General features: G+C 46.1%; 3 protein-coding genes across 5 annotated transcripts in view; 2 read left to right on the top strand and 1 right to left on the bottom strand.

The window, feature by feature from the left end:
• Positions 1–1,783: 1,783 nt before the first annotated feature.
• On the top strand, positions 1,784–27,882 carry CNTRL (centriolin). 3 transcript variants are annotated; one of them, XM_040083403.2, is made up of 43 exons: positions 1,784–2,030; positions 2,342–2,475; positions 2,989–3,119; positions 4,392–4,533; positions 5,064–5,250; positions 5,347–5,540; positions 6,623–6,670; positions 7,198–7,317; positions 7,831–8,056; positions 8,300–8,406; positions 8,904–9,098; positions 11,901–12,054; positions 12,462–12,682; positions 13,297–13,473; positions 13,769–13,903; positions 14,002–14,147; positions 14,552–14,732; positions 15,209–15,388; positions 15,634–15,813; positions 16,319–16,435; positions 16,714–16,858; positions 17,324–17,460; positions 17,943–18,126; positions 18,357–18,667; positions 18,845–19,053; positions 19,220–19,412; positions 19,732–19,862; positions 20,000–20,140; positions 20,256–20,382; positions 20,556–20,720; positions 21,404–21,563; positions 21,671–21,786; positions 22,271–22,488; positions 22,860–23,017; positions 23,275–23,348; positions 23,705–23,893; positions 24,257–24,482; positions 24,663–24,868; positions 25,130–25,249; positions 25,833–26,102; positions 26,188–26,250; positions 26,675–26,878; positions 27,092–27,882. In XM_040083403.2, exons 1-43 carry the CDS (start codon positions 1,817–1,819, stop codon positions 27,161–27,163), a joined length of 7,008 nt encoding a protein of 2,335 aa, XP_039939337.1. In that variant the 5' UTR covers positions 1,784–1,816; the 3' UTR covers positions 27,164–27,882. The 3 variants fall into 3 exon arrangements, with proteins under 3 accessions (XP_039939337.1, XP_039939338.1, XP_039939339.1); XM_040083404.2 differs by lacking the exon at positions 6,623–6,670 and having other exon boundaries at positions 27,092–27,881; XM_040083405.2 differs by lacking the exons at positions 1,784–2,030; positions 2,342–2,475; positions 2,989–3,119; ... (6 more) ...; positions 8,300–8,406; positions 8,904–9,098 and adding an exon at positions 10,702–10,817 and having other exon boundaries at positions 27,092–27,881.
• A 669-nt stretch (positions 27,883–28,551) lies between these two features.
• On the bottom strand, positions 28,552–42,774 carry RAB14 (RAB14, member RAS oncogene family). The gene is made up of 8 exons (XM_040083068.2): positions 42,592–42,774; positions 35,681–35,739; positions 34,747–34,800; positions 33,126–33,303; positions 32,037–32,103; positions 31,445–31,532; positions 31,094–31,124; positions 28,552–30,486 (listed from the first exon to the last, which is right to left on the bottom strand). The coding sequence occupies exons 2-8, from the start codon at positions 35,730–35,732 to the stop codon at positions 30,309–30,311; spliced, it is 648 nt and encodes a 215-aa protein (XP_039939002.1). The 5' UTR covers positions 35,733–35,739; positions 42,592–42,774; the 3' UTR covers positions 28,552–30,308.
• Positions 42,775–48,720: 5,946 nt separating this feature from the next.
• GSN (gelsolin) overlaps positions 48,721–57,896 on the top strand; it is a 20,428-nt gene continuing 11,252 nt past the window's right edge. Inside the window, exon 1 of the mRNA XM_040083569.2 lies at positions 48,721–48,808. The gene's annotated coding sequence lies outside the window, so the exon portion shown is untranslated. The remainder of the gene's footprint in view (positions 48,809–57,896) is intronic.

The following is a 57,896-nucleotide window of genomic DNA, read 5'->3' as shown; positions in this document are numbered from 1 at the left end:
AAAATGACTGTGATGTAGGCCGGACACGCAGAGTTTGTAATTGTAAATGAACTGTGTATTTCCACTAAAGCCCATTTATATGAAATTTTGCAGTCAGATGCTAACGTGACACACACATAGAGTACAGATAAGGAAAAAAACCTCCAAGATTTATTGCTTATACAGCGACTCCGGCTTTAAACAAACCAAAACCCCTCAAGGTTTTATTGTTTATACAGCGGTTTGGGCTTCATTCACCACAAAGCGGCGAACACTCACCCTGAGGGGCCGCGGCGGGAAATGGAGGGGCGGGGCCAGAGCCCCAGAGGCGGGAAATGGAGGGGCGGGGCCGGAGCCCCAGAGGCGGGAAATGGAGGGGCGGGGCCGGAGCCCCAGAGGCGGGAAATGGCGGGGCGGGGCCTCGCCCAAGCCCCGCCCCTCAGCCGCACCCGCCGCGGCCGCCGCTCCGACAAAATGGCGGCGGGGCGGCCCTTCAGGGAGCGCCCTTAAAGGAGCCGCAGCGCCCGGGGCTCGGCGGTGCGGGCGGCGATCGCTCGGTGAGGGGAAAAGGAAGCGGCGGAGAGGTGCGTGGAGAAGCGGTGCCGTCCTTCGGGAGCGCTCCGCGCCCGCCCTGCCCGCCCGTGCCGCTGCGGCGAGCGGTGAGACGGCGTTACCATGTCAACGCAGGTAATCAAAGCGGAGGCCTGAGGGATCGCCCTGCGGCGGTAACCGGGAAGGGGATGGGGGGACTGGGAGCACACGGGGCCCCGATCGCCGGTCAGGCCCCCGGGGATGTCCCTGCGAAACCGCAGCCTGTCCTCAGGAAGCAGCGTTAAAACCACGAACTGCGCTCCTTGAAACACGAAGGAACGCCCCAATGTGGTTTTCGTTAGCGCGCCAGCATCTTTCTCCCTCTCCTGCGCCTTGCATTCTCACTGTCCTTATCGCGTATGAATTGTGTTTCTAAGTAATGGATAGAAAACAGTGGCCCTTATTCTTGCCCCTCTTCCCTTGTCCTTATTGCCTTTACAATTTCGGAGAGAAAAAAAAAAAAAAAAAGAGTCCATCTCAACGAAGAACATATTCTCAAGGCACAACGTCGTCACTCACAAAGCTCCAAGTTCCTCTAACAGAAGACTTTCCTGTCTTAAAGAATGTGCTAAAATGTGCTCGTTGTTCAGTGGGTGGAGGTGTTAGCAGAGCTCTGTCCCTTGGAGATGGTTGCTGCAAGGGCTTTGTCACACACAGTGCAGGACTTTTCCTACCCTTATCCCTGGGGAAATAGGTTCATCACTGAGGGAAGTTTCTGTTAACATTCTCAAAAATTTCCCAGGCAGTCACAGGATGATTTGTTTGCAGAAAGGAAAAGTCTGGGAATGCCAGTGCTAGACTGATCCTAACTTTTTTATCTCGGTCGCCTGTTTCTGCTTGCATTTGTTCTTGCTGCAAGGCGGGTGATTTCAAGCTTTGGGAACATTTGGGATCCAATCCTCTGCTTCTGTCCCTGCCAGCTCTGTTAGTCTGAGCTGAGAGTATCTCCAGACCTGGCAGACTTCGTGTAAACCACAGCCTGCAGGACAGGAGGAAGATGAGCTGCCAACACAAAGATGTTCAATCAGTTCCTGGGGCTGTGCTGTAGAAGGGTGGGAGTATAAAGGTAAAATTCTTCTCCGTGCCAGGAAAGCTGGAAGCTGGCACCCACTGGAGATGTGCTTTTTGGCAGCTTCTGTAGCACCTTTGTTATCATGCAAGCCTTTTGAGTTTTAGCTTTCTACACAGAGTGGTAATTGTTTCAGTTCTTCCAGGTATTGCCATGTGATACCCTGAATTTCTGGCAATGAAGAAGGGTTCTGTAAGGAACGTTTCAGTTAGAAAACCACCGGCATCGGCATCCAAGATACCTCAGCCAATGTCACCTGTCAGTTCGGGGGCCACCTCTCCACATCTTGGCCAACAGACACCTCCAGCTGCTCCCAAAAGCATGGAGCAGAGGCCACAACAACTGGATATTCCAGCAGAAAATGTTGGAGCTGCTTTTAAATTTCAGAAAGGTATTGTTTAGTAGATAGTACTGCTGTCCAAGTACATACCACAAGCATTAAAAGCCAGTGTTCTGTGAATTGTGTGATTAAAGATGTATGATCTGTTGGGAAGAAACCTGAAAAAATTCCTTTTTTTTTATTTTTTTTTTTTTTTAAACACAAATGTGAAAATGGGAGTAATGAAAGCTGGGGAGAATGATGAGACTTTTACTCCTTCCTGTAAATGCTTCTAGGGGGATGATTTTCATTTTTTTTCCCAGCGTTCAGTGTAAAGAAAACACCAGGTATAAAAATCATCAATCCTTTCTGTTTAATTTCAGGTGAAAATGGTGTTAGCCCAGGGGTTAAGTACATAACTGAACCCCTTATAAAGGGTCTGTCAAAACAGCAAAATCTGGCATGTATAAGCACACTGAATCTCTCTTCCCCAAAGGATGGGGACAAGAAATTCAAGGTAAGTTATTGGAAATAACTGAAAATTAAATTAAGTTTAACATAATTACAATTTATTGTTTAATACAGGATTATTTTTAAGTGGATGTAAACAGCACGGTCTAACTCTGTCAGTCTAGTTCTGCAGTTAGCTTCCATTAAAAAAAAAGGCATTGGACACTTGAGCAAAAGAGAAAGAATTGATTCATTAGGATGATGTTTAAAACAGATTAATTCATGTAATTTTTTTAGGTTTTGGATTGTGCTGGTTTTGGTTGGTTTGGGTGTGGGGGTTTTTTTTCTTTTTTTTTTTTTTTTCCTTCTTTTTTTTAAAATAACATTCTTTTTTATGTAGATGAAGACAGGCCCACTGTAAATTTAAAATCCATCTTTCCAACACTGTAGAAGACTGTACCTGAAGTGGGGTTTTAGAATACCACAATGAACTGTGATTAATAAATTTGTAACTAATAGAAAGCTGCTTTTCTCTTTAAAAACACCCAAACCCTATGCTAAGGGATTTTCTGTTCTTTAGTACATAGAAAATTTGGAAAAGTGCTCCAAGCTAGAGGTGCTAAACCTTAGTAACAACCAAATAGAGAAGATTGAGAAGTTGGATAAACTGCTGAAGCTGCGTGAACTCAACTTGTCCCGCAACAGAATCAGGTGAGAGGAAACTCCACAGGGTCAATAAAGATGATTTTCCTTTCCTGTTTCTGTGAGTTCTCTCTCTCATCTCACTTGAGATGAGTTTCCCAATTGGATGTCAAGACTAACAGGCTTTGAGGTCTTCATAAAAAGCACAAGCTCTGAGGTATTAGGAGTATAAATAGTTCTTGGAAGTGCTGTCAGTGTACCATGGATGTGGTTTAATTTGTTTTCCTTGGAAGCCAAGCCAGAAGTGCAAGTTTCCAGATACCACAACGAAGAGCGGGCAGGAACCCATTAAAAATTAATTAAACTGTAACTGTTTATTATTACAGGTACTATAATAAGTTTTTCTTTTAGGAAAGGAAGCTGAATGGGCTAGATCAGGCAGGCCATGAACTCCCTAAATTGCTTTTGAGCTCTTTTGAGAGCCTGGTGTCTTGTTTGAAGTGTTGAAGGGTGGTGGTTCATGCAGTAGCAAAACTCTTAATTGCTTTTAATTTTTCTGTCCATGAATTATGATCTTTACTATTATGAAGCTGCAGCAGCAAAGCTGCCATTTCAGCAGAGACATTTACAATGGGAAGTCAGTAAAACCCCAGAGTTTGTTTCTACACATTGCATTCGCACAACTTCCTCTCTCAACAGGAATTGAAAAGGGCACAGGAGCTTTTAGCTCCTGCTCTGTTTTTACAGTTTGGTTATGTACAGCTCATATACACCAAAAAATGGCACAGTCACAGGAGCACATCCTGCTCTACTTTGTTGTGATACTCATGGTTTACTTAATGTTCACACATACTCATAAAAATTGCTCAAGTGAACTACAACCCAGCATGGTTTCCTCAATAGTTTTAATGAAAACGCTAAAAATGTAGCTCTTCATGCTGTCAGTTTACAGTTCATCCTTTCTTTTTATGGGGTGGGGGGAGAAAAACCCCACAAAACAACTTTATTTTGATTCATCTTCGTCCCATTACATTCTCGGGAGAGAAAAAGCAAATTTTGCCTATACACATTAAAATAGTGTTAATATTGAAATGAAGACATGCAAAAGTAATGAGTTTATGGCAATGACAGAAAATTGTTCTGTGGTTTTTGGTCTTAATTTAGTACTTGTAAGTAAGCTGGTGTAATTTCATTTGAATTGTCCATGGCAGTAAATAATGGTTTTGCTGATATCTTGGTTAATTAATTGTGACAGATTTTGTTGTGGTTTATCCATAATGCCTCAGCTTCGCTTCACGTTTGCTGTGGTTCATGCCAAATTCCATTTTTTCTCCTTTTCAGCAAAATTGAAGGCATAGAACATTTGCAGAACCTACAGAAGCTGAACCTGGCAGGGAATGAGATTGAGCACATTCCTTTGTGGGTAGGGAAGAAACTGAGATCCCTGCGCAGCCTGAATTTGAAACAGAATAAAGTGTCCTCAGTAAGTGACTGGAGTTAGACACAGGCACTGTTCAGGCTTTTCATGAAGTGAGCTGGGGGATTTACACTGAGTGACTTACTCTGGGTAATTGCTGAGTGTCTCTCCACAAAGTCTGCTCTCAAACGCAGCAGTTGGGAGCCTCATGAAGTTATTTATCAGAGAAACTCCTGGTGTGCAGGTATTGAAGATACAAACCTGTATTATGTTGTCTGGGAAAGCGTAACTTTTTAGGAGGTTATTCATCCACAGGCCTTGGTATCTTGAATTTCCAAGATAAAGCTTGATTGCCTTTACGCTCTTTGCAGTGGCATTTTCTATAGAGGAAGTAATTTGAATTTAAGAAGTTAATTTAGTCATAATACTGTGTATTTTGGTAGGTTTTTAGAGCTTATTCTTTAGCATAAAGGTTAAAATAAATCCTTTGATGCAGACCCAACATAGAACACTCTGCATAATCAGAAATTCACTCCTGGGGGTTTAATTCTTCTCAGAAGGATGTCTAATCATTGTTTTGTTTCTCTTTGATTTAGCTCCACGATATAGCAAAACTAAAGCCTCTGCAAGATCTGACCTCTCTGTTCCTTGCTGAAAATCCAGTTGCAAGTCTGCCTCACTACTGCTTGTACACCATATTCCACCTGAGGGCACTGGAAAACCTGGATGGGCAGCCAGTGACAAACCATGACAGGCAGGAAGCTCTGGAGAGGTTTAATTTAGGTAATAATCTATTAAATCTAAAGTGCATGACAGAAAATTGAAGTTTAGGAAGGAAATAATTTTTCTATTTGAATGTTTCGCTGATTTGTTCTTCAGAAGAGATAGAAAAATTAGAAAGAGAGTTGGAAAACACAAAAAAGGATATGGAGAACCTGAAACTTAACCAGTCCAGAGTGCTTGAGCAGCTTCAGCATCAAGATAAGCTCAACAAGTCACTGAAGGAAAAGGCTGTGCAACAGAGACAAAGCTTTGAAGAGCTACAGAGGGATCTGGGCACCAAAAATGAGCTGGTAAGATAATCCCTGGCACTAAGGAAATCTTTGGACACAGAGTTGTCAGTGTGAGTGTGCACATGACTGAAGATTTAATTTTAAAACTGAGAGACTTCCAGCTCTTTAGAGAGTGATTATTGACCTTCAATATTCCTTCTGTGGAAAAAGTAAGTATATGGTAGCAGCACTCAGTATCACTCCTGTGTTTTACAGTAACTTCTTTGTTTCTAGTAATTATTTATCTATTTCTGTTTAAAATTTTGTCTGTTGATGAAAGGTTAAGCTGCTAAATTGCTGATGTTCTGAATATGCTGCACTGGTCAGGCCCTAAAGTGCTGCTGCAGTAAGGGAGAAAGAAGATTGCTGCTTTCACAAAAACAAGATGTGCACACAAGTTGTATGTCAGTAATAGCCCCTGATTATTATTTTGGGTGATGCTCACCAGTTTTAATTGTATTTTATTCACATCATCCTAAAGTGTTACGTTTGAGTCTCTTTCATTGGTAGCCACAAAATGCAAGCAAAGCCCTACTGACTTGTGGGTGCTGGGTTGTGAATGACCTGATGGGAACTTTGTATTTTATCCTGTTAGACTCGTCCTCTAAAATTTTATCCTTCAGACTCTCATACCTGGTACTTCCATAGCTATTTCTGTGAACACACACACACTAACCAGCAGTCTGCTCCTAAAATGAACATTTTGGTACAGTGAGATTTAGCAGCAAATACTTTGCAGCCTGAACCCACTCTTCTCCTTTGGATGACAAACTTGGCTCACTTCTGTCTCCCTTTAGCTGGTGTCTGGGTTTGTCACAGTCCCCTTCCTGCAGAGCCTTTGTTCCTCACTCAAGGTAGCCCCACTGTGCCCTGGGTTGCATGGTTGGTTTTATTTCTAGGATGTATTTGCACGTTCCCTGAAGTAGCAACATTATTATTATGGAGTGTCCCAGTGAGATTTTATATTCACTGTGGTTTGGAATACAATTTCCTTGATATTTTTTACCCTTTTCTCTGAAACAGAGTTAATTTTTGCATGACATTTATCAGGTTTTGAAATCTTTCTTTAAGCCTTTCCTGTTCTATTTCTTTTCCTCCATTAGTCCTGCTTTCCGCTCTCTATTGGAATTGTGCTGCATGTTCTTCCTCAGGTATTCAGTGTGAAAAGTTGATTTAAAAAGAAATCACATGATGGACCTTTATTTAAAAATAACCTCAAAACCAATCTAGCACATGGTTAAGCTAAAATAAAATACACACTTTGTACTCTTGGCCATTGAGATATTTTGGTTTTTTTACAGACCATGAGTGTTAGCAGTCCTCATGCTCACTAGTAGCAGTAAATATATTTCTTATTTTGGCCTAGATTTTGCTAAAGGATCATACTCAAATTACTGTTTTATCCTAAATTAGGTCTAAAAGTAAACTTATCACTTTGATGTACATAAACTCAAAAGGCCTTTCATGTGATCATTTGTATTCTATTAATCGTGGGGGTTTTGTCTCCTCTTAGTCACCGTTGTAAAATTGCCCTTTGTGATATCCTTGATCCAAAACCGTGCTGTGAGCTTTGCTCCCACATTAAGGGCTGTGCCCTGCTCTCTGTGGAGCTGCCCTGTGCGTGACAGTGACGAGTGAGTTCAGTGAATGGCGCTCACTGGGTTTTGTGCTTTCTCAGCTGAAGCAGAAGACAGTGGAGCTCACCCGGGCTTGCCAGAAGCAGTATGAGCTGGAGCAGGAGCTGGCCTTTTACAAGATCGATGCAAAATTTGAGCCCTTAAATTATTTTCCCTCGGAGGTAATAATTTTAAAACCGTGGATTTTTTATTACTGTTTCCCTTGTTTTTTTGACTTGGAAAATAAAAACCTTATTAGTTTTCCTATGCTCTGATAGATATCTGGGCTTTATTAAAGGCCCAGCCTCTGTCGTACTTGCAAACAAAAATGCCAGAATGAAATCCATAAGAAAAGTAAAGATCAGTAATCCTTGACTACAATTATGTCTGAGTAAAACTTAAGTGCAGCAATGTAATTGACTAAATATAATTTAAGTAAATTCAATATAGTAAGAAGAAGTTCCTCCAGACATCTGCAACAAACTGGTCACACCCCAGTTGAGTTTGTTTAGTTTTAATTCTGTTATAAAATGGTAGTGTTGAAGGCCATAAATGTTAAGTATAATCTGTTTTCTTATTATTCTTCTAATTTCAAATTGATTTTCCTTTTTATGCTTGATAAGAGAACTAAATGTATGTTAGGAGTTGACTGCAGCCATAGTTCTCAGATAAAGACTCTGCTTCTTACATTTCAGGAGGTTGAACTTGATGATGTACCCGGTGAAAGTCCCTACATTGGCAAGGCCAGGTACAAAAGAAATATGTTTATAAAGGAAGGATACATTGCTGACAAAGCTCAGCAGCTGCAGATTGGGAAAATGCAACAGGAGGAAGATGACTCCTGTAGGAAACCCCAGCTGGAATCACATCCCCAAAGTCTAGATAAAATACTGCAGGATAAGGAAGAAAATATTCATTCAGGTAAAACCTTATTTTTATCAAATAAAGAGAAAAAACATATATATCAGTGTGGTTTATTCCAGTGGTTACATGCTTGACATAAGAATAGAAACAATGTGTCAAAGGCTGGAGGTGCTGTGATTGTTAAACGCCGGGCTTGTGCTATTAATGTGTTCATACACTGATGTGTATCAGTGTTATACACAATATTATAATGTGTTTTGTGGGACTGTGGCGTTTGTGTTGGGTTTCTTTTGTCTGCAGCACAAAGATTAGAAGAACTGGGAAGTGAAGTTGGAGATGCAGAGCTACAAGTGCTGAAAGTAACAGGGGAACTGCAACAACTGGAGGATGCTCAGGCTCAGAAAAAAGTGAGTTTTTCCACAAAAAGCAGGGGAAGGTGTTTGAAGCAGTGTTGGTGTAAGGAGATACAACTTTTTCTTCCCATTCTTATAAAGAGGCCACTGTACAGACATAAATCCATGTGTCAAGCATCAGAAAAATCTTCCAGGTCTTAGAGAGCTTGTTCATACATCAGCTGTTAGAGCTGTAGCGCAGTTAATGGCACCTGTTCCATGTGTTGCTGCTGATTTATTGCTGACTTTCCCCAGAACCTTTTGGAAGAACCTGCTGTGTAGGTTGTGCAGCTGATAACCAATGTGGCTACAGAATTGGCAGCAAGAATTAATTTATCACCATTAAACTAAATCGGCATCTTCCACTTCTTCAACTCTCAGCAATTATTGCTATTTTTAATTTTTAAACTTGCCTGAAAATCAGTGACCAGGATCTTCTTTATTTAAATGTTAAATATATTCTGGATCATCTGTGTATTTCCAACCACTCAACCTCCTGATGCTGTCTCCAGATCTCCCAGGCCACCAAGGAAGCAATTGAACGGCAATTGAGTGGAAAGTTACAAATCCTGCAGGAGCTACGCAAGGAAACCTTACAACTGGAAAAACAAATAGAGAAACAGAAAAGAGAAATAGGGAAAAATCAGAAAGAGCTTGAAGATTTGCAGAGTTCTCTTGGTTCTGTAAATCCTGAGGATCCAAGGCATGTAAGTAAAACCAGAATCTGAAGTTATCGTATACTGTGCAATGGACTAAAGGCAGCTTTAGCAGGTGACCATTCACTTGTACCTGTTTTATGAGTTATATATACTTTTTCTGTTTATCAAAGTCATTAACTGATAACTTGAAAGTTACAATACCTTTACAGTTAAAAAATCCCACCACACCAGCCATCTTTGGTGAAACACTTGAACAACTCATTTTCCCATCAGGTGCTGTAGAGCACGTTAAGAACAAAATCTTTGTGCTTTGCACAAACACACCGGGCTGAGCCTTGCAGACAATTTCTGTATAAGAAATCCCTCATGCGCCTTCTTATGGAGTCTGGCCCTAAAGGTTTTCAAAGATCTGTGTCTGGCAGTGCTTATCCAGTTAGGTGGGGACTGATGGCCTTTCTCAGCTGTCGCCTCCAGTCCTGTCAGCCCTGAGAGAATCAGCCAAGGTCGCATCTCCCAGGCTGGCGTGCTGAGGGCAGCTCGAGCTCCCGCCTGACTTCATGATCGTCAGGGGTGCAGGGCTTTTTCTGAGTTATTAGCTGTGTTCAGGTACAGCAAACGCTTGGAGAAATTTAACTAAAACGAAACTGAATTATCTTTAATAGTGTATTTTAAAAGCTTATATCTAAATGAAAGTTTTTCAGGCATGCTGGATGCTCTTAAGTAAGAAATGAAAGTATCTTTATGCTTTGCTCCGTTTTCAGCAGAGACACGCAAAAACTTGTTTAAAAAGCTCCTTTTGTATTTTTAAACTTAATATCCTCGGTTGTTGGGTGACAAAAGGGCCGAGCACGTTCCGGGAAGGCTCCCAGGGGAATGGCCGGGCCCGGGGCAGGAGAGAGCCCGGGGCAGGAGAGACCCCGGGGCTGGAGAGAGCCCGGGGCTGGAGAGAGCCCGGGGCTGGAGAGAGCCCGGGGCAGGAGAGACCCCGGGGCTGGAGAGAGCCCGGGGCAGGACAGAGCCCGGGACTGGAGAGAGCCCGGGACTGGAGAGAGCCCGGGGCTGGAGAGAGCCCGGGGCTGGACAGAGCCCGGGGCAGGAGAGAGCCCGGGGCTGGAGAGAGCTCGGGGCAGGAGAGAGCCCGGGGCTGGAGAGAGCCCGGGGCTGGAGAGAGCTCGGGGCTGGAGAGAGCCCGGGACTGGAGAGAGCCCGGGGCAGGAGAGAGCCCGGGGCTGGAGAGAGCCCGGGGCTGGAGAGAGCTCGGGACTGGAGAGAGCCCGGGACTGGAGAGAGCCCGGGGCAGGAGAGAGCTCGGGGCTGGAGAGAGCCCGGGACTGGAGAGAGCCCGGGGCTGGAGAGAGCTCGGGGCAGGAGAGAGCCAAGGGCTGGACAGAGCCCGGCCCTTCCCGTGGCCGCCCCTCACTTCGAATCACAACACAGGAAACTCCGTGCGGGCCAACGGCCGGGAGCGGGGCCGGGAACGGGAGCGGGGCCGGGAACGGGAGCGGGGCCGCGAACGGGAGCGGGGCCGGGAACGGGAGCGGGGCCGCGAACGGGAGCGGGGCCGCGAACGGGAGCGGGGCCGGGAACGGGAGCGGGGCGGGCAGCGCAGCCAGGGCAGCAGCTCCGGCCCCCGCCCCGGAGCCCATGAAGACTCCGCTGAATTCCTGCCCGCGCTGAAGCTCCCGGTGCTTTATTCAAATGAATTCTCGCTCAGGGGTGGGGCGTTCTGCAAGTGCTGTGTCAGGAAGAAAAGACAAAGGCAAAGCTGTAAGTGGTCGGGGACTTGTGGCTTTTTGTTTCTTTTTCAAACTGCATTTTTGTTGCCGTTCAGTAGCTGCAGCAAGATGGCTCAGTGGCAGCGGCCCGGGTTTTACTTGTTGAAATTTCGCTTTTGAAAGCTGCAGGGCAGTTTGTGTTTAGCAAGGTGACAAGTTGAACTGTGCTGATATGGATGTTTAAGTTAACTTCCGGTTTAATCCGTTAAAAATACAAAAAGCTTTGGGTTTACCCATTTACTTTTGTTACGGATGCAACTTTATAAGTGTTCTTTTTTCTGAGAAGTCATATTTAAATTTTCTATTGCTAGCTCGATTTATTTTTTTGAGTAGTAAAAAAACCGTGCAGTTAGTCATGGCAGTATAATTCTTTATTTTCCCAAGTTTCTGGCATTTGGGTTGTTTCTGAGCAATTTCACACTGTTAAGAAATAACACTTTATTCTGTTGATAACCAAGTTTTTGTAAACAGCTGAAACAGTCAGTTAATTCAGACTAAATGCGTGAAGTCCTTGCCAAAGTCTGTGTGAGCTGCGTAGTGTATCTCCCAGAAAGATTTGAATAAAATAAGATTTACTTAGGAATATTTACTCAGTAACTGTAAAGTTGGCCCCACGTGCTGTTTGTTCAGAGTATTTTCCTTCAGGTGCTGACCTGACATGTTCCAAAGCATCATCTGCTGTGAGGGCAATGCAGGATGACAGGATTAAAGGTTCTGGGAGAAATCATGTTTGTTCTTGACTGAGAGAGGAAGTGGTAGAACAAAATGCAAAGGCAGGAAGAAAGATAGTAGCCATGAGTCCTAATTTATAAATGCAGGCTTTATTCAGCCTGGGCAGGGGGGAGCCTGCAGACAATGCTGGTACTCACAGATCGCTGCTTATCTGGGGTCCTTTGTGGGGCAGGACTGAGGGAAAACAACAACAAGTAACAAACCCCAAGGCACCACAGTGTGTGCTGAGCTTGGGGCTTTTCTTGCTGATAGTGAGACACTGCAGAACTGAGACAAAATCCCAATGTGATTTTTTAAATCTGTGTTGATGCCCGGTTTTGTTTCACTTTCTGTTACTTGACAGGCTCACATGAAAGCTCAAAAAGCGAGTAAAGAGCAGCACCTCGATATAATGAACAAGCACTGCCAGCAGCTGGAGACTCGCCTGGATGAGATGCTCTCCAGGATTGCAAAGGAAACTGAGGAAATCAAGGATTTGGAGCAGCAGCTCACTGATGGTAAACTGTAATTTCTGTCTGAAAGTATTTCTTGTACTTAGGGAGACATGACAATTGAATTGAGGATTGTTTTGTTTATCTTTGCTCGAATGAAATACAGAATGAGTATAAAAGTGTTAAAAAAACTGTTCTTAACTGATGGAAAAGGAAACTGTGTGTACTGGTTGGGAAGGGGGGGCAGGAATGCACAAAGAGCTGCAGTTTCTTTTAACTTTCCAGTGGCCAGGTTAACACAGTAATATTGGGGATCCTAACCTTAAAAACAATATTTTCCAGTTGAGTTTTAGGTACTTGTTTTTACTTACTCCAATGGCGAACATTTGAAATGATGAAGGAAGGCAGTTTGGTTTGTTTGGTAAATAAATGTGGCTTCTTGACCACCTCGAATTCATTTTGCATTCCTGCAGGTCAAATAGCAACAAATGAAGCACTGAAAAGGGATTTGGAAAGTATTATCGTTGGCTTACAGGAATACCTGCAAAGTGTGAAGCATCAGGCAAAACAGGCCAATGAGGAGTGTAAGAAGTTGCAGAAGGAAAAAGAGTCTTTGCTGGGAAGATTGGCAAGTCTGGAGGAGGAAAAAAACAACCTGGAAGTGGTTGTCATGGATGCAGAAAATATGAGAAAAGTAAGGCTTAATACCTCTTTTCCCAAGTTCAGATATCTAAGAATAAACTTGAAAAAATAAGCGGGTGATCAGATTGGGACTAGGGAAGCACAATTCCTTGGACAAAATAATTTCTGATATGGTAACACAATGAGATGTGCCCCCACACCTCAAGAAGAGAATCTGGCCTTTAAATCCAGCTGCAGGAGACATCCAGTAGATCTGTGCTGGGTGGGAGATGGCTCAGAAATGCAGGTTTCACCTTGCAGGCATCATTGCAAATGGATTTGCAGGTGGCACCGTGGGGAATGGCATCAGCGAAATCTCTGATGCTGGCCAGGTGTGTGTGAGCAGCTCAGATCTGTCCTGTCAGCCAATGACACAGAGCTGTGTGGCCATCCTGATGAGTGTTGTATAAACCTGAACTCCTGGGACAATTCTGTTCCACTTCCAGCTCCAGCTTTCTATCCTGAGTGTAGATTTTGGACGGTCAGTGGCACCACTGGCCTGACCTTGCAGGTACAAGTGCCACCCATCTTCAAGTTTTAATGGAGCTCCTGGGTTAAAGGGAACAGTGTACACTTAAATTCTGGCTCTCCCATGTACATCCTTCTAAAATGGGTATTAAATTCCAGGAAATTGCAATGCTGGAGAGTTCACTCCAGGAGCAGAGAGAGATAAATGAATCCCTTCAAGGTGCTCAGGGGAAGGTCAGCGCCTACAAGGCTGAGCTGGAAGCTCAGTTAAGAGAGAGAGATGCTGAAGTCAAGCAGCAAAAAGAAGAATTTGAAAGACTGAAACAACTCAGCCAGGTAAGAACAGAGCTTTAGTGCTGTCAGAGGTGTCAGCTACCCCAGGACACCTCATCTCAAACATTAAATCACAAACAACTGCTGCTTCAGGTGTGTCCCCACAGTATCAGTTTGCTGGGATTTAGAAGTTTGCTTTGAAGCAAGGTCCAGATGGTTTGCTTGGGGTTGTTTTGTTAGGTCTTTTTTAGGTGCTGTCACATTGTTACTGTTTTAAGAAATACATCTGTGGTGTGTTTGGGTGACAGGTTGGGGTTGGGAGTGGGGATATTAATCTGGAGGTTTTGTGGTTTTGTAGATGGAGCTGTCAGCCCTGCAGGATGAGCTTGAAAAGGAAAGACAACTGTTAGAGAATGCTCAGACCAAAGCACAACTGGCAGAAGAGAAGGAACAACAAAACTACAAGCTGCTTTTACAGTTCAAGCAATTGCAGGTGAAGTATTTGTTGTATTAAAAATTCTAGCTTTTATCACTTGTGGATTTGTTTGCTTACGTTTGTGTGGAATTTTTTTTTTTTTGGTCTATTTTTAGGGAGACAATAATTTCCTAAAACAGCAGCTTAAAGATCTCCAGAATCAGCTAAACAATGCAGTCGGTAACTTAATTCATCCTGAGGATGTCATGGCTTGTATAAATGAACTCAGGCAAAAGCTTCAGAGAGGAGCTGGAGAGATAAAGTGAGTGAAATAAAAGTACAGTGTGAGATTTGAGCATGTGAAAGGGGCAGGACAAGAGGAAACGGCCCCAAGTTGTGCCAGGGAAGGTTCAGGTTGGATATCTGGGAAATTTTCCTCACTGAAACTCTTGCCAAGCATTGGAACAGGCTGCCCAGGACAGTGGTAGAGTCACCAGCACTGGAGGGATTTCTAACATGTTTAGATGTGGCACCTGGGGACATGGGATAGCGATGGCCTTGGCAGTCCTGGGGGAATGGCTGGATCTGATGAACTCAGAGAGCTTTTCCAGCCTAACCTGAATGAATTACACAGCACGGCTCAAATGTCCTCTATTTGTCATTCATGATTTCAGGATCTGGTATCACAACTTAAAATCACTGGAACATGGATTGTTTCTCTTTCAGCTGTCCAAACTCAGCTGGTATTTTCGGGAAAAACCTTGCAAGCCTGCAGAAGGAATTCAGTGACATCCTTGCTGATGCACAGAAGGAAAAAGAGAAAGCATGGGCTGGACAGAGACAGTTGCAGAAAGAAATGGTATCCCAGCAGGAAAAACTGGAAGAAATACAGGAGAAGTACAGACAGGCACGTATCAAACAACAAAAGCAAGAGAGAGACAATTTCAGCTCAGTCTAAAAAATGTCACCTGCAGCTGAAGGATCGAGTTTCACTTAATAAAGCTTTGCTGTGCTCTGTCCTTTGTGTAACAGTGGAGTCTGATTTGATTTTTCATTAATAGTCTTCCTGATCTTTACCTGATTATTTGGTGAATTGGAATTTAGTCAATGATCTGTCTCAGAGGCAACAAAGACTTTAATGACCGCTAGAAAAATACAGCTCTGAACCTTCTTGAAAGATCATTATACATATCTCTAATAAAACAACTGAGGCACTCTTAAAATGTTAGTTACAGTGGCACAGTAGTTACCTTTCCTTTCTGCTTTGATGCAAAGTATGCTGGTAACTGCATTTCCCAGAAATTTAATTAAATAATTAAAACAGGGTGACTTTTGATTGGAAAAAAGTTTCTGGCTACTTATTCTAACCTATTTTACTTACAGGTTAAAGCTGAAAACAGGCAAAATAAGAACAAGGTCCATCAGTTAGAGAATGAAATTCAACATTTACATGAAAAAATAAAGAGCATGGAAGAGATTCAGGGCCTGGCTGATCAGCAGCTCCAGGAGGCAGATGAAGAAAAAGAGGCAATTCTTGCTCAGCTGGAGAATTTGGAGAAAAGGGTAAGAGTGGGTGAGGGCAGGTCCATGCACTGTTTGATTGCTCAGGAGAGAAGAAACAAAATCTTGGGAATTTTTGCCGTCTAAGATAACACATGCAGGAACACAAATGTTAAATATAACATCTTTCTTTTCCTTAAATTTTACTGCTTGTCCTCGCTTTAGATTTTTTTTCTAAATAATCCAAAATGAGGTTGGAAGGAGGATGAAAGAAAGCACGTTGTGAAAATCTGTTTTCCTGCTTTCAGAAAAAAGTAGAAGATGCCAGGGCACAAATGCAAGTGCAGAGTCTGGACAAGGAGCTGAAGGAGCTGCAGAGAGCAGTGATCAGCTCAGACAAGCTGGCGGCCACCGAGCTCTCCATCGCTGCCAGCCAGCTCCAGGCTCTGCAGGGGACTGTGCTCAGGATTAACCAGGAGAGAGCTGAGGTAAATCAGCGTGGGGAATTAATGAATTAGCGCCATTGCGGTGGGAGCGGTGCTGCTGCCCTTCAAATGAGCTTCAGAGCTTTCTTCTCAATTGCTCTGAGCTGCGTTGGAGCTCTTGCTTTGGGCAGAGTTTGAGGTGCAGCAGATGAGTGAGGAGGTTTGGGTATGGACAGGTTCCTGCTGTGGGAGGGAAAGGGAGGGGGAAGATCACGAATCTCTTATTAACTGAAAGGCAAACAATAGATAATACATTGTTCTGTAAGACAGAAAAACAAAAGAAAGGACTGGAAACTCTTTTTCAAACTGGGAAGCATTTTTGGCTACATAATAACATCTCCTGTACCAACACTGTAAAGTTAAAGGAGAAACAGTGTTTTACATATATCTAGAGCTCCAGAACAGTCAGCTGCTGATGCTTCTCAGTGGTTAGCTTTTCACAATGGCACATCTCAAGCCTGTGAAATGTTCCTGCAAACTACAGCTGGAATGAAAATCTCAATTTCAGGAGCTTGAGGAAGCCCAGGAGTTCAGTGCTGAGGCAGCTCGTGCTTCCCAGGCTCTTGCCAGAGCAGAAGCAGAAATAGAATTGCTACAACAACTCCTGAAGGAGAAGGAAGAGCAAGTAGGTTGTTTGCTCTGTGTTATATGATAAAATACCAGTGAGTTTCTGGAAATGTCATGTTTAGAGGCTCTTGCCCTGCCCTTCTCCCCTTAAGTTTTCCCAAATCACAGTGTTCTTCCCTCCCCTGACACCTGCCCAAGAACAAACTGAAAACCTCACTGCCTGGAGCAGCTGGGTTTTCAGGAAAACCATCACCTGTTCACTGAAACATCTCTCATATGAGGGGATGGGAAGAATGAGTGGGAGCTTTTTGTGATTTAAGCTTCTATCTCAAATAGGTTCTGCAGGAAATGGAGAAAGCTGGTGAGAAAACTGCTGCATCAAACGCCCAGAAGTTTGAAATTAATAAGTTAAGCGAAGCCGTGGAAAAGCAAAAAGCAGAGATTGACCATTTGAAATGGTTGTTGGATAATATTGGGACAGGTAATTTCTCTTTTCTCTCCACTTCTTGCAGACAGACAGGGATGCAGAAGATAATTATTCCCCATTTCTCACTGTTTGAACTGAGAATCTGGAGAACATTGTTGAGAATATCCTTCTACACAGGTTTATACAGGATGTGTGTTCATTAGTTTGCGCTTTTCACAGCTGTTTAGAAAACACTGACTGTACTGAGCATTCCATTTAAACTGCTCTAGGACATTGTCAGAGCTCTGTGTAAGGAAAATGAGCAGCAGTTACCTGGATCTGAACTTGTATTTCCACAAGCTGAAACCACCAAACCTCCTGTGTATGTCTGTCATTAGAGATAACATTTAGTTTGTTTCCCTCAGCAATTAATTATTTTTAAATATAGTTCCAGTTTAACTGGATAACATCGAGGGAAAAGTTGAATACAGTATCTAATTATTTTCCTTAAATGACTCTAAAACTGTGCTTAATTTCCAGGTAACAAAGAAGAAATTGAGACCTTGCAGGGTGAAATTGCAGCCCTCAGAAACGTGCTCTCACAGCAGAATGATCACAGCCCCAGTACAGCCGAGGTGAAAAGAGGGGGATACTGGTACTACATGCCATCATCACAGGTCAGGAATAAAAACCCTGTTAGGGATTGTTTTCCTTGTGGAAAGCCCTTTGGTGGGGGAAAGGGCATTATACATTTGGTAGGTTTGGGAGAAATTTAAGAACAAATATTGGCCAGCATGTAGGAGAAATACTGAAATAAAACACACAGAAATGTTCCTGGTGAAGCCCTTTTACTGTGCTGATAGAAGTCCAGGGTACATAACTCTGGGAGAGAACTGTTCAGGGGGCAGTACTGACAATCCATCTAGGTGAGGGTTAAAAGGGGATGTTACAGACAAACATTTCTTCCAAAAGAATATTTGTCTGAATTTAAAACCAATACTGTTGAAATACAATTAGTGCTCTTAAATCATTATTAGAACTGAGAGACAGCAGAGTATGTGCAGCCTGTTCTGAAAAATCATTAGAATGTCTACAACAACTCCTTTATTTGCCATGATTTGTCATTTCTACATTAACACATGCTGTATTTCTTCTTTAGGTTTCAACTCCTGCTTCCCACAGCACCAAAGACTCTGGAGTGTGTTTGGGGTGCTCTGGCACGTCCCCAGCCAGGAGAGGAGATGCTCAGGACAGGCCCTGTGGGAGGGAGGAATTGCCCAGCCAAGGATGTTGGGTTTATTCACCACTCAGAAATAGATTGTGCAAAGCAAATTCTGCCAAAGGTAAGTCAGAATGTTCAGGAGCAGAATAAAGATGGGCTTGCTTAGAGCTCACAGAGAGGTGTTTTTTTTTTATGGGCATGAGTGAATATAAATGTTTATTACTGTTTAATAACTGAGCAGCATTTGTTACATTTTTGTAAATTACCTAGAATTTAAAATGTCCATTTGAAGACTATCTCTACTGGAAAAAAAAATTAAAAATTACATGCTTGGTTTTGTCTCTTTTCAAGATAGAAGAGCAAAAGAAGATGGTGAAGGAAATGCAGGATCTCCTGTCCCTGAAGCCTCTCCCTTTGTCCCACCCCCAGGCACAGTTATTTACACAGCTCTTCCAGATGGGGCCCCTGCACCTCAGGGCCTGGGGGTTTATGCCTCTCCTCCTGCAGCAGCCACTGCAGCTCCAGTTGCTCCTGGATCCATCATCCATGGCCCACCTCCTCTGGGATCCCAGGTGCTTTATGGCCCTCTGCCTCCAAACTTCTCGGTGCCCCTCATTCCCCTGGGAGTGCTCCACTGCAGCGTGCCTGAACATCAGGATCTGGTAAGGAGCAGAGCTGGAACCCTCGGGAACTGACTGACAAATGGGTTAGGAAAAGCTCCCTGCTAGGAAGGGTCTGGATCTGGTTACAGTCTTTGCCATCTGGAGCTGCTGCTGGGTGTCGGGAGGCCTCAGCTGGAGAATAGATCCCAACTGTGTTGTTCTGTTCCCTGCGTGCAGGAGAGTGAAGTCTCGAGGCTGGAAGACACCGTGTGCTATCTGAAGTCTCAGAAATACAAGGAGAAATGCTCAGAGGCAGCTGAGCGTAAATACAGAAAGGAGGTGGAAAGATTGCATGGAGATGTTGAAGAACTGGAGCAGGAAAGAGAAGAGCTGGAATGTGAAGTGGCAGAGCTGCGCCGAGCGGCTCAGAAACGCAGCACGCGCAGGTGGGAATGGTGCATGGAATGCACTGAAAGGAAACCTGCAAATACCTAAACCTTTTCCCAGCAAAAATCAGCTTTTTGACTCATTTCCAATTCTAGAACTTCAAGAGGCTCCCAGATCTTTGGCACCTTTGATTTTAATTCCACATCTTTCATCCTGATCTTTCAGGGACTTCATTGACGGCTGCACCGACAGCGTCCTTGCAGAGCTGCAGCTGGAGAAATCCCTTCAGCAGCAGGAAGATGTTGCAGAGGAGATTGAATGTGCAGAGAAAACTCTGCTGAAACGCCGGGCTGAGCTCCGAGAGGCCGACAGGCTCCTCACAGAGGCTCAGGTGGAACTGGAGAGCACCCGGGGCAAGGTGAGTGAAGGCAAAGCCCTGAGGGCAGAAGGACTGGAGTGTTGTTTTGTTTGTCTAGGCAGTTTTATTTTCACATGGAGCCTCTTAAAATGCTTCTGTATGAAAATAAGTTGGGAAATAAACTGTGCTAGAAGAACTTGGTTTAGTCCCTGTTGAAGAGGAGGAAAGTTTTCTGCTCTGGACAGGAGAGGAGAAAAAGTTGTTCATGGTAGAAAGAGGGAGAAGGCTGAGGTGGAATATTCAAGCCAGGAGCTCACCTTTAAACTCAAATACAGCATAAGGTGGAATGTATTGTCTCAATCTTCAATTTTTGCTTCAGACTAAAGAGACTCTGCAGAAGTACAATCGTGCCAAACACCATTTGTCCTGCACTGAAATGGAGGCGGAGGAGTTGGAGCAGAGGGCTCAGGAAACAGCCACCAAACTTGTGAAAGCAGCTCAGCAGCTCAGGTACCCTGAGTGCACTTGGGGGTTTGTGTCACACGGGGTGAGCACAGGGACTGGCTTCTTTGCAGTGTCAAGACACTGCTTTGGGAGAGGGAGAGCTGTTAAACCGTTACTGTGAAAAGGCATAAATGCTCTTCTAGGTTATTACAGACAGATACGAGGGGTTTGGAACAGTTTAAGAGGGAACAAGAAGGAATTTTGAAAGAAATCAACAAAATGGTGGCTGCAAAAGACTCTGAGTTGCAGTCATTAAACCAGAAGATAGAAATGCTCACTGAAAGGTGAGTACTTTTAATTTTCCATGAGCTGTATTAAGTTAAACATGTCCTCCTCCAGTGAGTCACTGCCTAAGATATTCTCACTTCTTCTGAGTCCTGTTTTTATCCTCACTCTCAGTCTTCAGAAGCTCCAAGGAGATATTCGACTTGCAGAAGGTAACGAGGGCCAGCATCTCCAAATCATCAGAGAAGCAGAAAACCTTGTTCAGGGCAAGAAAACTGAACTGGAAACATTGAAAGATCAGGTGAGGCTTGGCCTGCTAACCCTGGCCTATCCATTTTGTTGGAATTGACCTTTGTCTCACAATTATGATCCCAGTCTCTCTGCCTCGTTTAATTTGGCGTTTTTTTCATGTTTAGCTAGAAAAACAAAAGCTTTCTATCTATTAAAGCTTTCTGTTTAACTTCTCCACTGTAGATTTCTGCTCAGCAGCAAGAGCTCTTGTTCCTGGAGCAGCAGGTGACTCAAAGAACAGAAGAGCTCCATGGCCTTCAGGACTGCATTTCCCAAAGGAAAGGTGACCTCAAAGAAGTTCTTCGAGATGGAGAGACTGAAGCACATGAAAAACTTTGCCAAATAAGGGTAAGTTTCCCAAATGAGTTTTCAAATCATTATAGCAAAAGACTTGAAGTACTACAAACATTCCAGGAGGTTTCCACAAAGCAAATTTTGCTTTTTGTGTCCTCCCCAAACCCACTGAGAAACAGAACATGGAATTTTATGGGTTTGTGTGACTAAAAGCTTGGTCCAGATGCACAAAGAAGAACTCCCCACTTCCAGTGATTCTGACAGAATTGGTCCCTTGAGAGCTAAATTGCATTAAATATAAGTCTGTGAATGACTTCCTGTTGCTGAGGAGCAGCTGCTGAAGGAAATCAGTGTGATCAGTGTGTGCAAAACACAACACAGCTGCCCCAGTCTGTGCCCATCCCCATTTGCACAGAGAGGATTCTGTACTTCCCTGCCGAAATCAAAACCAAGTATCAGGGCTAATTATATTTTGTGGTTTATTTTCTTTTGTGAGGGCTTCTTGTCTGGTTTTGTTTTAAGGCCTGTTATTCACTTGAGTGACAATGTTGTGGTGAGATTAGGAGATCAAAATCTTTGCAGAATTACTACTCTAAATCATCAACAAACAAGACCTTAACTTAAATATGCTGTATTTTTTGTTTGTTAAACCAGACTACTGGTGACAGACTGTTAAATTTCAGTTTAAATTTTCATTTAAAATTGCAAAGAATGGTAACACTGATACATTCTCACAGGAAATGAAAGTACTTCTGGGAGAGCTTAGTGTTGAGAGGAATGAACTGGATGTCCAGATGAATGAGAGAAGAGCGCAGCTTTCGGTCCTGAAGAAGGATATAAGAAAGGAGGAGGAAAATCTTCAAGGAATACTTGGGCAAATCACCAAACATAAGATGGGTATGTGCCGGGATTTGCTGGGGTTTGTGCAGATTGGGAAGGAACACACAGAGCTCTTGAGTTCTCTCATCCTAATCCAATAACTGCTCTTTATTTCACCTCACTAGAGCTGAAACATGTGCTGGAAATTCTGGAGCTTGAGAAGAATGAACTGGAGGGTTTGAAACTACAACATGAGCAGAAGGTCAATGAGCTGGAGAAGACCCAGGTGGCCGTTCTAGAGGTAAGAAATGCTTCTGTGGCTGATGCAGAAACTAGGACATCTCTGGTTCTCTTAAGCCTTGTGTAACAGAGTCCTGATGCTTTTAAATCAATCAGTTTCTAATCTGATTTCAGCTTATCACAGAAAAGTCTTAAAGTCTGCTTAGGCCCTTTAAAATAATGGGATTTTTTGGTGTATGTGAGAGAGAGGGAGCACAGAAGCTCTGCCGTGGTTGTAGAATGATGGATGCTGGTTTTTAGGAGCTTCCAGAGTCTTTTTATTTGGATCCTGTGCCCTCACTTCCAAACAGTGAGTCTGGAAGGGAGTTTAACTCAGCTGAATCATCTCTAGCATTAAAAAGATCCCCAAGGTACTTGGAACCATTCTCTTGTCATCTTCCTCCATTAAATGCACTCAAATCCCTCTGGCTGCACCTAAGGATGTCAATCCTTGTTCTGCTTCTGGTCCATTTCAATGTGGTGCTCACCATGCCTGTTTTTCCTAGGAGAAGTTCAAACTGGAGAATATTCAGAGATTATTTCAGCGTCAGCAAGAGGAAGTGGATTGGCAGGAGCAGCTCCTCAGGAAGGACCGTGAGGAGAACGAGCAGCTGGGCTCTCAAATGAGAGCTCTGCAGAGCAACATCGAGGCTCTGAGCAGAGAGAAGGAGAAGCTGGAGGAGGACTCCAGGAGTTTGGAGGGGAAGTTGTCACAAACCAAAAGGTGGGGGATGTCTTTCCCTGCAGAGATCAGAGGGGATGGGGAAGTGTTTGAAGGTCTGCTTGTTGTAATTAATTCATCTGAGGTGCCCAGTGACACAGAAAGGCATTTTCTTATGTTCTGTGGAGCTTTTGCTTTAAGCCTCTCTACAGCAGATTTTAAGAAATATTCAGCAATGGAGCTGACGAATCAGCAGTGTTGTTACATCCTGGCAATGCCATGAGAAATGTTACAAAAAGTAAAGTGTTGCATCTTGGACCAGGGCATTTGTCTTGCTCTGGCAGCTCCTGCCGACCCCTTGGGCTCAGAGGGTTTCACTGCCATTTTTTAAGTTCTCACCAAGGATTTCCAACTAATCAAGAATATGTTTATAGAGATTTAACTGCTGCTGAAGACAGCAACAGAGCTGCACTGTCCAACATGGAAAAAGTGGAATTGGATGTTAAAAACCTGCAGCAGGAGGTGGAGTTACTGAACAAGCAGAAGAAATCACTGAATGCAGAGATTGTTGCTGTCCAGGAGGATCTTCAAGGTAAAGATCAATTTTTGGGTTTAAGCAGCATTTTAAGAGAAATTCTGTTAAAAGACACACTTTAACTGAACTGTATGATATTAAACATTCAGCATGCTCAGATGCCCACAGGCAGGAAGAATTTAATGTGTTGAAAAGGTGGAAATTTCATAAACTGTGTTTGTGTTACTCACTCTTTGCTCATGAAAAGAGAATTTCTCTGTATTGGTATTTCAAACTGCTGATTGAAAACGTCTTGTAACCAAATACTTTTCTAGGGAAAAAGGAAGAACTGGAAATCCTGAAAGGAGAACTGAATGACTCGAGGCAGCAGCTTCACCTCGTGGAACAGGTTGGTTTAGTGAAACATCCTTATGGTCACTCTGGGAGTCTCTTGTTGCTCCAGTTCGTGTGGGCCCAGCTCAGCATCAGAGCCCTGCAGAGCTGAGAGCAGGGATTGCTTTACTGCCTTCTTCCTGCTGACTTTGCAGTGGGTTTATTGTTTCTTAGGAAGAAGATAATTAAAAAACAATCAACCAGCAGCACCTTCTGGCTTTTTATCTGGTGGCTCCTGTGTTAATTCACTCTGTGGCTGGTTTGGGTGGAAGGAGCCCTGAGCATGCAGGGACCAGCTCTGTTCAAACCCAAACCTTTGGGGCTGGTTCCTCTTCCCAGCTCCTCCTGCCACTGCAATGTTTTCCATTGCAGGATTTGGAAAACAACTCCAGGCAGCAGGAGGAGCTGCTCAGAGAGCAGGCAGCCCTGAAGGAGGAGATCCGAGAGTACTTAAGGAAACGTAAGGAATGCCAGGAGAGGCACAAGAAGAGGGAGAACCAACTGCAGCAGCTCCAGAAAAAGATTGAAGAGAAGGAAACAGAACTGGCCCAACAGGAAGTGGTAACGAACCCCAACGAGCCCCTGACTTGCCTCACTTCCTCCTGACCTTAAAAACAATGCAGGCCAAAAAGTCTGAGGTGTGAGTTTACAAATGATCACAAAAGCACAGACTGGTTTGGCCAAATTAGCTTGGGTTGGGTGAGGAGTTTCAGCAAAGTGCTACCCAAAAGAAAAACTGAGAGAGCTGTTCTGAAAATGAGACAGGCAAGAAAAATTGACAAACATTTTTTGTCAGTAGGGACTGTTAGACTGCAGTTCTTTCCAATTTATGCTGTTTTTACTTCTCTAATGTCTCTTAGTGGTGGTTTTTGTTGTCCCTGAGTTGGTGCTGGTTTAAGCTCAGACTGGGGGTGTTTCTGGCAGGTTCTTCATCGCCTCAAGCAAAACTCAGAGCATGAAGGGAAAAAACTGGAGGAATGTGCAGCTAAAGTGAAGGATCAGAAAATCCTGTTGGAAAAGGAGCTAACAGATCAACACAAGAAACTGGAGCAGGCAATAGCTAAAGTCAGGCTGGCAGAGGAGAACCTTGGGAAGCTGGAAAAGGAGGAGTCCCGGTGTGCAGCCCTCGAAGAAACCATCAGGAAAAACAGTAAGGGTCATTGCACAAATGAACTGCCACCATCTCTGGGGGCTGAGGATAATGGCACAACAAATATTTTCCTTCATCTTGCTTGGGTTCTTGGTGTTTGGAAAATATCTGCTGTGTGTGAAGTGGGCCAAGATAAGCTTTTGCTAATCGGGATTTTTTGTTTTGTAATGTTTATTACAGAACATCAGCTCTCAGAAAAAGAATTACAGTTACAACAAAAAGACAGAGAAATACAGTGTCTTCAGAAAGAACTGGAGGTCTCTGTGTCTGAGCTAAAGCAGCTTCAAGGTCAGATAGTGTCAGAGAGGAGAGAAGCAGAAAAACAAATCTTGGGTCTGAGAGAAACACAGAAAATGCAAAGGATGGAGCTCGAAAGCAAACTGCAAGTAAGTCCTGAGTGGAGAAAGTTTGGGGGTTTGGGTTATTTTAAGCAGCAGAATGATGGAACACCCATTTTTGTCATTGGAGGAACAAAGTAATGCAACAATTTCCTGAGCAGACTTGAGGCATCCAACCTCTGGCATTCCCAGGGCTGCACAACAGCCGAGTTGCTCCTGTTTCTGCCTCGAAGGAACCTCTTAGGTTCTCTTAGCTCACGTTCTCTAGTGGATGCTGCCAGTAAAAGGCCTCTCCCTGCCCTCTCCTAGGAGCAGAAGCGTGGAAGCGGCAGTTTGCAGAGTGCCAGGGCTGAGCTCGTCACCCACAGTCGCTGCCCGCCAGCCGAGCGCCTCGGGGGGGACCCGGAGTGCAGCCACCCCCAGGGCCAGGTACGGCTGGGTGCCAAATCCAGGGGGATGAGGGTTCATGGTTTCACACAAGCTCGTTTTGTGTCCGTTTGGAATCTTCCTCCTGGGGTAGCACAGCTGAAAATACACCCAGAGCTGGAATTTATGCAAATCGCTAAATGTTAGCAATGTTCAGAGCTACTCAGCAGGCATTAACAACTTGCCAGTGCCAGCTTGGGCCAGCTTTTTCTTCTTTAGACACTCATTTTAAATTAAAAAGTGATTCACCTTGTCTGACTCCTTCTAGTCCTTCAGTAAACTCTGCATAGATTGTTTTGAAGCCCTTTAAAAGCAGAGAAGGATGTTGTTGGCAATTGGAAAGCGTTTGGGAAGGCCCTGCAAGGTCAGAGTGTGGCGGGTTTAGGTTAACAGCTCCTGGTAACTGCAGTTGCCTGTTCCCATCTGAGGGGCTTCCCTGGCACAGTTAATGTTGGAACCAGGGCTGCAGCAGCTCAGAGGCTTTGGGATTTCTGACTGCAGTGCTCCATGTCCTTGGAGCCTTGTTCAGTCACACAGGAAAAGCCCTCAGGACTGCTGTTTGTAACCCAGCTGTTCTGTGCTGCAGGTTAAAACCCAAGACCTGGAAGAGAGACAGAGGGAAATGGAGAGTGCAGCAACCTTGCTTAACCTGGAGGTTGAAAATGAAATTCGGACGGAGTTTAAATCTTCACGCTCGTCTTCTTCAGACCCGTTGGAAGATTTGGAATCATCATTTGAAAGAAAGGGGAGTCTGCAGTCTGAGTGTGATAACTCAGAGACTGCTCCCTTCACTGCTGCTGACAGACAGCTCCTCTCCTTGGAAGAAAAGTTTAATATTTCCAGAGTCTTCTTACTGGTAAAATGCTTTGGACAAGACAAGTGGCTGCTCCTGGTGCTGTGTTGGTCCCTCTGGCTGAAGTGCTTTTTCTTTTTTCCCAAAGGATGAGCAGTGGCGGGGAGAGGCGCTCCGGGAGAAGCTGCAGCAGCACGAGGACAGGCTCAAGGTGCCACATCCGTGCCCCTCACATCCCTTGGGCCCCCTCAAAACATGATCTGAACAACCTGGGGGAGTGGGGATCCTCCTCCAGCTCGGGCAAATCCTCTGTAAGGACCAGAGACAGGAGCTTTGGGTGGGAACAGTATAAACCTGGCTGATAAGTAGTTTTAATTAGCAGTTAATTGGATGCTGGAGTATTCCAACAAGATTCTCTCATTTAAATCATCCTGTGGTATATCAGCAACATGACAGAGGAGTTCAGCACCTGAGGTCCAGGCTCAGTTAGAACATGGCCATCAAAAGAGAATAATGCCAAACCCACTGCTCCCTGCTTGTGCGAGACTCAACCTTCCAGCCCTTAGGGCTGACTTTACACAGTGTTGCCCATGCTTGGTGTGTCCCTCCCTGTGTGACTCTCCCCGCTGTTGCAGGCGCAGCTGCGGCGCTGCCTGGCCAAGCAGGCCGAGGTGCTGCTGCAGGGGAAGCGGCAGACGGCCGGGAGCCTGCACAGCCTGCAGCGCCAGCTCCAGGTGCTGGATGACCTGGTCAGCAGCGCTGCTACAGATCCCCTCCTCCTGCCCGGCAGCCCCAGCCTGGGATCTCTTCACGATGCTCTGAATGTGACAAAAGCTCAGGTAACGTTCTGCTGCGGACCAGAATTCTCATTCGGGGGGGTTTATGGGTTCTTCTCTCACTGGGAGTCGTTACAGCCGCGTGCTGCCTCTCTCCGAGGCTGGGGTTTCAGAGGTTTCTGAAGGTGGTGAGCACACCCTGCCCCTGCTCTGGCAGTGGCTGAAGTCTTTGGAAAGGCTGAGCTTTCCTCACAGCGCTTTGGGGGTGTTTCACAGGTGCCCAGCAGCCCGGGAAGCACGTTGGGATCGCCAGTGCTGCGTTCCAGCTCGCAAGGAATCCCTCGGTGAAGGCAGAGGTGAGATGTGGCTTCAGGCCAGTTCCAACCTCCCAGAGATGCGAGTGGCTGCAAGGCACTGCACAGAGGGGCCGCTGTGGCTTCACTGACCACGCTGTCCCTTCCAGAGACAGCATTCCTGGGGCTGCTGTCCCTTCTGCTTTAGCTTTGTGTGTTGTGAGGGCTGCTGGGAGCTCTCCTGGGCCATGGAGTTACTGCTGTAGAAATTGTTGCCATCCCCGGTCTTTCAGGACCTTTCCTGGTTCAACTGTTCAGCCTCGTGGCTGAACCTCTGGGACAGCTGGTTCCACCCCGGCCTGGTACAAAAGTGTTCTTTTGTAACGGTTTAAGGTACAAATGTTACTTGAAAAGTGGCTTCGCTTTAAAAGCAAAGCCCAAAGCACATGCACGGCTCGGACAGGGGCCCTCGGGTGCCACCTCTGAAGTTCTCCTACCTCACTGGGGGAGCCTTGTCTGAGAAGGCCTCTGCCGCCACTCACAAACAGCTGCTGCAAGGCCTGCACTGTGAAGGTTTTGTACAATTGACAACAGGTTTTTTATATAAGTTGGTTTGTTTTTTAAAAAAATATTTTAAATTTGTATTTAAGTATGTCCAAACCAACCTATTTCAGTGTTCAGCTAGTGGCCAGTTTCCACTTTAAAGAGACCTTGTTACAAGGCCTGATCTGTTGCCAAATGCACGGAGGTTTAAAATACAATTATTTTGGATACTTCCTCACAATAAACTTTTGTGATTGACGCTTTTATCTGGGGGCGGTTGCGGATTCTTTTCCTTAAAGCTGTTCTCCAGGACACTGATGAGCCCTGGACAGTGACAACGCTCCGAGGGCTGGGGTTCCTCCTTGCAGGAGCGTGTCCAAAATCGGCATTTCTGTCCTTGTCCCTCTTCCTGGCTGCTGGGTGAGCACCTCTTCCTCCCCCAGGGCTTGGCTGCATCACTTGGCTGAACCAGGTGGATACAGACAATGGTTTATAAAATTACAATCGACTTAACTCTGCTTAGCAGAGGAAAAGCCACTTTGTAAATCCTTCAGGCAGCAGGACAAGGCAGAGGCCAACACAGGCCAGGGGCCGTGCAGGGATTGTCCCAGCCCTCCCCACCCTTTCCCAGGGATGGGCTTTGGCCCCAGTCTCAGTCTGGCCCTTTCTCATCCTCCTTGAAGATAACATTTTTCTATGCAGCCACTGTCAGAGTTCACTGGAACAAACACCACCCAGCCCTGCTTCCCTCAGAGAGCAGCTCTGGACACCGCTGGCAGATTCCTCTGGGAAATCCTGTGAAGTTTGTACCAAGGAAGGCCCAGGGTGGAGACTGAGCACAAATCCCAGCACTCCAAGGAGCTCTCCCCCTCAGCACAGAGGTAACACACAGCAGGGAGGTTTATCTAGATACAGGTACTTTATTTACAAATATTTAGATTAATAGCATTGTTACATCAAATGAGGAGTACAGCAGTCCAAACAGATCCTTTCTGTGACAGAAACAATAAGACCTACTGTAACTTACTCTGGGAGTACAGGTATTGCACCTCAACAAGCTGTAGTCATTACAACACTGACTTCACATCAGCAGCAGGTCGTGGTCCCTGGGCAAACCCTGGTGCAGCCTTGGGTTAAGCAGGATGCAGGAGCTGGAGATCTTGAACATACCCATCTACTGAGGAACAGGAGTTAAAAAAGGACTAACCAGACAAAACAAAGGGACAGCACACGAGTTACCCAAATCCTATTGTCTGCACATTCCAGTTTTGGCTTTTATTTAACATTGACTGTACAATACTCTGGTACCACTGCTTACTTACAAGTCTGAACATCGTAGAGTTTTAGTGTCTAGAGAGGGATTTTCAGACTACTTTGTATTTGAAACGTTACAGTAAGCCTGAAGCGGGACATTGGATCGTGGTTAAGCACTTACCCCCTTCCATTTTTACACCCTGTGATGTTTCCAAGTGAAGCTGCACAAGGAGCCCCAGTAAAACCCCACGTCAGTGCAGCAACACCCCCACAGGCAGGGTCACCACGTGACTCCCCCTCACACACGGGCCAGGCTGTGCCACCCCAGGAAGGACGTACTCGAAGGCTTGAAGCAAAACCCTTAAAAAAACCCCCTCACACAGCTCTGTTAAAAAATACAAGAGTAGTTAAAAATCCCTAGAGCACACGTTGTTCCAACTGTCCCGTTCAGCCTCTGCCCGGTCCCAAAGTTACAGGTACAAAAGCGGGAGGTGTGCGAGAGCCCGGCCGGAGCCCAGAATGCCAAAGAGAAGCAGGCAGAGCACTCTGAGTGCAGAGGGGAGCGTTGCACAGTGCAGAATGAGAGCCACACCCCACTAGTGTTAATGTCTGTGTCCCCAGCACCGTGGGGACCCCGCCAGTGACACCCAGCAGTGCAGCCCCAGCTGGGCTGTGCTGCCACGGGGGCACAGAGAGCTCAGACTGTACAAACGGGGGGTTCTTACACACTGCTCTAATGCCAGGCATCATTTTCTTCATTAAAATCATATACACAGGATGTATTTAACTGTTAGCTCAGTTCCTTCAAATTTTATACATATTTACGTTCTGTTAACAAAGGTCAAGGATAAAAGTGGCAAAAAAAATGACGTAAAGCTATTGAGCACAAGAATGAAACAGATCGCTTCCCTGCGCCACCCCGACCCCAGCACATCCCACAGGGAATTCTTCCAACAAAAGCACATTACAGAGCCCCTCGCTACCATTGGAAGTCATTTCACAGCAAAAACTTATCCTTTACTACCGACAGCTCGAACAGTTAGAGGTGGGGAAGAAAGGCCAAAGAACCATAAAATAAACCATACAAGACAAAGCCCTGCGAAAGTGTAAAATCAGGAGTCCAGCATCAGTGCTCAGTTTAAATTATGTATCCGTGACACTATCACAAGGACAATCAAGGAAAAAAAAAACTTCTAGATTTACCATGCAGGAGAGGTTTTATTACTCTACTTGCCTTTGATAACCTGATTACATCTAAAGTTGTTTAGCAGTTTAGTACTGTGTTAAACTTGTCTCAGAGTTTTAATTAAACCCAGTAAGATGTACAGAAGATGGGGAAGCGGTCAAAAGCACCACTCCCTAGAGCCAGAGGTGAGGGGTCAGGAGGAGCCACGGAGGGGTCACTAGCAGCCACAGCCTTCTCTCTGGGGCTGGGGTTCGCTCGTTAGCCGCCCGCCCTGCGGGGCTGACGGTTTGTGCTGTACGCCCGACTCGGCCGCGTTCAGGTCCAGGCTTCCGTCTTGGATGTTCTGGTAGATTTTCTTGGCAGCCTCCAGGAACGCGTCCTCCACGTTCTCTCCACTGCAAGAGAGCAGCAGGAGTTACTGGGGCTGCGGTGCTGCTTCTGGAGGGAGCTGGGTGGGTGCTGCCCCGTCCTCTTCAGCCCAACAGCCCAGCCCCCAGACAGGGCGATTCCCTCCCTGACCACTGCACCCGTACCAGGAATGAGGAATATGTGCCAAAGCACTGAGGAGCAAAAATAAGTCAAGGCATGGAGCCACATGCACGGGACAGTTCTGACAGGCTTGAAGACAAGGGAGCCACTACAGACCAAAACCTTTTTGTTACAAAGTTCTGTTCTGACAGGTGGGAGCCACATTTCCTGGTGGCCCTGGAGATCTGCTCCCCAGTGACACAGCCAGCCCCAAGCACGGCACAGCAATTGTTCAGTTACTGCAGGGGCTGGTCATTGCCTACAGACCAAACCTGCAGCTCTGAACACCGCAGGGAAGGAGCCCTTTACACACTGAACACATTCCACACTCAAATAAGGCCTGAAATCCAAATCGGTTCGTCTGAATTCAACCAGTCTGTGCCTGAAATGCAGCCAGAGCTCTCAGTTCCAAGCTACTTTCAAGTCACAGCAAACACACCAAGCTGAACGTTACCGCAGCCAAAAGTCACTTACGTTTTTGCACTTGCTTCAAGGAACAATAAACCTGTTCAGAGACAGAGGTTGAACAGTCAGTGCACAGCACACCTCAAAGAGCTCAAAGTCAGACACATCACCACCTTCCCATCATATGCAAGACATTATTGTAGTACTGAACAAGCTTTTGTGACTATGTTAAAGGCATCAACATGAGCTGATTTCTGGAACTACACACAGTTATCAGACTGCCTGAGGCACAGCAGGAGTTTGTACATACAAGTCCATGACTCTGGAAGTGTAAGCTTGCAGCTATCAATGCTGAGGATTCACTTTAACATCACTATCTTGTAGGAAATGTACCAGCTAAAGAAAAAAAAAAAACCGCACCATTTTCTTCAGCAAATTGTTTGGCTTCTTCATATGTAACATCCCTCTGTGCTTCCAGGTCTGCTTTGTTTCCTATGAGGATTATCACCTGGGTCAGGAAAGACAAAGTTAGTCTGGGAAAAAGCTTAGGAGCTTTTTCACCGCCACCTTCATTATTAATGAGACTTTTAAAAAAACCTAAGGGAAATATGCAGAGCAGGGAACAGGATGAAGAACAACAGCTCTGTGGTATGGGCAGAAAGACCCAGAAGGATCTTCCTCCACAAAACCTGCTCAGCTTTTGCTGGAGATCCATTTACATTCCAGCCTAAGGACAGCGTTCACCTCATTAAGTAATACAAGTCAAGGTTGGTCCAGATTTCATCCCAATTTTGTCTCCAACTACTTCAAACAGAGGTGAGTGGCACAAGATGACTTGTGGAGGAAGGCCTTTTGCTCCAGCTGCAGTAGGAAAAGTGAATCACTGCACTCTGCAAGTGAGGACAGCAGCAGTGCAGAGAGCACAGACCACTGCAGTGCTCCGGCCTGAGCCTCCCACTGCTTGCTCAGGGAGAAGCAATCTTGCTTTTAAGCTAAATGAAGTCCAACTTACAGTATTTGGATTGGTGAGGTTCCTTGCATCTGTCAGCCAGCTGCTTAAGTGATTATACGTACTTCTTCTGCAAAGAATCAAGAGAGGACACTTTTAGCCTTTTATAAAATATTTAGGTGCCAACAGCACAGTCAGCATCCAAACATTGCAACATCCATTCATCCCTGTTGTCTCCACCTCAAGACAGGCAAAGCAGCAGCAGTGTGGACTCAGACCACAAATTCAAATCAACTTTAAACCCTCGGAGCAGCTCTTGCACTGCCACTGGAAAGCCAGAGCAATTCCCACTGCTGCACACAGCTCTGCACACAGACAACGCCGGTGCTGTTTGTACAGAACACCTTAAAGGGCTTCCTGTCAAATACTCTTACAGAACACAGTGCAGCACAACAGCACTTCAGAAACACTGCAGAAGGTCATGTTTTACTCCAGATTTACACAAACAGGAAATAGACCTACATATGTAGGAAAAAACAAAGAGGTGCCTGAAGAATATCAAGAACAGCCCCAGTGGAAGATGAGAGGCATATGAAAGCAAAAGTACTTCATGTTGCAACCGCTGCATTATTGTTTGAGCAGCATCTTTAGCTGTCACCTCCAGAGAAGGCAGCATGGCTCCTGTGCAGTGCCAGGCTGCTGGGCAGGAGGCCCGGGGTCAGGCTGAGGCCAGGCCCTCCCCACAGCACGGGCAGCTCCACACGTTCACTGCGGCACGGCCGCGCTCTGGGCTGGGCACACTGACACAGCCCTGCCGGGTGAGCAGCGCTGCCACTGCCTCCACAGCAGCAACCTCCACGTGAAGAGCAGAGTCTAAGGACAAAGCCAGGTCTTTAAAACAGCTTCAACACAGCCGCTGAAACACAAACTCCTCAGGCTCACCAGCAGAGAGCTCTGCCAAGAAAAGGCGCTCACATCGTTCCCTGTGTCCCGTCTGCGGCTCTTTAGACGCTGGGGTGTTTAGACAAGGTGTGGCAGGCATCACACAGGATGCTGCTCGTGCACACACACACAGAGCCTGTGGCACCAGACTGTGCTTGCAGGGCTGTGCATCCCAACCCCACAGCTCACCCACAGCTCTGCTGCCCTTACCTGGTGATGTCGTAGACCATGAGAGCTCCTGCTGCTCCTCTGTAGTAGCTTCGTGTGACAGCCCTGAATCTCTCTTGTCCTGCTGTATCCCAAATCTGTAGTTTAATTTTTTGGCCACTAACTTCAATTATTCTTGTGCCAAATTCAACACCAATTGTGTGGGGACAGTCTGCCATAACTGTCATGAAAAATAAGAGCAAAGATCAGATCTTCGTAGGACAAGGTTTCCCTGCTGCAAAAATAAGGCTGCCACAAGTTTTCAGTTATCTTTACTAGACTTTCAGTCTCTAAAAAAGCATTTTTACAGCTACAGTTCCCAAACTGCATCACTTAACCAGAAATAAAATGCTGTATTTCCTGAGCTGCTGTTAGTTTTAAAAACAGTTTTAAAATTCCTTGCCTTCTCTGCTGCTCTTTGGCCATACATATCAGAAGGTACCAAGTCAGCTGAAGCCCAGTCTATCCTTGCAGAAGGTTAACTATTTTAATGCAGTAGGAAAAGATCATTTTCAGGGGATTACCAAGAAAAATATAGTTTAAAAGTCAGTCACATCTTCAAAAACAAACACCCAAGTTGGTTCAGACAGGGCAATGGCATGACTGTCCATGAAAATAACCAGTTTCGTAAGTAGCTACAAACACACCAAATCCAACCCAAAAAGGCATCTTTCTAATTATGATAAACACATGTTAATGAGCTCATCTTTGAGGAAGATCAATAAAATACAGATAGGATGAGGACCTACTGAGGCTACCTAGAGTTAGGGGCAGTGTCACAGCAGAGGTGTCGGGCACATTAGTTTGGTTGGACTGCTTTGGCTCGGTGCTGACAGAACATTCTCCTCATTGACAATGTGACCATGTGCAAAATGGCATTTAAATAACTGGCTGATAATGCATTTTCATTAAAAACAACAGTCAGAAATTCCTATTCCTACTGGAAAACAAGTATTTTAACTGCAGCTCCTACCCACTTGTTACCACATCTCAAGTAGCACATGGTGATGCCTGCACTGAGAAATACCTCCAGACTTACTCACTGAGTGAGGCAACAGCTGCTGCAAAACCCCAAAGCAACACACATGAGGAAGAACTGAAGCTAATTCTTAATTAGTGATGATACCATACATGAGAATATGTTTCACCTGAGAGAGACTGCAGCAAGCCCTGAACACCATCACCCAGTGCAGGCCAAGTGTCCTGCAGAGTTGCACACAAGGACTCAAAGAAAAATTATTACTTTTTTTTTTTTTCCCTTTTGAACTCCTTAACAGCACTAAAAACTCCAACTGCTTATGATCAAGCTACACCAATATTGAAAACGTGCCAAGTTCAGACAAGAAATTTCTCTTTGTCTGTACCAAAATCCACAGCAAAGCTGTACAATCAGATCCAGTCCTCCTACTCCTCACAGGCAGGATTGGCTGGAGCAGGTTTTGCCATAACTACATCGATATGTCTTTCTGCAACTGCTGAAGTCAAACCAAAAATGTGACCCAGTACAATCCAAACTCATACAGAGTAAGACAGACACCAAACTGAGCTCATGCACGATGCAAACAGGCAGGGAAAAGGGACCGAAATGCCAGTTAGAAGAAATACCATGAACTGAAATACTCACACTTCTTTTCTGTGAATTGGTGAAGCAAACAGGACTTCCCTACACCCATGTCCCCTGTTACAGAAAGAATAGTTAAATCATTGTTGCAACAAGCACATTTTCTGCCTCCCACACAACAAATGGTACAGAGACATTCATTTCTCAGGTCAGATGGGCAGTGTTCTATCCCTGGCTGTACCCTCGAATTTATCAACTTTGCCACTAAAGCTTTGGTTACAGGTACAGCTTGCAAGCAAGAGCAGAACACTCAAGAAGTAAGTTAATTTGTATTACTGATTTTATAACTGTATTTCACAGGATTATAAAAAGTACTGCTGAAGAAACTGAAACGTAAAATATACTTGGTGTTTGCTACTGTGGTAAGAACATCAAAAATACTGACAACCATCCAGAACAGCTCAAGGAATTGCTTCATTTCTACTGATCCACTTGCACAATGCCAAAAGATTAAGATCTTTTAAGCACCAACACAGGAAGATCTTTAAAGAAGCAACTTTTCCTGAGGCTGAGGCTGTCACAGCAGCCTGACTTATGAACCTGCACAATAACACTGCAGATCATTTACACCTACACACGGTCATTAACAATTAAACAATTAACAGCGAGACCAGTTCTTCCAGGACAGCAATAAATGCAATCCCTCAGAGTCCCTGACTAAGCAGCCAAGGAAGCTGCAGCTAAAAGCAACATTTCAACATGAAAGAGGTTCATGAGCCTCATGCAATGGCTTCCAATCAGCACTTGTGCCTTCAACATCAATTCTAAAACCTTTGAGATAAATGATGCAAAATGCTCCAGTAAATGCTGAAGCTGTAGGGGAGTGTGGTGACCTGTGGGGACTGAGGTGGGACACACTGAAAGCAGCGTGGCACAGCCACAGGCTGCTCATGTATCCCCACAGAACACGCACAGCTGTGAGCCCACCGGTACTTACCAATAATGATGTACTTAAAGATGTAGGAATAGTTGTAAGGTGCAGTTGCCATTGTGGCACTAAAATAAAAAATAGAACACGTCAGAAATTATACTTGTTCCCTCAAGGCAACCCAATTTATCCAGTTTAGTTAATATAAACAAAAAAAAAAAAACCAAAAACAACTCCATCCCTCCTTTTCCTCTCTCCCCCAGCCACCCTTTCATTTTCAGTTCAAATTTGTGTATTCCCCACAGTCACTGAATTAGTGGCACAGCCAGCCAGCAAAGTTTGCTCTGAGCCCCTGTCAGTAAGGCCTCCAAGTAGAAACATGCTCTTAGTACTGATAATCGATTTTATCCAGAAAGACTTAAAGCTGTTGAAAAGCTCAGTCCCTCCCTGCTCTGCACAGCCACTGCCAGACCAGCGCTCACCCGCCAAGGAGCTGATGTATGAACAGAAAATAAAATCTGACTCCAGCACAAAATCTGAAGAGATTCAACAAAACCAGGAGGTTGGAACTATTACCTCACACTTTTGAGACTTGCAACAGCAACAAAGGAAGCAGTGCAGCTTGCAGCAAACAGCTAAGATTTAAAAGAATGCTGTAGTAGCCTTAACTGGGGCCTGGGGTGCTGCTCGTCCATGCCAGAAAAGCAGTGCAAGCCACAAATCAGATGTTCAGGAAGTTGGTTAACATCTCTGTGGCTCTGTCAGCACGGCAGCGTTACAGCAACGCTGTTTCTCTTTTTTAAAAGGCAGTCAAAGTACTTCTAACATTCCAGAATTTTCCTAGATGTAGAGGGAATTGGAACTGGCCTTGGCTGTTTAAATCTCCAAGGAGTAAAAGCGGACTTACTAACTAACACATCAGTTAGCCAGGATTACACATCAGTAAGGGCCACAGGTTACCAGGTAACATTAAAGATGGAAAATGCCTGCTTTTGTGCCAGGCTTTAAGTTAAACTGGATGCACTGATCAGTTAAGCAAGTGGAAAATTTCTAGCAGGAATTCAGCACTTCCCTTGCTGCTCCTGCAGGGCAGATAGCCAGCCATTACAAACACATGGTACTCCTTACAAGGAACACTGCTGGAGCCTAGAAAGATTTTCAGTAGGTCATGTGTCATTCACATGACAAATGAAACCAATACTGGAAAGAAATACAAACAGAGGAAAGCTTACAGGCCTGGGACTTGCTCAAAAGCAAAGTACTGTTCCTTGAACCACAATTAATCCCTCTCAGTGAACCGCAGTCATAAGGAAGGTGGACAAATCTCGTTCCCAGCACAGAGCCGGCAGCCTCCGCTTCCCAGCGCTGAGATTTGAGGCAAACACGCTTATCTAGACCTTGGAGGGGAGCAACTCCCCGAGTTAAGAAGGGTTTACTGAGTGCCAGGCGCTGCTCTGCGCCTCGTCTTCCCTCCACGCCTGGCTCAGGAGATGGAAACACTTGGTCCTCCCACCCCGAGCAGTACACAGAGCACCTCTGCGAGTTCCTAGAGACACACACTTCTTCCTAAGCCAAGTTTATTCCAAGATAGGAAATAAAGTGACAATTTTGGACACTAATTCACCAAGCAAGCCAGCAGCTTTATTGCCTTATTTCCTGGAATATTTCAGAGTTACAGTACCAGCTTCAACAGCAGTAAATAAAGACAAGCCACTGCTCCATATTGAGTTCCAAATTAATGTGTCACTGTGGAAACATCCAGTCCTTCAAGTTTCCTGAACATCTTCACACATGATGTTCTTTTTCTTCTCCAGCATGTCCCAGCACAGTAAACTGGGCACACAAAGCCCCGTTCCTGCAGGACACTTCACCTGCCACCTCCTTTCTGGGCACAGGCAGGAGCAGCATGCTCACAGCTCAGCTCCATCGGCTGGCACAGGGCTAAACTGGGGGTCTAGGAGGGAACTGGATGTGTAAAACAAAGCTTGAAAAAACTGATTTATACATGCAGGTGCTTCAGGAGGAGAGCAGGAAGTGCCCTGTTTTCCACGGAAAACACCTAGGTGTTACAGCCACAAGACACCAAGAACCCCAGTATGCACCAAAGATCTCCTGTGCATTCTGAGGATGGAGAGATGCAGTAACTTACGCTGTTAAAAACCCCAACCCAACCAACCAGCACCATGAACTCCAAGACACGGAACCAAGCATTTGTGTGGCTATGAAATCTGCAGAAGCCTGCGTGCCCCCGCTTCTTCCCAAGACCAGGAGGCCAAGGAAGGCCAAGTACTTCCAAACACAGGGAAGTTTCATGTTTCTGAGCATATGACTTCAGGATATCACTGTGTGGTAAACAATGTTGTACTGCTCTGCTGTTGCAACCAGGAGGGAAATGCATCCTGCTATCCAAGTCTGCGAAGTGAGGAGGACTTTTTTTTAAAGCAGGGACAAACTGGGAACTCAGTGCAGTCTCTGTCACAAACTGAAACTGAAGTGAGTCTCAACTAGATCTTCATTGTTAAAGATACAGCTCTTTATTTGTCAGACTGTTTCTGCTTGCTATGTCCATTTTCAGTATGCCCTCTAAGTAAAAAAAGTCTTAACTATGTTATTTCAATACAAAAAAATACTGGTATTACATTTATTCCAAGGGTCATATTACAGAAAAGATTCTGAAACACTCCAAACCATTAGTAAAGGTCAGGAATCTTTTCTGGAGAACAGATGACTCATTTAAATTTAAAAAATCAAATAAAAACTCAAGCAATACTAAAAAAAGCAAATAACAACCTTTAAAACACTCAAATTCCAATAAGGATTAACAGGAATTCAAACTGAATTCAGATCTCGGGATAAAAGTGATATTCCATAAGGACTCTGTGCTGAAGGAGAAACAAAAATGCAAGCAACTAAACACAGAAACCCTGCTGAGAATTCAGCCTTGGAAAACTGACCACCTCAGCATTTACGGCAGACGAAAGAAGGAAGTGCCGACAAGAAGAGGGCACAACAGGGGTCAGTAAATTCTAAACTATCAGCTACACGTCAGTGCAAGGGGTCGATGTGCTGCTGATGGCCATCCATCTGTAGGAACCGGAGTTCTGCCTCCCCCCTCTGTGTTCCAGACGTGTGAATCTCGATCATTCCAATACAGGGGGGATGGGGCTTTCCTCTCGGGAGAGCAAGAACTGCAGGGCTGAGAAAGTTGCACATAAATATCCAGAGCTCAGCCTCGGCCACTGCTGACATCAAAGTTAATCAGCCATGAGTTTACTGTTAACAGAAAGCAGAAGTTTAGTCTGGGAGCTCGGCCTACCTGCCATCCCTCTTCCGGGAACGTCTGCCAGCTCAGTTCTGGCTGCCTTCTCCCAGGTAAGGCTGCCCTGGAGCCCAGAGCATTATTGCAGGATGGCCACTGGCCAGGGGATCTCTCCATGCACAGATTTATGCTCATTTCACAGCCTATACAATTCATTTCTGTATTACATTAAGACGGGAAGTTTTACAGTGAGCAATGTCACCAAATCCATTTCCCATTTATCAGCTTCCAACTTTGAGGCTTTTCTTTTTTTTAAATAAAGTTAAAAATTATCTTAATGAGACACCAGTACATCTATATCTCCTCTAATCAACAAACACCACCCAGATATTTAGAAATCTCACTGAAGCCTTATTTCAAGTATCAGCTACATCTGTACTCCCTGAGATAAGATTGTTCTGGGCGCACTGCTGTAACATTATCACAATAACATAACTGTAAATATCAGACTCATACCAGCCTTTGTGAGACCTGTGCAGCTCCTTCCAGCTCAAGGACACAGTTTTAACTCTTCACTGGATGTCATTTGCATTGAGAAATGAAATATCCTTATGCACAACAAGAAGCAGGTGTGTTATGAAAGGAGACCAGAACCTGCATGCAGAGAGTTTATTAGACACTGTTGTGGTTCATCCCATCAGCTGATGGATGGTCCATGTGCAGGGATGAGACCTGGGGAAAAAAACCCTACCCCCTTCCAACTCAGCACTGGCCAGGTGTTACTGATTCCCTGCAAACCACGGCACTCTGCAGTCACAGAATCACTGGTTAGTTACTCTGGAGCAAAAGGTATTTTGCAGTCCACCTGAGCAGCCGGGTGTCCTGTGCATCATCCCCCAAGGATGTGCAACAGGAAAAGCTCTCACAGTTGAAGCTGCAGATTCACTTGGATGTTAATTAACAGACAACATTAAGACTGATAATGGGGAGGAGCTGGAGAGAGGAGAATTGTTTCGTTTCGTAATTGCACTTTTCCCCTGATACGGATTTTTGTCAAGCACACAGAACAATGTGGTTTAACTGGTACCTTACTTCAGCAGGCTACTAGGAACAGTCTGAGTGTTTCAATTACGGTCACCTGTAAGATCGCAGCACACTGAAGGTAACAACACTTCTGTTATAATTCATTTGCCCAAGTACTGAATTCCCACAGGTGTGTTGTCCACAGCAAGCTATGAGGTCTGCTGCAATTAAATTCCACTGTGCTTCTCTGGCTTTCACACACCAAGGACCTGCAGGTCTTCCTAAACCACATCAACATCTCAGGTCTCTTTAAGATGATGCTCTGCAGCCATCCTGCTCTGGCTTATTTATTCAATTCTGCAGGCTTGGCTTTACAAAGCCCTGCTGAGCCTGACCTCTGAGGAGTCTCAGAGCCTGCTGCAGCTTTCACACCTGTCTGACAGCATCACTTGTTGCTGGCCAGTTCCTTACTCAACCCTCAGCTCTTCCAGAGTCATCCTGCCCGGTTTTCCCACTTGGATTACACCAAAGCATCCGACCAGCACAAGAGAGGAAATTTGGCTGAGCTGATGTCTGATCACCCAGCAGCCTCTGTGAGCTGCTGTCCAGGATCCCTTTGCACTTCCTTACTACTCCCCCCTCCAGTTACTCCTTCCCTGACAGCACATGACGCCTGCAGGCTCTGGGGCTGACTGCAGCCCTGCAGAGCCCTTTCCAGGCTGCTCCTGAAGAAATGCATTTGCTATATTCCCATATCATGTAAAACACCTTAACCCAGTCTGAGGCCTAGGAGGCTCTTCTAAAGGCTTCACAGGCCTTCACTCCTCCTTCCTCCAGGAGAATTTAGTTTTTCTTTTTAAATCAAAGCTATGTATCACACTGCCTTCACTTTCTGACTTTCCTCACCAGCTCTCCAGTCATACCCACATTGTCCTGGTAATCCTTTTACTGGTTTCACATCCTGTTTCATTAAGTTACTCCATTTTGCTTCCTAAACTTCCTGCATTTATATGTGCACACCTCAATTCTCCCTAACCACACCCCAGCAGCAGTGCTGAACTAATCACTGCCTACCTGTCCTCATCACCTTCTGCCATGTCCCTCCTCTCAGCCACCTTTTATTCACTTTTATCTCCTCACTTATCCTCCTCTCCTCTTCCTACAGAACACGCCAACCTGTAGCACGTGCCTGCTCATAGTTTGGGACAGTAAACACACAACCAGAAGAGATTTTTTTTCTGTCATTCCAACAAATCAGAGCACTCTGGAGTCATCACCTTGGAAAACAAAAGTCACAGACATTTTAGGTAAATATTAACTAAGATCTACATCCTGTTTCAGGAAGATAGAGCAAAATGAGAATCAATCTCAAGCAGGTTTCATTAGATGCCCAGAAGTGAGCAGGTAATTTTAAAATATTATTTACATTTTACATCCCAGTACCTCCAGCAGAACAGGTTTGTTTCCAAACTGCTGTCCTTCATAAGAGCTCCTCTTTCCTTTTGTTATTCATAAAATAGAAAAGGAAAAGAGGAACTTCTTCCTTCCACTCAGATTTAAGACATTTTCAAATCCTTACAGGAAGCTAGCAAATTCCTTCCTAAAGCATATTAAATTGTGACATTCAGTAATTAAATTCCCCAAGGTTCGTATTTTTCTTCCCATTCCCGAGTAATGCCCAAGCACGAGGGCTCCTCAGTCCAAACCATGACAGGAATCAATCCCAGCCAATGCATTCCACAGGATAACATCTGGCTCCTGTAAAAGATGTGGTGACTTGGGGTTTGATATGATCTAGGATACAGCCAACCTGAGTGAAACCTGTTCACTAAGGGGCTCTGTTAGCTCAGAAGAACATCCCAACAGCACAGATCCACCGTGTTCCACAGCAGAGGCCACACCGAGTAACCTCCAGAGCCACTGCCAGAGCCACTCCAGTGCAGCCAGCCACCTTTGCCTGGCTTTACTGCAAGCATAATTCAGCACTACTCCAATTCAAGGCAATGCTACCAACAGATGTTGCAGATACTTAGTGTGCTGCAAACAGGCAATAAACAATTAAGAGAAAGAAAAGAATTACACTCCGTTTAGTCTAAATAAGCTTTGACAAAAAAAAAAAACCAAACCCCAGTATAGAATACTTTCGCTACTTTCTCAAATAGGAAGTGGCTTTTCCCTCAACCCTCAAAGCCATTTTTTCTGTCAAAGTTCATGACGGCACAGGTCAATGTAACAATTTAAAGCAGAGATAACGCTGCACATCCGCCACATACACGGTATAACACACACACACCCCCCTACGTGCAACTGCAACAGCTCGTAAGGGGGAGATATAGAAACACACATATAAAAATATCGCCTGTGGCCGGGTGTTTGCTGGTGGCGTTGCCGACTGTGCAGTGCAGAGGAGCAGTGGGAGGCGGCGGTGACACAGAGCAAAGCGGCCTAGTCCTGCTCGCAGCCTCACCCCGCTCGGCCCGGCCGCCCCTTCCCCTCCCTGCCGGCCCCGGGGCCCGTCCGCAGCGCCCTGGGGGCCGCACGGCTCCCCGCGGGCCCGCCGGGCCGCGGCTCGGGGCGGCATCGGGACGGAGCGGCGCCGACCGGGACCCGCCCCGGTCCGCCCGGCCCGGCGGAGCCCCGGCGCGGGGCCTGGCGCTGCAGGCCCGGCCGGGCGGGCGCCTCCGCCGCCTCCCCGTACCTGTGCTCGGGGCTCGGGGAGCTGTGCAGCGCGGCTGTGCGGGCGGTGCCCGGTGCCCCGCGGGCTGTGTGGCTCGGCTCGGTCCGGGCTCGCTCCGCTGCCTCAGACGCGGCTCCGCTGCGCCCCCATCACCCCCGCAGCCAAGATGGCGGCGCCCCTCGCACGGGGTTTCCCCTCCCACTCTCGACGGGCGCCGGGGCCGCACAAAGAGTGGGCGCGAGGGCGCCGCGCCGCAGCCAATCGCGGCGGGCGCTGCCCGGAGAGGCCCCGCCCACCCCGCCGGCGCGAGGGGCGGGGACGGGGCGGGGCCGCGCGCGGGGCGGGGCGGGGCCGCGCGCGCCCTCAGGCGGCGGAGCGGCGGCGGCGCCTCAGGGCGGAGCGGGGCCTCCGGGCGGAGCCGGGCCTCCGGCGGCGCGGAAAATCCCGGATTTCCCAGCTGTTCCTCGTGGAAAAGCGGCGGTGACCCGCCCGGGAGCCCCAGCTCGCCAGGAAATGGTGCGAACGGGAACAGCCCGGCTCGGTGCAGGTACGGGGCTGTAGCACAGTGTCCGGCATCTCTGAGGGGCTCCAGAGGGCCCCGACTGTCTCCAGTAACATCATCCGGTGCTTTGCCATCTCCCGTGAAATGCTCCAAGTTGTTAATTTGGGCCGTGATTATTTTCAATCGGCTTTTTTAAACACTTGTGGCATGCGATCCTAAAGACCTAAAATCACAACGTGCTGCCCAATCTCACAGCTCACGGGATTCAAAAAATAAATCAGTGATTTGGGAGATGTAAAACTGTATCAATACGTTTCCCCAATAAGGATTTTATTTCAGTCCCACACGTTATGGAAAGCATCGAATTGTGCTGGGTGTCAGTGTCCAAGGTTCCAATTGCAGCTTCCCCACTGCCATAACATTTACTATGGAAATGTTTTTCCAGAGTGGGCATTTTCCATCTCCATTACTGTGACATTACTAATTCCATTTTCTTAGTGCAGCAACACCCAGGGAATCCTCTGCTTTCCATGAATCAGCCACCCCTTAATTATTACTCAACCTTTACCAGGATGAAATTTCATGTTATGCATGCACTCCATGTTATCTGGGCAGAAACCTCATAGAGTGAAAAGCACTGATGAAAAAACAATTACATTTTTTCCCCTTTATCTACATACTAAATAAATACATCTCTGAGTGATAAAAAGCAAAGATTCAATAGAAAAAATACTAAATCTGCTGGCGATGTAGTACAGATGTAGGACTCCTGTCAGTTATTGTCAGGGTTTTAACTTCAAAACAGAAAACACCGTGCAACAGAACCTTTTCAAGTTTTGCAAGACCTTATATGGAGTGACTTTTACTAGAAAAATAGGTCAAAACAAGCCAGTGAGAATGATTTCCACGAGAGGGAGTCTTTAAACGGAAAATGACCTGACTGTTGTGACACACTTGAAAGTCTGGTTTACTGACTTGAAAAAAATACACTTCCCCGGTATCGCCCCAAATAATATTCTATTAATAATAATAATACACAGACACTGTAATGAGAGGTTTTAAAATTCAGAACTGCTCAAATATCACACACGAAAATAGATTGAGGGTTTTTGTATCTATGGCCCGGTGTTGGTGGAGTCAGGCAGGCGGGGTGAGCTTCCCCGTTTTTACAAGATGGGATTTGTGACAGGTAATTATTGCTGCTCTCCGTGGAAAGGGCCACGGGTGCACAGCCCGCCGAGGGTGGGAGTGGCTGATGGGAGCCGCAGCTTCTTTTCCAGTGGAAATTCCAAGCAGCCCTTTCCCGCAGGCAGGCACAGGCTCCTCCTCGGGCTCCCCGTGGGGTTTGCTCACCCCGCCGCATCTCCCCAGTCACACTCACAGGGCGGCACTTCCCCCTCCAGTGCCCGTGGAGACATCTCCGGGATTACTCCACAGCTCTGAGCATCACTTTAATCTGGAGTCTGGCTTGTGGGGAATTTGAATTGTGAACAGAAATGAGAAGCAGTTCGGGGGGTACTTTTGTTTCTCACCTGCAACAAAATTAAAAGCCATTAGCAAAATGTGAGTAAGGTTCAGCTTTTTAACTGAAATTCCCAAATATATTTCCTGTAAAACTACCTTCCCTTCTGAGATGATGTAAAAGGCAATACAGATTCGCTTCAAAACTCCTGGTTTGGAATCCTTTTATATGCTCTGCTCAAATATTCCTACGAAGTTTAAAGTTCACAAAAGACGTGAGCGAGAAGGATCAAGCAACAGCATCTGCATTTCTTTGGTTCTGTATTCTTGCGAGTGCTTGAAAGCCTGCAGCAGTTTTTCAACAACAGTTATTGAGAAAAGGCTGACTTCAGCCCATTCATTGTGAACATCTGGACAGAACCTAACAACAGTAATTAAAACCCACTAAATTGGTAACAATACCAAATTGCCAGGGATGGACTCCTCCTCTATCGTCCCACCCTTCCCTGTGGATTTCTGCTGGGTCAGTCCACTCTTGAAAAGCCTCTTCCACGTGTCTCTTTCTGAGGTCTCTGCCGAGAGAGAACGGCATCCAAATTTTCTGCTCACGTGAGCCTTGCTCTTGGGTTTATTTCTGTACCACAAACCCCAGGAAAAGTAAAGACTCTGAGTTAATGCAGTTGATAGAAGGTTTGAGGATTTTCTTCTTTGCAAATAAATTACATAGGGGGGGTTATAGTATCTGCTTCCTTCTTTAGAATGAATCCTTGTAAGAAAATAAATCTAAATATCATTAAATTGCACATCAGCATTCATGAAGAGCATGGGCTTGAATGGAATTTTTTATCTGCAGCCCTGTGGACAGCAGTAAGCAGGCCAGAGTGTCAGAATTTAAACTGTCAGGCCACAAACAGTCACTAAAAAGTAGCTAAAGTTAGGTTTGTCTGTCTGTCTGTCTGTCTGTCTTGTTCCCCAACTTCATCCTCTGGCTTTGCTCGGGTTTCTCTAGACAGAGACAGAAGGGAGAAGCACGGGGTTTTTCAGGAACTAGTTTGAAATACACTTCTGTAGGAGCTGATCGCGTAACACTGCATTGGTCACAGATGACTAACTGGTCTTGTATTTTATTTTTGAGTTGCCCAGTTCTCCTTTCATCTCTTACCATTTCAATTTTTTGGTGTCTGTAGAAATGTTCCTGTGGTCAAGGTTTTTTTTTTAGTTCCTTCTTTATCTTTTTTAGTTCCTTAATCTCATGTAAAATAGGCAGTCCAAGCCCACTGGCACTTCTACAACCTCAAAGCTTCAAATTAAACTGATTAATGATAGAAGAACATTTGGGCCAATGGTAATTCTGGTGTCGGTAGATGCAGCTCAGCTGGATTCTCCCAGTCAATATTTTGTGGGAATGGCAATATGGAATGAAAGTGTACTCCTTTCCACAGGAATTTCCACATTAATATTGAGGAATACTTCCAAATGCATACAGCAGTGAGCCCACTTGATGGGGTCAGTGCTCACCATGACTCCTTTTATCCTGACTAAAGACAAATCTGAGCTTTGCTGACTTTATTTGACTTATTTTGGAGATCACCTTTCAGCTCTGATGCCTTGAGCGTAATCCTCAAGCATTCACATTTCTTTATGTCCTTAGCAAGCAGCTTATATTTTAGCACAAAACCAAACTGTAGCAATAGGAATGCCCGCAAAATGCCAGCATCTGCTTTTCAAAGACATGCAAGGGCTGTGGTTTCCTGGCTGACATGACAACATGCCCAGAGACCAGATCCTGACAGTGGGGAAAGACTTTGTGAGTCAATCGTCTTGCACAAGGCAAAATTTGATCCACACAGAGCTGCTTCTGGACAGAAAGCACCCTCTGGAGCTGGCAGCAGCAACATGTAGGGGTTTGTGCCCCACCTCAGGGTGTTTCCTTGCTGAGGGACTTTGTAGTGCCCCAGCACAAGGCTCCCTGGAAACCTTTCTGCCCTTCTCATCAATCACAACAGTTTCTGAGGCTGCTCCTGACATCAGGAAACTCACTTGGTTCTGCTCTCAACCTGTGAGGTTCCACATCTCGCTCTCTGCACTGGGAGGTCACTTCTTGAGAATAATCTCCCTCAAATGGTTCAGCATGCCCAGGTCACTTTTCCACCCTCAACAACACAACTGTAGCTGCATTTCCAGCTGAATAGTGGAAACAGGGACTTAAAATTTCCATGGAGACATTACAATTTAACATTACAATTTACTTAAAGTAGTTGAACAGAGTGTTTTTAAAAGGCTAAGTAATTTTGTGTTAATTATATTTGATGGACAGGTGAAAATGTTTTTGTTTATCTGTGTAATGATATTACAAATGCATGATAGGATGTGAACATGACGCAGAACATCAAGCAGATGAGTTATGGAAACAGAATCTGTGTGCTTGTGCAGTGTCAGGGCCTCTTTGTAAAGGATGTTCCTGATTTAATGAAAGCTTTGCTCCTACCCTGGTTATGCACAGCTCTCCCAGACTTCAGAATCAAAATGGCAGATGGTTTTTAGCCCACTTAAAATATTCTGATTAATAATGTTCTCTTACACAAAAGCATAACAAAAAAACTTCTTCAGTTACAGCCATGACAGAGGAGAAATACCCACCAGTGGCTTTATCAATAACCATGTCATTGTTCCACACAATTCCAGCAGCAAGTGGAGGTATTGTTGGTGGCATAGAAACGGTTTTTGTGAGAGCCCATGGCAGGGTGGCACTGTCTCGGTACAGTGCCCCTCTCAAGAACACAAGACAGTTCTCTGATTACAGGATGGAGAGGGCAGAAGAAAAACAACAGCTGTCTGTGGCCTGCCTGCCTGTCTTAGATTTACCACAACTCACTGGTAGTGTCGGGGAAAAGCTCCATAAAAAAATGCAGGGAGTTATAAATTTCTATTGTTTGAGAGTGCCGTTGGAGATGTTGACTCGCTCTCAGATTTTTTGTTACACATGATGTTCCTCATAAAATGCTTCCTGCTAAATTGCTCTTAAGGATCACGTTCCTTTCTCCAGCTCCAAACACAACAACCACGGGAGGGATGAGTGTGCTCTGTGTGATATTCCCAAGCATGTCAGCCATAAGGTCCGTGTCTTCATGTGTGCTTAACAATATTCAAGTAATTCATTGTTACACCAGACTTCTTAGGAGCTTAAATGGGTTATCTAACCAACAATTATGACTTGTTACCCGTGTCATCCCAATTTGTTCCCCAGATCTCTACTCACACAGTGCCCAGGGGCGCTCACTGTTGCAAGGAGGATGTTCTGAGGTACATTGCAGCTGGCGAGCATCAAAACTGGGCCAAGAAATCATCTGTACACATTTATCTGTGCATCCACACGTTCATGGCCTGCAGCACTGGCTGCAGGGACAGCGTGACTATAAATAGGTGACAGGAAGGAAGAGGTCACTGGCCTCCAGGGCTGGTGCCAGCAGTGCTGCCCGTCCTCCCTCCCTCGGGATCGGGGTGTGCACGGGCACTGACAGCTCCCAGCCCAGGGAGATGGGTTATTGGGACATCCTGCACTGCATCCTAGAGTGATGTTTGATTAACGACTGACATCCATAAGAGACTACTATGGGCTCCCTGTTCGTGTTGTTTGGTGCGGACATACCAATAACCACTTGAAAATTACAAAAACAAGCAATGAAATTCATGTGACAAGGCGTTAAAACATGATCTGGAATTGAAGAGGTGGGAAGATGTGGCAGCCGAAGGGCAGGAGAGGCCCGGCCGTGCAGGGACTCAGGGACACGCGGGTGGCCGAGGGGCTGGGCGGGGACGGCTGGTACCGGCACCGTGTCTGCCTGAGGGCTGCGGGTACCTGGGCCAGGTAAACTGTGCCCGGGTACCTGCGCCCAGGTGAGCCGTGCCAGGTAAACTGTGCCCGGGTACCTGTGCGGGATACCCGTGCCCAGGTGAGCCGTGCCGGAGTACCTGTGCCTGGGTACCTGTGCCCAGGTGAGCCGTGCCGGGGGTAACTGTGCCCAGGTACCTCTGCTCGGTGTACCCGTGCCCAGGTGAGCCGTGCCGCGGTCCTGGTGCCCATGTCCCGGTCCCCGTGTCCCCGTGTCCCGGTGCCCGTGTCCCCGCGGTCCCGGTGCCGCGCCCAGGGAGGCGGGCGGCGGAGCGGAGGCGGGGGAGCTCCGGATCCCGCCCCTGGGGCTGCCCGGCTCTGCCCGGCCCTGCCCTGCCCTGCCCGGCCCCGCAGCCGCCTGTGCCCGCGAGTGCCAGCACCAGGTAGGGCCGGGAGCGGCTGCCGGGGCTTTCCCCGGCTCCTCGCCGCACGGCCGGGCGGAGGGATCGGGGGCTCGGGGGGACGGAGGGAGGGGGCCGCGGGGCCCGGTCCTGTCCCCGCTCCCGTCCCGGGGCGTTTCCTGCGGCATCTGCGAGGCTCTGCCAGGCCGTGCCGGGCTCCGCGGGAGCGCTGCCGCCCTGGAGCGGTTCCCGTCCCGCGGGGCCGGAGGGGCGGAGGGGCCCCCGCAAGCCCGGTGCGCTCTGAACGCAGTGGAAGCGCTGCGAGTGGTGATGGGAACAGCGGGGGCTTGTTTGTTTTGTTCTTTGCCTGGGGGAAGAATGTTTGAAAGCTCTGAATAGAAATTCAAAAAATGTAGACACTGAAAACATATTTAAAATGTTTCCTAGGAAGAGTGTTAAAAAAAAAGTTATGGGGATGACTTGTTTCAAGGAGGCCTCATTAGTAAGTAGATCCCTCTCGGAATAAAACTGCTTTGAATGTTATTTGCTCTTGGATGTAAAAAATCCGACTTTGCTAACAAGGATTATACTAGCATCGTTTCCCCTTAAGTCTCTTATTTTTCTTACTGATCATTACAATTTCCATTTTCCACTACCAACTCTGCATGATGCAAGTTTATCGGCAAAGAAAAGATTTCCTTTATTTCCTCTGGGGGAGTAGAGCATGGCTCAGCTCAGGGTGTCCTGCTCTGGAGTCAGAGGGGGTGGGGGTTCCTTAAATGCCTCTCCTCCTTCGGGTTTCTCCAACTGTTTTGCAGAATACCTTATAACATCCATCTGGAAAAACGAAGTGAAACCTGAGTACTGAGGAATGGGTCTCTCACAGGCTATTGCAGCTGGCTCCTCTTGGCCAGGAGACAGTTTATCCCATAGTTTGTCCCACGGAGAGGTGGGAGATGGAAGCTTAGCCTGTGCAGGAGCAGAGAGAAGCAGAAGTCAGCCCCGTTTAACATCTGCTCCGTGGGATGGGTGCTGCTGGCATCGCCACCGCCTCCCTGCCCACCCCACTGCCTGGGCTTGCTGTGGTTCCAGGCTCTGGCTGAGCTCCATCCATCTCCAGAGCGGATAATGGGAATGCTGGCCTGTGCTCAGGCACCAGCCAGGGTGTCAGTGTTCATCTCTGCCATCACCAGGCTTGCTCCGTGGGTTTCACTGGAATTCAGCATGAAGACAGGGTGGGAATTTTAGTTACACCTTGTTAGTGACGTGGTGAGAACATGAAATGTTACATGTTTAAAGACAGGGAGAGATTTTCCAGTGGTTGTTTGAGAGTTCGGCTGAGTTTTAGTGAGAGCCGAGTACCTGCAGTGTCCCCAGAGGAATGACTCCGGCTCTTGGCAGAGTGGAGGCTTTCTCTGGCTGGATGAAATTCCGGTGCTATGGGGAAAACAGTGGGGAAATGGAACCAGCCATCAATCTTTGGCTGCTTCTGAATGTCGAAAGGGTGACAAAGCAGAAATGCTGCTGCTGCTGCTAGTTTAAGTTGGATTTCACAGGCACAAATCCAACACGTTGTGAATTTGTTCCTTTCATCACCAAAGCGGGGATGGGAGCACTCTGCAATCCAGGTTCGTGGCTCTGATAATGTTACCAGGGGGGATTGCTGCCAGCTCTGGCTAAAAGGCTGCCTGATGTGTTCCAGTGCAGGGCTGGTTTTGTACGGATTTTGATAATTTTGGGAGCGCTGCAGCCACGTCCAGCGTTGGTGGTGTGGGCAGCAGTGTCACTGAGCCCCTGTGCCAGGGAAGGGGTCGGGAGCTTCCTCTGGGACAGGGAGCAGCAGCTTCAGCTGCTGACCCAGACTGAGCCACTGCTTTCCCCCATCCCATATTCAGATAAAATAACTTCTTGTTGTAGCTTGGTTGTTTTACAAAATTCTGGTGGGAACCAAACCATTTTTAAAATAGCCCTGTGACGTATTTAGTGCTCAGGATTTGTATCTGCTTTCAGCTCACTTACAAATACAAGCTTTCCATTTTAATCCAGTCCCAGACATTAGTGTTGCTGCTGAGTGGCATGTATGGGAAAGAGGATTTCGGACAGAAATGTGCAGCTTCACAAAACAGCTATTTCTTTGTTTTGCTTTGGAGCCTGGAGACCTAAAGAAACTTTTTTTTGTTCTTTAAGCTGAGGTGATCGAGTGTTGCAGCTTGGTTGCAGTAAAGCAGAACATGGTGAAACACAGATATGAAATAGCTTGGGTACAATAACTCCTGCCTAGAGAGAAGCAGCTGCTCTTGTTTTCTGTTCCCTTCCACAGCACTCGGGAATTGTCATGTGAATAATCAAGTTCTGAGTGTGTCTCTGCCTCTGCTCGATTATTATCAAATGTTTTTCCTGAAAAGGCAAAAGATTCTGATATGGACAATTTGTCTGTAACAAGCTGTGTATTATTTCTGTTGGTTAGCAATTGTCTGGTTCTCTGGACCAGGTTTTGATATCCCTTCTAACAATTTCAGCTGAAAAGAAAATGGTATATAGTGATATTTCATATGTTTACTTCTAATCTCTTTTGGATCTTTTAAAATTCAAGACTCAAAGGATGTCTTGTGCAGTGGCTTTCAGAGGTTCTGCGTTAGGAAGAAAACCTCGAGTTATTTTTTTTGTGAAGCTTTTGTGCAGCTCTCTGTGTACCTCTGTCACTCCATTTGTTCTGCTTCTCACAGCATTAGTTCAAGTGTGTGTCTTTTCAGTCTCTTAATCGTTAATTAATCACTTCAGACACTAAGAAGCCTAAGGGAATCAGAAAGAAGTGCTCTGGATGATTAATTCTTTTCCCATAAAAGCACTAAACTTGCTGGAGCTCTCAGCTCTGAGCCATGCTGAACTATTTTTCCTGTGTCGGACACGAGCTCCCTAGGTGGGGATAGCGCACAGCTATTGAGCCGAAAGCTGGGGTTTGGCACTTCTGGAAGTGTTTTGCTGCAGGAGGCACCACAAAGCCGTGGGAGAAGGGAATGCAGCCGGAGACAGCCCCGGGGCACAGCAGAGCTGTCACGCTGGCTCAGCACCGTCTCACAGCAGATGTTTGCACAGAGATGGGAATGGAAAAGCGCTCAGCTCCGTCCTTGTGACTTTGGCAGTCGGGACGTGTTTGATCAGGGGCTTCTGACTCCGTTTGGATATTTCAGTGAGCAGGAGAAAGGTAAATGAACCGCTGGTGTGAGTGTCTGAGCACCGCGTGTGCACCAGGCCTGGATTTCAGAGATTTTGCCTCTGCCTCATCTCTGCTTCCCAAGGAGCCACAGGCGTTGGCAGATTTTCGATATTTACACTGTGTCCTACACCCTGATAGCCAGTTGCACCCATGACCAGGGCAGGTTCATCAGACCTCTTATCAGCTGTCAGACACTGCCAGGTGCCTCTGCAGTGCAGCAGGGTGTTCCTACCCCCGGGATCCACTGCTCTGTGTGCCCGTGGCAGCAGGGAAGCGCTGGGAATGCCTCCCTTGGGCAGCGCGGGGCTGGCTGTGTCCGTCAGTCCATGCGCCCTGCCCGTCCAGGGGTGTTCCAGAGCTGCCTCTTCCCGTGGCACTGATAATGCCAGCAGAGATGAAATCAGGCCAGACAGTCCAGTAAATGTCAGCCCAGTACTTCTCACCTGCTCAGGGAAGGAAAGTGCGGGCAGAGAAGTCAGGACAGGCGGTAGCAGCCTGTCTCAGCAGGACGGCCAGGTATTTATCTCTGATTATCCACTGATGATGCATTTGAGAGGTTAAATAGTGCTCTGACATGAGTGGGCTTAAACAGAGCTCTGCAGTGCTGGGCCGTCTGGAAATGCCAGCTTGGGATGGCACTGCTGGATCCCGGCCCCTCAGGGAGCCTGGTGGTGCCCGCTGGCACGGGAGGGGTCGATTTGCTTGTTGTTCTGAGAATCTCACACTGCCCTCTGCAGAGCGACCTTTATTTTACTTCATTCCGTCTCCCCAGCTGTGGGACTTGGTGAGCAGTGCTGTTCTTAGTCAGGGTATTCCAGGCTGTCAGGTTTTTGTGATCAAAATTTGGGATGTGACGGTGTCTGCATGGAAGGGTTAGGTGGTATGGACTCTGAAGATTTATATATATTTTTTTCCCTTTTGCCTGTTTTAAAGTGTTATTTTCTGACTATAGTCTGTGGTTTTGGTCTTTTCTCTCTTTTTTTTTTTTTTTTTTTTTTTTTTTTTTTTGTTCCTCATTCACCTCCCATTGAGAACCTGGAGAGCTGGAACTGATCTCAGCTGAGTCCCAGCACAACTGGAGTGGGAGAAACAACAGTTTGTATTGGGGCAGTCTGGCAGTGGGACGCGGTCCAAACCCAAAGTTTAGACATATGTTATTTACTCAGTGTTTCCACATGCAGTAAAAGTACAGCTACAATTCAGAACAGCATCTTTAAAACACTGGAGGAAATGAATCATCCCAGGATCTCTCAAGATGGACGGAGGCTGCGGCAGTGAGCGCTGACACCGTGAGGACTTTCCCTTCTTTCGGGCTGTCTGCTCTGACAATCCTTGTGCTTCCTCCTCAGCAAGGCCTGAATCCTGCTTGAAATGAAATGAGATGAAATTAAACCCTCCCCTGTTAATCACGTAGCTCCGAGGAAGAAGGGATCATTTTGGCATGTGTGTTTCCAGCGTTGCCCTCTTGTGGCTGTGCCCGGTGCGATGGGAGCTCCGAGCATTCCTGCTGCTAGTTTTTGTTAATCCTGAGTTGCCTCGTGTCTTGCAGAGGTTTTTGACGTGGAAAGTTGAATTCTGCGTGGAGCTGATGTGGAAGGCAGGAGCTGATGGCTCCCACTGGCCCTGTGGTGACACCAGAGCTGCCGTGCCCTGTCACTGTGGCATCAGCAAAAATAATTTCTGTGCTTTTTTGCTTACTTATACTCAACCCACGAGAAACAATGACTCCTAAGTCCTGTCATGCCGTTGCCTGAGCCTGATGCTGCACGAGGAGTGCAAGGCCACGCTCCGTGCTTCCCTTTCGGACTTGTTTTAGGCCACCTCTGCTGCTTTCCAGCCTTTCTCTGGCAGTAACGTGCTGCTCTGTTCCTCTTGGTGTCATGGATCACAGATTGAACAACTTCTGTGCTGCAGAGGAATGTATCAGCTTGTTCTCTGGGGAAGGAGAGTTTGCATAAAGTTGCAGTTGATGTCCCCTGAACAGGCAGGACCTGGAGACTGGAGGAAGAACATCTGTGTCATTTCCCTGCAGCTGACCACAGGCATGTGTTCACTGCCTTCCACAACGTGTTCTGCCTGTCACCAGCAGCTCTCTCTCTGGGACATCATTGGGGAGGTAGTCATATTTTAATGTGCTGGTTTATGTCTTATGTGTTACATAAGCACTCCTTAAATATTTTTTTCAGCGCTGAACAATGATTTGTGGTGGTGCATAAGTCAGGATTTGTTTTTGCTCCCCAGTGAATGAAAGTGGTCGGTGCTTTCCACTGACCCAGCCTTCCCTGTGCTTTGTGTGCGTTTAAGTGCATGATTCAGCTCTCACTTATGCTCAAGGCAGGGCTCTGAACCAGCTGATTGTATCAGCAGATTTTCTCTGGGTGTGTTTCAGATGGCAGACCTGTCTAATCTCCAAAGCTTTCTCCTGTGGAAGTAATATTCTCCCCAACTTACATCACTGCAACTGAGAGGAAACTCAGGTTTTTGTGTTGAAGTTTTCTGCCTGGGGTGCGTGGGGCTGGAAGCTCTGTGTTTACTAAGTGGGTTGTATTCAAAAGGTACAGAACCCAGAATAGAGCTGATGTGACTCACAGTGCAAACAAACAGCTGGAAAAAGTGAACAATACTCAAATCTTCTGGGCCTTCTAACTTGCTCAGTGGTTCAGTAGGATTCTTAACAAATGTAAAAAACCTACTTGCCAGTTGCACAGCTAATTCTGGACTTCGTGTCCTGGACTCTTGATCTGAGTTAAACAACTCAGTTTGAATTTTTTTTTTTTTTTTGGATTTGTGGCTTTTCTGTTAAGATGTAGCTGCAGGAAATGCCATTAACTGTGCTGCTCCGCCTACAGGGAGCTGAAATAGTTTATGGAGTCACCATGGCTGGGGAAGGGGGAGGCTGTCCCATGCCAGTTTTTTCTTAATCCCAAATAACCTTTGTTTACTGGCTTCTTCAAGGGATGGAAGGAAAGGACTTGGGTTTAGTTTTGTATATATATGAATTTAGGGCTGTCTGGAGACTGAAAACTGAGCTAATCCATCATTTAAGATATTTTTCAATGCCTGTTCCCTTGGTAACAAAGCTGAAGTCCTGCTAGAGTTATTTTCAATGGTTTACTGAAGAATTATTGATATTCTATACTGGTTTGGCAGGGAATTTGAAGGAATAAACAAATATTTCCATTTTCAGGGTGTGCTGTCATTGCTGTGGATCCTGTGCTAAACTTTCTCCGTGTTCAGCAGCGTCATGTCCTGAGTTTTGGACTGTCAGAACTCAAGTGATCCTGTGCTATTCCCTCTCACAAGCGCTGTAAATGCATCAGAGTTTTTATGGGGCAGCAACAGATCAGAGAATAAAGAAATGGCTCCGTGGGTAGTCAGACATTGTAGACTGTGTTCAAAGTGCACAAAGAGCTGAACCTGAAGCAAGCAAATAACTTTATTGGGGTTTGTGTTTGTGTGATCTCTTCAGTGTCGCTGTTTCAGACCTGTGGAATGCAGCCCTTGCTCTGGGCTGTTGCTGTGGCAAGTACAGCCTGTAGATTTCCTCGGATTGATCGTGCCAGGAGGATTATACCTCTTTGCCTCTTGCAAAACAAGGACTTAGGGTTTTGCTGTTGATGCAGCAGAAATACTTCGGTGATTTACCTCGTCTGGCACTTGGTATAGGCAGTCTGCAATGCTGTGAGATAAGGGACGCTTTCTCTTTTGAGGACATATATTTTTGTTTATTTGGAGCAGTTCTTATTCCCCATGTCTGGCAAATAAATAAAAAGAAAGAGAGGGTTAGTTGGGTGGAAATGCAAATGTTTGCCCCCGAGGTGCAATAAGGATTGGTGCACAAGGGGCATTTTTGCAGCATGACCGTAGTGTGGATACAGACTCTACTCAGATTTACTGTTCTCCTCATATTTAAGAAACTCAGTCTGTATTTGCAGGTTATTTTGATGTTGTGCAAGTGTCGTCCATTAAAATCAAAAATCCAGCCTTTGCCATGTAGAAAGGCAGGAATTGGTCCAGCAGTGAGCAGCAGGTGGTTTGGATGCCGTGTGGTGAAATGTTGTGTTGGCTGCAGCCCTTCCTGTGTGGGTTTTGTTTATGCAGCAAATTTAGACAAATTATCTGAACCCATCATGAGCTGACGCTGGAGCTGCAAATGAGCACAACCACATGGGGATGTGGGCTGCCCTTGTTTCTGTCTCATTTAATTCAGCCAAGCTTTCCTGAGCAGCCCTGGGCAGGTGAGTCCTGACTATATTTGTGGGTGTATTCTGGTGTGAATTGCCACAAATTATTACAAATTAACCGGGCCTCACAAAAAATATTGTGCTCATTTTTCTCTTGGTAGTGGGCAGTTGCTGAATGAAATAAAGATTTTCTTTCTTTCCCTGCTGTGAGTATTGGGTGACACTGTCTTGTAAGAAAGTTACTTTAGCTCCATCATTAAGCTTTAGATGGTGGTAGGTGTGAAGATGTGAGAGTGTATTTGATGTGGCCGAACCGCACATTAATTATTCCCTGTAATGGATTTTGCAGTGGGATGAGGCAGAGTAAGAGATTCCAGGCTCAGTGTCCACAGGTTTTTCCCGAAGGGAACAGGGCACTGCTCTCAGTATGGTTGTGCTGGGCAGTGCAGAACTGGGCAGCTCCTTGGCAGAAATTCAGAGGAGAGTGGGCACAAATGGCCACAGTGCTGCTGTGTCAGTCGGTGAGGGCAGAGGGGACCGTGGCCGATGAGGGGGAGGCACGGCCACAGGGATGAGTGAGCACAGCAGAAATGAAGAATTTAGGGAGGGAGGCAATGAGAGCTGTTTGCTGCAAGCTGCAGGCCGGAATAGGAAAGGTGGTTTGGGTTGGATCGCAGGAGAGACAGGAGCTGAGTCCCAGATTGGAGGCGGCAGAAGCTGCAGCAGCAGTCGGAGTTTGTACAGCACCACAGCAGGGTCAGGATTGCTGAGCACAGGGACTGGGGGCCTCTCTGCCTGTTCTGGCCTTCCCCCCGAAGCAAATGCCTTCCAGCCTCGGGGAGATCATTCCACACTTCCCTGGCTGCCATTGGTCTGTGGGCCAGACACAGACTTTGATCAGTGTGTCGCCTTTCCTGTGGTGCTGGATGCCCGGGAGCAAATCCCTGGGATTGTTCCTGCAGGCCAGACTCCATCCCGGGCTGGCCTGTCCTGCTGGTGTGACTGCACATCTGGAGATAATGAACTTGTTGTCTTCCAGTGGTTGCTCAAATCATTGGACTAATTTTCCTGAGTTCTTGTTTCCATCACTGTGGAGCCAAGTGTCATTTAGCTGATCCCTCTGCACTGACATCCTGCATTCGAAGCCCTTTCCTTGTTTTCCTTAAACAACTTTCCTTTGCATAAGACATTGGCTGTGTACAGCATCCTTTCTGGGACCAAGCGGGACACTTTTATTAACAGCAGCTTGAAAAGTGCCTGTTTTCCATGCCTGCATCAGGACACCCTTTTCAGTAGGGCCCTGGCGATCTCAGCTGGCAAATACCCTCAGGACACTGTCCAGAGCAAACATTTCTGGGGCTTGATTTAACAATGCAACACTTGCTGCCAGCAGTAATAACCCAAACCATCTGTTGGGGTAGATTTACACCGATTCCCTCCAGGAATCGGTGTAAATTAATTCACTTTATGAAAGAAGACTATAATATACAATTTATGCACTGCAGCACTCTTTCCATTTTTTGCCTGTATTTACATATTGCAATGCAAGCTTGGACGTAGAAAATGCCAAATTAACTAGAATACTAAATAAATGTTTTTTCAAAAATATTGTATTTGTATATATCTGCAGATTACAGTATCCTACAGTGGGATGTTAACAAAGACGATTATCCTGGGTCTTTGTGCTGTCAGTCTGTGAGGTTTGCCCAGTTGTGGCACTATACAGGTA

The sequence above is a fragment of the Hirundo rustica genome, chromosome 20, assembly GCF_015227805.2.
Source record: "Hirundo rustica isolate bHirRus1 chromosome 20, bHirRus1.pri.v3, whole genome shotgun sequence".
NCBI classification, from domain to species: Eukaryota; Metazoa; Chordata; class Aves; order Passeriformes; family Hirundinidae; genus Hirundo; species Hirundo rustica.
Note: the sequence above shows the minus strand (reverse complement) of the source record. Positions and strands in the feature narration are given on the sequence as shown.

Coding starts and splice junctions, on each gene's coding strand:
- CNTRL (XM_040083403.2), top strand. CDS start 1,817: ATGAAGAAGGGTTCTGTAAGGAACGTTTCAGTTAGAAAACCACCGGCA. Junction 14,733..15,208: donor TACAGGAGAAGTACAGACAG/GCACGTATCAAA, acceptor TTTTACTTACAG/GTTAAAGCTGAAAACAGGCA. Junction 24,483..24,662: donor AGAAACCATCAGGAAAAACA/GTAAGGGTCATT, acceptor TGTTTATTACAG/AACATCAGCTCTCAGAAAAA.
- RAB14 (XM_040083068.2), bottom strand. CDS start 35,732: ATGGCAACTGCACCTTACAACTATTCCTACATCTTTAAGTACATCATT. Junction 32,104..33,125: donor ATGGTCTACGACATCACCAG/GTAAGGGCAGCA, acceptor GATTCTTTGCAG/AAGAAGTACGTATAATCACT. Junction 31,125..31,444: donor ACAATTTGCTGAAGAAAATG/GTGCGGTTTTTT, acceptor GTCTCTGAACAG/GTTTATTGTTCCTTGAAGCA.